We start from the raw sequence: 50,559 nt of genomic DNA on the forward strand, positions 1-50,559 counted from the left end.
CACAAATCAGGACATTTTCCCTCGGGTGTCAACTTCAGCCTTAAGCACGGGAGGGCAGCAGCAACCTTTAGCTCATTTTTAATCGCTTTCCCCTGGTGGACAAAAGGGTCTCAGGGGGTCGGTTTCCTGCCCCATCAGCTGCTGGCTGGGTGAGCATCCAGGCAAGGGCGCCAAGGCTCGTTAAGGCTTTTGCTGACACGGCAGAGAGCTCCTTTCATCCTGCGACCCCAGAGAGTGCCGCGCAGGGCAGAATGGGAGCCGCTGCCTTTAAACAGCATCTGTCGGGTCTTGAAACAATCAGCGAGGGCAGTCAGCTCACTACCCAAAAAAAACCCCCACACCTAAAACAAGTTCCAGATGGGCTCAAAAGGAGTTGGTTTGGTCTTCACTGAATTGGAATGGATTCATGTCTTGGAGTTCCTCTGGCATTTATGGGCAGGAAACACGAATTACACACCATCACTTACTGCAAACAAAAGAGATGAGCACTGCCACAGCCTGTTTACCTTTGCTCATGTGCCTCCTCGAGGTTTATGTGCTGGGTAGCTCAAGGGTTTTTTTTGGGGGTGGGTTTTTGTGTTGGTTTTTTCCCCCTTTGTTTTCTAACTCTTTGCTGTTTTGGTTTGCAGACACTGAGACAGGAAGCTGTTGCATTTCTGTTGCAGGCTTAAGCTTACCTGCAGCCCCAGGCAACTGCTTCTGTGCTCCTTGGAATCATCCCAGAAATGGGGAAAACAAAACTAGAGGCAACAGGAGAGTCCAGTAGGGGCTGTCACTGGCTGTGTGCAAAACCCCTTCCCCCTCAGGCACCAGAGGTAATATAAAGTCAAATGAATCTACAGACCTTTTTCAAAGTCCATCCAAAATGGACTTAAAAGTCTGAGCATCCAACACAGAATCAACCAGGTTGGAAAGGACCTCAGGGATCATCAAGTCCAACCTATCACCCAACACCTCCTGACAACCAAACCCTGGCTCCAAGTGCCACATCCAAGCTTTTCTTGAGCACCTCCAGGGATGGGGACTCCACCACCTCCCTGGGCAGCACATCCCAGTAGCCAATTACTCTTTCTGGGAATAACTTTCTCCTCACTGTGGATAGCTAGTGAACCTCCCCTGGCACAGCTTGAGACTGTGTCCTCTGGTGCTGGGTGCCTGGGAGAAGAGACCAACCCCCACCTGGCTACAACCTCCCTGCAGGGAGTTGTAGACAGCAATGAAGTCTCCCCTGAGCCTCCTCTCCTCCAGGCTAAGCAACCCCAGCTCCCTCAGCCTCTCCTCATAGGGCTGTGCTCCAGACCCCCACCCCCCAGCTTCATTGCCCTTCTCTGGACACCTTCCAGCATCTCAATGTCCTTCTTAAACTGAGGAGCCCAGAACTGGACACAGGACTCAAGGTGTGGCCTAACCAGTGCTGAGCACAGGGCAGAATGAGTTCCCTGCTCCTGCTGGCCACACTCTTCCTGATCCAGGCCAGGATGCCCTTGGCCTTCTTGGCCCCCTGGGCACACTGCTGGCTTAAACAAGGAGTTTCTGATGTCCTGGGTTTTTGAACTCGATGCTGTACATGGCATGAATGCAACTGCTTCCAAAAGGAAGGGGAACCCAAAGGATGGCAGGATTCTGCTGGGGCTGCCAGCTCTGCAGCACGCAGGGCACTTGGGCTGGAACAGCCACAGGGATTTAGGAAGCCCTTTGCAGAGCCCCTGGTCCAGACAAGGAGCTGTCTTTCCTTGTCTGCTCAGCTCAGCTCGTTTCACCTGCCCAGAGCTCACATCCCCCCAGCCTGCAACAAGGCAGCCAAGCTTATTGGCACTGCTGCAGTCCTAGTTCCTTCCTCGGCTGCAGCTCAGACCTGGAGTGGTTTCTCCTTCTCCCCCAGAGGCCAGGTCAGAGACAGCTCTCAGCACTGCAGTGTCTGAAGCGCTCACGAACCTCCCCCTGGTCCCACGGCCCCCACCTGGGTCTCATATTCTCCCCTTCCTCCATACAATATTTTGACTTCCCATCCCCTCACCTTCCAGCTGGGTTTTGTTCTTATCCAAAGGGCAGAGTGGAGGTGGTGGAAAACACAAAGGCTCCCTCCCTCCCCTCCCCCGCCGCTGACTTAATTTCCCATTAACCGCGGGTTTAAAAGGAAATCTCTGGGCTCATTAAGGCTCTGCTGACAGCGCAACCTTCTCCTGCAGAAACTCAACCCCAGACCCCTTCCCCCGCCTGAAAGCAGGGGCTGTAACCTTAGACCCGACCCCCGAACACGGCAAGCAGATCTGGGAAGCATGAACACCGGGGCAGAGGATGCCAACTTTAGGCAGCCCTCTATGAGGTCATCCTTCCACGGTGCTTTGGAAGATCTTAGGAGCTAACAGCCCTTGCCCTCCGGGCTAAATACAAATACACGTCAAGGGCGTCGTTCCTGCCCAGCGAATCCCTGGCTCCTGCCAGCGACTTCGTGCCGCCCACTGTGACCTCGCACAGCTCAGGGAAGCGCCTCCGGGCTCCGACCGAGAGCAAGCAGTGTTTTGAGCACGAAGCCAAAGCCCTTCGCGCAGTAGTGCAGACGAGACCCTTTCGGCCGGAGAACGCCTGGCCCAGCACCTGCGGGACTGCCAGGGTGCCCCTGCTCTGGGGCGCTCAGCAGCGTGCCCCTCTCTGTACAAGCACCTGGGTGCCCTCAACTCGCCGCAGCAGTCCCGGGTGGGGAGCCGCAGCTCCTTCACCCAGTGTCTCGCACAGGCAGGCAGCTTACGGACGCCGAGAGACAGTCGGACACACGGCCAGGGTCCGCAGCGGAGCACAGAGCCCCGCGGCCCCTGGCCCCTCCTTGGCTCCACCGCTTCGCCCTGATTGGCCCTGCCCTGGTAGACACGTGACCTACCCCTTCGCTTCTCCCCGCCGCCCATCATCGGCGCTGCCCGCTGCCATTGGCTAGGGAGCCTGTCCCCGCCTCCAGGGGGCGGCACCCCAGGGGCTCTCCCCTTGCCGGCCCGTCACCTGCTGCAGCGGGTCCATTCCGGGTTGGCGGCGGGGGGAGGGCCGACGGCACGAGGCGCGCTCCGATTGGCCAGCTCTCGCCGCCTTGTCGCGTCGGGATTGGGCGGGCACGGCCGGCGGGGGCGTGGCGCGGCGGCGGCGCGTGGGGGCGTTAAAGGGGCGGCGGCGGCGGCGGCGGCGCGCTGTCGCGGTGTGCGCCATGGCGTACCAGGGCTTCGCGCAGGAGTACCTGGGCATGCCGGCCGTGACGCGGGCCTACACCACCGCCTGCGTGCTCACCACCGCCGCCGTGGTGAGGGCTAGGCGGCTCCCGGCGGGAGGGCGCCGTGGCGGGAGGCCGGGGACCCCGGGGGCGGTGCTGGGGGTGGGGGGAGCCGGGGGGGCTGGCTGAGGGCGGCGGGTGGCCGGCAGCGGGTGGCAGCTCTGCCTGTCTCTCACAGCAGTTGGAGTTCATCACCCCCTTCCAGCTCTACTTCAACCCCGACCTCATCTTCAGGAAGTTCCAGGTGAGGCCTTGACCGGGCTTGGGGCCCCTTCTTGCCCCTTCCCAGCAAGGGGTGGGGGGCGACAGGCTGGGCCCCGCGTGTCCCCCTCCTCAGGATGGCCAGGGAGTGCTGTACGGTCCCAAGGGACTTCTCTCCCACTGCTTCAGCCTTTGCTGACTGCTGGGAGCTAGGTCACCAGTGTGGTGTTCCCTCGTGTCACAGACACCTGGGTGGAGATAACCTCTTCCAGCCTTTCCCTGCCATACACCATCCTGGCAGTCCCTGTTTACCTTTGCTCTGCACCTGTCCCCTCCTTCCCCATGACAGAAGGGTGTTTGGCAAGCTGACATCAGGCTGGGTGGGGAAGGCTTTACCATACAGACACATGAACAGAAAAGCAGAGAAATCTTCTGTCCCACACCTGGGAGGGCAAGATAGTGTGATGTGGGCAAGGGAGGGAGGTCCCACCTCAAGGTGGGGCAGCTGTCTGCTGTCCTGGGGTAGTTCTGAGTGGGTGGGGGCGTGACTGGACATCCCCAGTGGACAGGGTGATGGGGAGAAGCCTGTCTGTCCACCTCCTTTTCTCCTCTCTGTTCTCTTGCAGATATGGAGGCTGATCACCAACTTTCTCTTTTTTGGGCCCCTGGGATTCAGTTTCTTTTTCAACATGATATTTCTGTATCCTTTGGTCTCAGTGAAGCTCTCTGCTCCCTTTTTTGCTTAGATGCAATTCCCTCCATCTGTCTTCCTCCCTGGGCTGGCTTGCTTTGGTAGAAGTCCAGGGCTGTGGATTCTTCCTTTGGCCCTTTTGGTCAGAACCGAAGCCATTCCCCCAGCAACTGTGGCCACCTCCTGCACCTGCAACTCTGCTTTTGCTGCAGGGCAGCCCCTGCCAAAAGGCTGCAGCAGCTGGCAGCGCTGCTGTGGCTTGTGCTGGAGAGCAGTGCCTGCCCCTGGGGTGAGCTCTGGCTGGAGCACAGCAGAGGCCTCTTTCTTTCCTTGGGGTCGGTGGTAGGAGGTGAAGCTTGCGCTGTTCTCCTCTGGGGCTTGGCCACCTGGCTGACAGTTTCCTGTGATGGAACAGCTTGTAGCTGGCTTATTCCCCACTGCTGAGGGGGGTGGGGACAGGGGGTGGCCAGCTGTTAATTTCCTATACTGCAACCCCTGCCTTCTCTCTCAGGTACAGGTACTGCCGCATGCTCGAGGAAGGCTCCTTCCGTGGCAGGACAGCTGACTTTGTCTTCATGTTCCTCTTTGGAGGGTTCCTCATGACAGTATCCTTCTGAGTTGGCAAAGCTCTTTGGTGTCTCCTGAGATGCTGTGGCTCTCGTGGGGCTTGCCTGCTAGCTCTCTGTATCCCAGCTCTATCAGCTACCTGAGCAGGACAGCTGGCTCCTGAACCTTGGTGCCATGGAGCAGTCTTGTTGTGCCCCCACGCCTGCCAGGCTGATCCCTGAGGCTTAGGACAAGGAGCAATGGATGTAAGCTGAGCACAGGAGGTTCCACCTCAACACAAGGGAGAACTTCTTTACTAATAAGGGTCACAGAGCACTGGAACAGGCTGCCCAGAGAGGCTGTGGAGTCTCCTTCTGTAGAGGCTTTCAAGGTCCATCTGGATGTGTTCTGTGTGACCTGTGCTGGATTCTATGGCCCTGCTCTGGCAGGGGGGTTGGACTGGATGATCTCTTTGGGCCCCTGACACCCTGTCATCCTGTGAGCTCTGCTGAGCACATGGAGGGACACCTCCTGCCTCTGTGACACAGGTTTGCTCCTTGTCTTGCCCACCTTTGTCTCCTGGCCAGTGCCTCCCTCAGTATGCTCAGAGTGGGAGCAAACTATGGGAGAAGCTGCCAGTATGTGTGCTGCTGTCTGGCACAGGGATGGGCTGCCTGATCCTAGAAGAGGATGTGTAGCAGTGTGCTTGGGAAGCTCAGCCTGAAAGGAAGGCCTGTGAGAAACCATCCAGCTGCAGCAGGATGACTGTGTCTGAGCTCTGGTGGGTGGAGCAGACTGGAGCACTGCTACCATTGGCATGAGGCTGGCTCAGAAAAGCCAGCTGCAGCTGAAGGGCAGAACACAGAGACATAAGGACAAGGAGTGGGATGCCATCAGCACGTCAGGCAGTGTGAGCCCAGCACTGTCCTCACAGCCTGTCCGTGGCTGCAGCAGTTCTTTTGTTCTGAGACCAAATAGTCTGATGGGGAGAAGTGTCTCCAGTCAGGAGAACCTTTCCTGAGTGTCTTGCTGCTCTCTGGTGCAGAGAGCTCCAAGTGCTGCTGCTCCCCCCACAGTCTCTGCATGAAGCTGTGTGACTCTCGTGGCTGTTGGGTGTTCAGCTAAGGCAGCGTCCAGGTACCTGCAGCATCTCATCCACACTTGGCCCTGGGTGGATTTGGAGTCCAACAATAATGAGGGCAGGGGAATTTCTTTTGCCTCTAGCTGTCTCCTTGAGGTCTGAAAGAGAGGGCTGTGAATTAGCAGAGCCAGCTCACTGCTGCAGGCAGCTCTCCTGCAGAAGGCAGCTGCTGGATGTGAGATGGTTGCTCAGGTGAGTGCTGGAAGGACATGAAGGCCCTCTTCTGAAGAAGGTCACTTTGCAGAGGCCTCTATACAGCCTCCCTGGACTGTGGTGGTTGTAGCCAGCAGTCTGTATGTGCTGCTCCAGAATGTCTTGGGGAATGGGGGCAAAGGGGGCAGGGCATCTCAGCCAGCCCAGGAGGGGCTTGGTGAGGTGGGCAAGGTCTCGCAGGCGGCGGTCAGCTGCCTGCCGCTCTGGGCTTGCTCATCACAGGACACCCTGTGCTGCCTGGAGGGGTGGTGCTCAGGGTGGGCAGCTCTTTCCTTGACTCTGTAGCTGCCAGCTGTTTGGCCTCTTTGCCAGCCTGTTTTTCCTGGGCCAGGCCTTCACCATCATGCTGGTGTACGTCTGGAGCCGCAGGAACCCCTACATCCGCATGAACTTCTTTGGGCTGCTGAACTTCCAGGCTCCCTTCTTGCCCTGGGTCCTGATGGGATTCTCTCTGCTCCTGGGCAACTCCATCATCATTGACTTGCTGGGTAGGTCCAAGCTGGCAGTGCTGGGAACAAAGGAGGGCACCTTGCATGCTCTGTTCTCGTAGATGCTGCTGGGCCACCAGCACCACAGCTGTTGAAGGTGGTGGGTTCCCTAAAGGGAGCTGGCTGAGGCTGCTGGGTGGGCATCCTCATGGCTGCCCTCTTGCTTGTGACCTGCTGTGGCTTCCCCAGGGGAGCAGAAGTTGGCCACAGCTAACAGCCTGCCCTCTGGTGGGAGCTGGAGCGTGGGTACATGGCTGAGGGATTCTTGGAGCTTCATCTTGCTTAAGCTGCCAACAGCTCTGCTTCAGCTGGCACAGGAGTCCCAGCTGGGCCTGACCTTGCTGCCATCTCTCCCCAGGGATTGCAGTGGGTCACATCTATTATTTCTTGGAAGATGTTTTCCCAAACCAGCCTGGAGGAAAGAAGTTGCTGTTGACCCCTGGCTTCCTGTAAGTAAAGCTGGATTCTTTCTGGGCTTTGCTGGGTTGCTCCTCAGCCTTGGCTCAGAGCCAGCTGTGGTCTGTGAGAGCCTGACCATGGGACACAGTTGGATGCTGGCAGCACCTCAGCTGGGTGGTTTATGCCTCTGCTGCAGGAGGCAGTGGTGCTCTGCACATCGTGTACAGATGGAGACAGGGTCCATGAAGCAGCTGCTGGTCCCTTAGGCTTTGCTGGTGGCAGTGTTCTGACTGCTAGCTGCAGGGGGGTTGTTTTCTGGTGTACTTCTGTAGTTTAAGAAAGCAGAATGTTCTGCTTCATGCTGAGGATCAAAGCTGACCTAGAGATGCAGGAGGTGGGCACTGCCATCATCATTTCCAGAGCTGGGCAGAGGAACAGCGAGTGCTGGTGCAGCAGGCCCACAGCCAAGCCCTGGGAGAGGCTGGGATGCCCCTGGGAGGCCTGGGGGGGTTATCCTGGCCTTATTTTCCTAACCTGCCTGCTTGGTGGGATGGGCATGTGCCTTGCCAGGAAGATGGTATTTGACACACCTGAAGAGGATCCCAACTATAACCCTCTCCCTGAGGAGCACCCAGAAAACCGACCTAGAGACCAAGACCAGAACCAGCAGCAGCAGCCACAGTAACACAGGGGACTTCTCTTCTGGCTGGACTTGTGCCATGGCCCAGAGCTCCTGCTGGAACACCACCAGCTGCCATGCCAGTGTCATGTGTCCCTGTCTGTCTGGGTGATTCATCTTCCTCTTGTACCAAGTGGTTCCACAGAGCTGTGCACACCAGAACCCCTGAAGGCTTCTGCAGGGGTTCCAGGGGCTGGGAGCTGTGCTGGCTTCCTCAGTTACCCAGTGGGGCTCAAGTGTCAGATGAGATGTTGGAACAGCTCCTCCTCCTGCTGTGTGCCAGCTCACTCTTGCCCTCTGTACAAAGACCAATGCCCCTGGCTCTCGCTGTCCTGAGACCTCTCTGGGGGCTCTCCATGAAGTTGTCCTCCCTACTCTGCCATGGTAGAATGCAGCTCAGCCTCCTCCTCTCCTCTCCTCTCCGTCCCCCACTCCTTTGTTGTTGTTTCCAAAGAGTCTTTACATTAAAGTCTTTTATTTTTCAGCTGTGTGTCCATTTGTGCCCAGGGCAGAGGCAGCCATGCAGCAGGACTCAGCAGGACTTTGCTCACAGCTCTCAGGCTGCCTGCTTGGCCTTTGCTTTTTCCCCAGGGGCAGAGCACAGTTCAGGCTGCCTGGAAGATGTCCTTACCCTCAGGAGAAGGGTAGGGGAGTGTCTAGTTGGACAGAGAGATGCCTGGGTTAGGAGAGGGGTCAGAGCTGGACACTTGGCCCTGGCAGTGACACTAGTAATAAAGGCTGGCTGGGATTCCACTCCTGGTGAGTTCTTTAGTTCTGAAACAGCTGAATGGGAGGGAACTCAGGAAGCTCATCCCTGCCCTGCAGCTGCACTGAGATCACTCTTGCTAAGGCAGCACAGACCTCTGCCACAAGAAAGCTGGGGAGGGACTTCTGAGGGTGTCAGGCAGGGACAGGACTGGGGGGGATGGAGCAGAACTAGAAGTGGGGAGACTGAGATTGGCTGTGAGGAAGAAGTTGTTGCCCAAGAGGGTGGTGAGAGCCTGGCACAGGCTGCCCAGGGAGGTGGTGGAAGCCTCCTGCCTGGAGGTGTTTGCAGCCAGGCTGGAGGTGGCTGTGAGCAACCTGCTGTGGTGTGAGGGGTCCCTGCCCATGGCAGGGGGTTGGGACTGGCTGAGCCTTGAGCTCCCTTCCAAGCCTGACAGCTCTGTGCCTTCTCAGGCAGGAGTTCTTATGTCCAGGAGGGGAAGTTTTCTCTAGGGGAGGTTACAATGCAGGAGCCCCAGGCTCTTGCCCTGCCAAAACCACCTTTCAGCCTCTCTAACAAGGACTAATGGCCAGAGCACCACTCTGCCCCAGCAGCCTAGGCTAACACTGCAGCAACATTACTGCTGCAGGGCAAGTTTGTGGTTCCTCACATCTGGAAAAGGTTCCCTCCCACCTGGGAAATCAGAACTGGCTCTGCTATTACTCTAAAGATGATAAATTAAGGCCAGAAAGTGGTTTGGGTTTTCTTTTTGACTGTGCTAGCAGTGTGGGTGGATCAGCAAGGATCATAAAAACCTATTGGCTTTGTGATAAAGACCTGAACAGAGTTGTCAGGCTGCCAGCAGGATCTGCCCTGCTTGCAAGCCCTCCTCAGTTCTGGCCCAGTGGAGGGTAGGAGCTCTCTCAAAGGGCTGCTGTGCCTCACCAGCAAGGCAGAGACTAATTAGTGTGGGGGTTTTAAGGCAACCTTGATTTGGTTGAATCTCACTGCAATGGATTTTGGTTTTAAACTCCCCAGGGAAAGGACAGATTGCTCCTAGGGCTGCAGTGCTAAGGGCATTTGAGAGACACTGCTCTGGGCTGACACTGACCACAGCAAAGCACTCACTGAAGAGATGCTGCAGTCACAGTGGCTGCAGGCTGCAGCTGGTTGCAGGAGTTCAGAGACTTTGTTTGTTTGCAGCTGTGTTCTTCCCAGAAAAAGGGGTTCACCACCCACCAGCCTACCAGAAAAGTTTGCTTTATGGCTTCAGTTCACCTGCTCTACCCTTGCCAAGCAAGCTGGCAACACCCCCCTGGGCTCTCTGCAGCCTGCACCTGCTAACAGGCCAGCCCTTCAGCTCTGGAGGCAGCTGCTGCTTCTGGTTGGCAGTCTCCTTGCCACTTTCCCCTGCAGCAAGAGGGTTTGGGGTGCTTGAGCCACTGAAGGCAAGCACTCAGTTTCCAGCCTGCTCCTGGAACTCTGAGTGGACCTTGAGCATTCAGCACTCTGCCCCAAAGCCCCTGGGGCAGCTGAGATGCCAGGAGAGCACAAAGCAGGGGGAGGTGGAGTACTGACCCAAACTTCCTGAGCTCCACCTAAGTAGTATGCATTCCTTTTTATTTAAAAAGTTGTCCTAAGAGTGCAGGCTGCACCTATACAAAAGGATCTTTACACTGTCCACACACAGGTAAAGGAGGGCTCCAACAGCTGCCACAGGTCTCAGCTAGCTCAAGGTGCTAACAGCCTGCTTGCTACGTGGCAGTCGGCTGGAGGGGCTCGGGGAAGAAGTCAGCAGGACTGGGAACCCTTGGCAAGTGGAATGTGTGTCCCCCTTCAGGGACAGAAAGACCCCCTGCCAATCCTAGATCCATGAGGGGAGAGGAGTAGGGGTAAGTCTGTAGGAAGAGCACCAGTGTCACAAAGAGGAGGTTTACCAGGCTGGAGCAGTGTTGGCCAAGCGTCTCATGCGCCTAGGAGACAGAGAGAGACAGAGAGACAAAGCTGTTAGTCCTGTGAGGCCTGCCTGAGGGCAGCCCTCTCACTCCTGGAGGAGGGAAGGCTCCAAGGAGACCTTATGGTGGCCTCCCAGGATCTGCAAGGGGCTACAAGAAAGCTGGGGAGGGACTTCTTAGGATGTCAGGCAGTGACAGGACCAGGGGGAATGGAGCAAAACTAGAAGGGGGGAGACTGAGATTGGCTGTGAGGAAGAAGTTGTTGCCCAGGAGGGTGGTGAGAGCCTGGCACAGGCTGCCCAGGGAGGTGGTGGAAGCCTCCTGCCTGGAGGTGTTTGCAGCCAGGCTGGAGGTGGCTGTGAGCAACCTGCTGTGGTGTGAGGTGTCCCTGCCCATGGCAGGGGGTTGGAGCTGGCTGAGCCTTGAGCTCCCTTCCAGCCCTGCCAATTCTATGATGAATGCCTTCCTCTAGGAACAAACCCCCTGCCCAGGCAGACAGCCCACAGGCAACTCTGCTTCAAGCAGAGGATGGTTCAAGTGGAGATTTAAATGTGAAGCAAGCTGCTAACAGTTTAACACCCTGAAGCTAAAGAGCCATGAGGTTGTGGTGTGCAAGGCTGAACCCCTGCCAGTCAGCCTCTCAGCAGAGAAGGACAAACATCCAAGCTTTTAACTTCTGTCTCAGAGACAGGCCTGAAGGAGAAGTATCTGCACCGGTGGCAGTACCTTGTGTTCCTGTCCTGGTCTCTGATCTTCTTCTCCATCTCGGCATCTGTGAGGGTCTCCAGCAGGGGGCACCACTGGTCAGCATCCCCCGTGTTGCGGATGGCGATTTCCACCGTCGGCAAAGGGTTCTCGCTGCAGGGCAGGGGGCAACAAAGCAGCATCCATCAGCGCTCCTCAGCCTCACCAGCCGAGGTGGGAAGGGCAACAGAGCAGCAGCTACAGTGCTCCAGGCTTAAGCATTCTTAACCCCACTCAGTTTGGCTCCAGAAGCACACGAGGTTACCAACTAGTGGAGCCTGAAATCAGTGCAAGAGCAGCTGTGAGCAGCTGCCCTTCCCAGCCTGGGGAGGTGCTTGTGAAAAGCACTGCAGCTGATGCAGTCTCTCCCACAAAGGCCACTGGCTGACAGCTTCCAAACCCAGCACAGGCAAAGTTCACAGCAGCTTCCCAGTGCTGGGAGCACTTCCCCCAGAGCAGCAGCTGAGCAGGCACTGGGAGCAGGGCTCTCAGTCCAGCTTGGACTCCCTAGCTGTAGCTTGCCAGCACCCCTCTGGCAGCTCTACCCTGGCAAACACTGGGTTCCTGGGGGCCTGCTGGGATGGGAGCCCAACAGTGCAGCAAGCACTGTCCTCCCCACTGCCACAGGAAGGGCAGTCTCTTAGGAGCTGCTGTTGCAACCAGGCTGTGTCCCTGGTCACAAGATGTGCTCCTCAGAGCTCTCTCTCCCTGCCCTGCCCCAGGTGCATTGTCACACACACAGCAGAACTCTCTGCTGCCTCCCTAGCCCCTTTCCAGTAAAAGTCAACAGGAACTGACCAGGAGCAGCTTCCCAAATATTGACAGTGGCTGGGGAGGCCAGGCATAAACACAGAGGAGCCTCAGAATGTAAATGTTTGCCTCCAGCTCTAGAGAGGGGCTCAGGCTGAGCTGCAGGGAGCCCACGGCAGGTGCGGGGGCATCCGGCCCCCTCCCCGGGGACCTGGCCCTGCAGGGCTCTCCCCTGGCAGGGAACACAACCATGGGAACAGACATCATCTGCAGCACAGCCTTTTATCAGCTGCAAGAGCAGCTCTTCAAAGTGGTGCTGCAGTGAAGGATCAACCCAGAGCCTTTGGCATCTGATCCTGGGAGGGAGCTTCAGTCAAATCTCCTTCCAGTACTGCTGACATCCACTAAGCAACACTCAAACCCAGGAATAATTTCATCTCAGCCCCAGCCTGCTGCACATCCCAGGCTAACTGCTAGACCTTTAAGTGGCTTCTCTGACTTGACAGCATGAGGCCTCTACCTCATTTCCTATGCTTACCTCTGAGCACCCACTCGAATCGAATGGGAGTTGGAAGTCTGGCACACAGCTCACAGGCACAGCCAGCTCAGGCACCACCCCTCCAGCAAAGAATCAGAGAGACACTGAAAAACCTTCCCTCACCTCTTGTTCTCCAAGGCAAGACAGCTCCTCCTCCCCTCTTGCTTCCTGATGAAGGTGAAAGTGCTGCCGGCAGGATGACTGAAATGCTCTGCCAGCTGCAGGGCTCCCAGTACAGCAAGACACTTCCTCTGCTGGGCCCCAGGCCTCAGCAGTGCCACCAGCAAATGTGTCTTGTGGAAAAGGTGACTCCCTCAGGCACACAGGTTTGGTGTGGGAGAGAACCTGGGCCAGCATTCAGGCCTGGGTCTGGAGTGCTGTGTGCCAGCACCGGAGGCGCTCAGCACCGAGCTGGGAAGCGCTGTGCCACAGCAGCGCCTGGAAACGCATCAGCTACCTGTCCAGGGGCTTGCAGGCTGCCCTTGCTCTGCAGAGCAGGCCAGCTGGAAGAACTTCCCTGGCTTTCATCAGTTAAAAGACAGTTTTACCTCTCCCTCAGATGATTAAGAGGCACATGACTTCCTAACCCCCCCTCCAGTCTCTTGAGATATTAAGGTTCCTTTGATACATCTAAAGCAGACCCTCTCCTCACATCAGTGGAATGACTTTGGAGCAACCACCCCTCCTGTGGTTTGGGAATTCAGGAACTGAACCAACCACAGAACCCAAATACCATTAATCACTGTGAAGTTTCAAAAGTGCTCCATTGCTTGAAGAGGAAAAGGGAAGGGGAGGACATATTTGTGCCATGACACAAAGCAAGGTTTGAATTAGAGGTTTGCTCCTTCCTGAACAGCTCATGTCCCTGCTGCTTTGTTCTGCTGGGGTTCCCTTGCTAGCTGTTGTTTCTCCCCCTTGCCATATGGCCAGTCTAAGGGTGGCCTGAAAATGTACCTGCCTCCAGCTCCTCCTTGCTCAGCCCTGCATCAACTACTCCTTGTCCTCCCCCAAGGCAGGACAGGGCTGGTGCCTGTTTCCCTTTGCTGCCCAGGCAGCTCATTCTGCTTCCTTGCACTGATCTCTCCACAACTGGTGTCAACAACAGCATTGCCTCACCTCTGCAAACACATCACATGCTGAACTCTCCAGCTTCCCCAAGCTGTCACCACGACCCCAGGTCACAAAACCTCAGAGCACAGCTGAAGGGCTAGCACAGACTGCAGAGGGAGCAGCAGGCTGGGGATAACATCAGTGCAGCAACGCAGCACAACTGCAGACCATTATCTCCAGGAGACAGGCTACAAAGCTGTCTGCTCAGACTGACACTGCTGCATCCCAGCTGTGAGAAGGGCCTAGAATCAGGCCAGCTTTAACCTCAGCCAAGGCAGAGACCTACAGCTTCAATCAGTCTTAATTCAAAACACCAAATCTTGGGACAGTGGCTGGCACAAAGCAGGCAACCCCAACGAAACCAAAACCTACCCAAGGCTCTTGATCAGCCTGCACTGGAGGAGGGAACCCCAAGGTACTCTGTTAATTGCAAGTCCCCAGTGTCTTAATTACAAGAGCCTTTCATTCTGCACCATGTGCTCCTGAAATGCAACACACCCTGCAGGCAAGCACAAGGGGCCACGAGCACTGCAGGGAGGGCTGCAAGCCACAAGGACCCATTTCAAGTGAGACTCTGTGCATGAGTTCAGCTGTTCTAAGACTCACTGATGTGAATGCCCATGAAGCACAGAGACCCCTCCCCAGCCACACTGGAAGGACAGTTCTGTACCTGAAGGCATATGTCTTCTGGTGCCAACTCAGCTGTCCCCGGATGCTGTAGGCAATGGTAGTGACAAACTCCCCACCCAGGCCAAGCTCTGAGCACAGCTTCAAGGCAAACTTCTCTGGTGAATTCTCCTTCTCTGACATGTCCCACTCAAACTGGTCTACAAGGGAGATGTTCCCTACATGAATGTTTAGCTGGAGACAAGGGAAAGAAAAAGGTCATTCGTTTCCACCCTCACAAGTCTGTCAAGGTCAACTGAGCAGAGAAGAGCAGCAGAGCAGCAGCTCCTAGCTCACTGCTTCTGCAGAGCTCCTAACTGAACTCTTCATTCCAGTAGCATGAAGACAACTCAGCTCTGCTCACCAAGGCTCAGAGCAGCAGCTCCTAGCTCACTGCTTCTGCAGAGCTCCTAACTGAACTCTTCATTCCAGTAGCATGAAGACAACTCAGCTCTGCTCACCAAGGCTCAGAGCAGCAGCTCCTAGCTCACTGCTTCTGCAGAGCTCCTAACTGAACTCTCCATTCCAGTAGCATGAAGACAACTCAGCTCTGCTCACCAAGGCTCAGTTCCTCCAAAGGAAGATGGCAATGCTTTAACTGAGCTACTGAATCACCTCAGGAGCTGCCACATGAATGGTTAATAATCTGCTACCTTGGTTCTGTTCTCAACACAAAGGAGAAAAATACAGTCTGGAAGGAGGACTGGAATTAAGAGCTCCTTTGCTCCATGGGAAGCCTTTGTACCCTTTACCCCTCCCATGAGGAGAGAAACCCAAGTGGTTCCCCCCTGGTTCTGCTGCCTCCCTGCATTACCTTAATAATAACTCGCTGGTCTGACTGATCCTCCAGGATGCTGTCGGTTGGGTAGGACTCGATCTGCTGTCGGATGGCAGAGGCAATAGCAGGGACAAAGGTCAGGGGATTCAAATCCAGGTCATCACAAAGAATCTCAGAGAACATTTCTGGGGTCATTAGCTTTTCTGACACAGAACAAGAAGGAAAAGACAAGAATCAATGCCTGCCACTTGAAGAACACACAACATTCATCCCACAGCACTGACAAAGGCAATCCCAAACCCATCACCTTTTGCCTTGCAGAGGGTGTTCCCTGCCAGGTCTGTAAGGGTGTGCACAAGGACACAGGGAATGGCAGCTGCCTTTACTCACTGTACCCAAACCCATCACCTTTTGCCTTGCCAAGGGTGTTCCCTGCCAGGTCTGTAAGGGTGTGCACAAGGACATGGGGAATTGCAGCTGCCTTTACTCACTGTACCCAAACCCATCACCTTTTGCCTTGCCAAGGGTGTTCCCTGCCAGGTCTGTAAGGGTGTGCACAAGGACACAGGGAATGGCAGCTGCCTTTACTCACTCCAAGCAGACAACACAGCTCTGGTCTGATCAGATACATAAAGGAGCCACAGACATCAGCTGTGCTGTAACTAAGGTCTCTCAGCTAACAGAGGAACTGGGTCAGGGGACCAGGCCAGTTAAATCCTTCCTCTCAAGGTGTGGCCAGGGATGCCTGCGAGCCGTGGAAGTGGCAGAGCTAAGAGACACAACAGCTGAACAGAGTCCAAAGTGGGAGAGCTTCAAAGCTCTGTCTGTAGGGGGTGAGGACACAGTCATGCTTGCTCTCTCCTTCATGTTTGGTGATGGATACAGTTTTGCTTCTCCAGCCCCAGGACAGTCTCCTTCCTACATACCATTCATGTTCCACGTAAATGCATCTCGGAGTTTCTGCCCATCGATTTCCATATCGAGCCTGATTGGAACCAGAACCTCTGGCTGGGATGCATTCTCATGGATCACTGCTGGGTCATGGTCATCAAAGCTAAAACAAAGAGCAACATCACAGTATATGCAGCTAGCACATGACACTTCTGGCATCCACAGAGGGAAAGCAAAGCCTGTTGGAAGCAATCCCTACGCTCCAACTCCCCAGCCAGTCTTTAGACAGCCTCCTCAGTGCAAGCTTATGGGGGATATGGCAACCAACACAGGGGTTTATCACCTTTCATCACATCTGTAACACATTCCTGCAATTAAAACAAGGAATTTTTTCCAGGCTTACATTTCTCTTGGTTTCCTCAACTTCTCTAATGGACAACAAAAGCTACTCGTGAGCCACAGCAGCGCTTCCCATTGGAGGAACCACATCAAAGGTACTGGAGTCTGTCAGTGAGAGGCAGCCTGTCCTTCACAGAGAGCTTTCAGGCTCCTCAAATGATAACAGCTCAGCAAATCAGCAGAAGGAAGGAACTCCTCAGGAAAAGACTGAGCCATTGTCCTCACAAGAGGAAAGCTCCTCTCCAAGCCATGGGCTGGCTGCTGGAAGGATGAGCCTCAAGCCCCACAGTTTAACTGACAGCCTCCAGGTCCTTCATCACTTAGAGATGAATCACAACACTGTATTAACTCCTCAGCTTTACCCTGGCAGGGTGGCACTTTGGTGAGTGTTCCCACTCTGGAAGCAGGAAGCTCTCTTACCACAGTGGGAATGTTCTCTTCTTATCCCTGCCCATGCGGTTCCTGTTGATGGTGGTGGAGCACGGCACTGCGTCCAGGTGGTGAGAGCTGTTGGGCAGGGTTGGCACCCACTGGTTGTTCCTCTTCGCCTTCTGTTCTCTGGAGGAGGAGACTGAATGTTAAACTGCAGACCCTGAGCACCACTGCTACCAAAGGAATGGTCTAACTCTGAACTTCAAGTCCTGTCATGAGCTCCTGCTATTTGGATTCTGGAGCCCTCAATACTGTTCCATTGAGAACTGCTGCTCCACACCAGCCTCTGGCAAGCCCATTCTGCAGCTCACAGTTGCTCCTCAGGTACAAATCCAGCAGTGCCATCACAAATACCAGGCTCCCAGTAGGATTTTCTGCCTGTGCTTTACAAAGAGCTAGCTGAGCACCATGAGGTCTCCAGAGGCAGTACGTGCAGAGAGAGTCTGTTCTGAAAACATCTGCTACAGCTGGAATGCAGCAACTGCAAAAGGAGCTGCATCATCAAACACTTCTGCTTTTCTTCCTGTTGCATGTGGGCAGTAACCCAACCCTTATGCTCTGGAAATCCTCACTTGCCCTACACTGCCAAGAACTACAGCAGAGATGGGAGCGATGCACCCCCCGGCACTGTGGCCTGGGTTTGTGCTTCCTGCCCAAGCTGCCATCTTCCAAGCAGCTCTGTTCTGAGCCTGGCCCTCACAGATGCCCTTTACCTGAGGTAGGTGGGAGGTTCTGTGCTGATAGACACTGCCTTGTACTTCTCATCATTTCCATCCAAGATCTCTTCCACTTCAGAGGCCTTCAGCAGCGTCACACTAGTGGCTAACGTGGTATAGCCATGATCTAGTACCAGGAGAGATGCCAGCAGTTAACATGGAGCAGCACCACACAGCAATGCAGCAACAGGCTGCATGCTGAAGAGCCCTGCCTGATGCTGCCTGCAGGAGGGACTACAATAGGTTACCACATGATACAAGTGTGTGCCCCAAAAGCCCTCTGGGCTTCCTCTCTCTTCCTACACACATTGGAACTGTAGAGGAAGGCTCTGACCCTGGCAGTTTGTACCCATGAGGAAAATGGATGTGACAAAACCTTCCACTGTCATCTCTGAGCTGCCAAGAAGGCTCCACTCTCCCTCCCACACCAGGATGCTCTGCTGCTGGCTTGGATTCCTTGGAGGGAGCAGAAGCCCAGGCACAGTGCACAGCTCTAAAGGAGCACAATCAGGTTTTGACATCCATCTGAGCACCAGCACAAACCTGACTCTCCTGGGGGCAGAGGGGGAATGTCTTAGCCCACACAAGGCAATCCCCACCACAAAGCCCAGGGAACACCAATCAAAAGACAAAAGCAGATGGCACCTTGGAGAGGCTGCACAGTGAGAGACCAAAGATTTGCAGAAGGCTTCAGCATCTTTACTTTCTACAGCTGCCCTGGCCACACTCCACTCAGAACACCTTCCATTTGGACTGGCACAGGGAGGGTTAGCACTGCATGGGTTTCCCTCGGGTGCTACCACTGGCTGAACCTCCTTGCAGGCTGCAACTTATTTATAGACTTCAGTCATTTCCTAACAGATGAAATGAGTCAAGATGGAAGTGAGCCCTACAAAAACAAAACTTCAGGGGGGCAAAAAGAGCCCTTAAATCCAGCTGCTGTGCTTTGACTTTGGAAGTAAAAGAGGATAACAATTCCTTCCTACCCTGACCTGCACTTTGCAATTACAGGGTCTGGCCCTGCACACCTACACCTGCCAAAGTGATGCAAAAAACCCCTCCACAGCCCAGAGCACATCAAGTCCTCAGTGGACATCAAAGGCTGGAAACAGAGAGTCAGTGATCAATAGAGAGGCTGATGAGACTTGGGACAGGAGGAGAAACCTCCAGACTGCTCTTGCTGAATTCCACAGCCCATCTGCACTTGAAAGTCCCACTAAGGTTCTGAGAGAGAGAGGAGCTCAGCATGTGATCGGGATGCACAATTAGGGCAACCACACAGAGAGATCAGAGGAAGGGGATTAGCCATTAGTATATATTGTAATAGCACCAAAGGTCACAGTGGACATTCCTCCTCCAGCACAGCTAAGAATAACATGCAGATAAGACTTACATCTTCTGGGGCTGTGAGATCGCTGATTTTCTGTTGGGAGAACGACAAAAAAACAACAAAAAGAAAGAAAAAGAGAAGAAAGCAACAGGTCAGCAGGATACTGGCAGGAAGGAGACATCAAGTCCAGAATGAACTATTTGTTTTCATTATGCTTTTCATCCAAAGAGTGTACAACAAGTCACGCTGCCAGGACTGCTGGTTGTTTGCCTCCCACCAAAAATCATGCTGAGGCAGCCCTGCACTCTCCCTCCCTGTGGCAGTCACAGCAGGAGCAGCACACCACAACAAAGCCTGGCAGGCAGAAGCACTCAGCCCCTGGGAGAAGCCAAGTGAAGCAGAGGCACACAGGGAAGGTCCTTCAACACTGCTGCCTACCTGACAGAGAGACAAAGGTGACCCTCCTCTGGCTGTCACAGTCCCTTCTGGGCTGAGACTGACTCAGATATGAGGCCCATGCTTTGTGATGAACACAGCCTACCCCAGGAGAGCCAGGATGGATGTTTTGGTCTCAGCTGATGTTTGTTGCCAGGCTGAACCAGGAGTTACCTGGTGCAGAGGGCTCCATCCCTGAGGAAATGTTGTGGCCAAGAAGGCCAATGGGATCCTGGGGTGCATTCAGAGAAGTGTGTCCAGCAGAGCCAGGGAGGTTCTCCTCCTCCTCTGCTCTGCCCTGCTGAGACCTCACCTGGAATATTGCATCCAGCTCTGGGCTCCCCAGTTCAAGGGGGACTCAAGAGAGTCCAACAGAGGCTACCAGGATGATTGAGAGACTGCAGCACTGCCCTATAAGGAGAGGCTGAGAGCCCTGGGGGTGGTTAATCTGGAGAAGAGAAGACTGAGAGGGGATTTAAGAAATGCTTCTAAGTCTCTGAGGGCTGGGGGGCAGGAGGCAGGGCACAGGCTCTGCTCAGCTGCCAGGGCAAGGGATGGAAACTGCAGCCCAGGAGGTTCCACCTCAACATGGGGAGGAACTTCTTCGCTGTGAGGTCACAGAGCACTGCAGCAGGCTGCCCAGAGAGGCTGTGGAGTCTCCTTCTCTGGAGCCTTTCAAGACCCCATCTGGATGTGTTCCTATGTGACCTGTGCTGGTTTCTACGGTCCTGCTCTGGCAGGGGGCTTGGACTCTATGATCTCTGAAGGTCTCTTCCAGCCCCTGACATCCTGTGGTCCGCACAGCCCTCGAGGTGCATGAGCTTCTCAATCACCAGAGCTTGTTTCTGCAGGCCAAGTGTCAGACAAACACTCCTCATCTCCTCACCATGTGAAGAGGCCACTATCTTCTTCCTTTCCTCCACGGTGGCCAGCCGTCTCCAGAGCGAGGGGTATCTCTTGTACAGGGAGCCCCGAAACATACGCAGGTAGTTCCCCACCTACAGGAAGGAAAGCAGAGGCATGGCCCAGCGCTCCAGCACGGCCTCCTGCTGTGCTCCAGGGAGCTGCAGCAGAAGCTGAAACAGATTCAGCTCCTTCTAAGTCAAGAAGCACACAAAGCACAGGGAACAGCAGAGGGTTATGAAGATGATTAGGGGTCTGGAACACCTTTCGTGAAGCTGAGGGACTTGGGGCTTTTTAGGCTGGAAAAGCCTCTGGGAGTTCTTATCGATGCTGGTCAATACTTACAGGGTGGGAGCCAGGAGGATGGGGCCAGGCTTTTTTCAGTGGTGCCTAGTGACAGGCACAAACTGGAAGCCAGGAAGCTTCATCTAAACTTGACAAGGAAATTCTTCCCTTTTGAGGGGGGTGAAGAAAGGGAAGGGACTGCCCAAGCTGGTGGTGGAGTCTCCATCCCTGGAGCTATTCAAAGGCTGCTCTGGCAGAGGGGTTGGATGAGGTGATCTCCAGAGCTCCCTTCTAGCCCCTATCATTCTGTGAAGAGGAATCTCCCAAGAGGATTACTTGGCTGTCTTTCATGACAGACTGACTGCACTGTGTTTGGCATCATACAGCATCACAGCTTTCACAGCAAGCACAGCTTTTGCAGCAGCACAGAAGCCATCACTTTTATCAGCACTGACTTCAGTAGCCCAATTAGGGGGGGGAAAAAATCCCCCATTGATTGACAATAATCCCCTTAATAGGGGGGGAAATTCCATTCATTTTCCTGTATTCTGGAGCAGTCTGACCTTTGCTTCCTCAACTTGTGTTCCAGTGCACAGGGCTCAGGAGGACACCCAGCTGTCTCAGTTAGCACTTTACTTTGAGCCTCTGTGCCATCCAGACACTGGATACAAAGACAGCAAAAGCTGACAGCCTTGCAGTTTGGTTCAAATCCTCTGAACAGGTCAGAAGTGATCACTGCCAATAATCATCTTTCAAATTCGCTCAGCATCTCTAAACCACTTCTGCTCTGCCTGGCACAAGGTCCTCAGCTGTGCTGACAGCCACAGCAGGACTTGCTGAACCACAGAACTATTTCTAGACTCCAAAATACTCCTTTGGGTTTTTCCAGACTGGCAGTGCACTGTCAGACTGCCACACAATGAGGCTTTCATTCCTTGCTTGACAAGGTTCATTTTGATCCTAACACCTCCTTTTAGGTGTTTGCCAGGGAGGTGCTGGAAGCCTCATCCCTGGAGGTGTTTGCAGCCAGGCTGGATGTGGCTGTGAGCAACCTGCTGTAGTGTGAGGTGTCCCTGCCCATGGCAGGGGGGTTGCAACTGGATGATCCTTGGGGTCCCTTCCAACCCTAACAATTCTATGATTATTTTTTAATCCCATCTTTTGCTCTAGAGCACTCAACAGACAGAAATCAACAGATGAGGAAAGCAATCCTTTCCCCCTTGCCCTGTGCCTAGTCTGGTAATCTCACCAACGAGCTGACCACACTTAACAGATCTTCTTCCAGACTTTGCCTTTCACATGAGAGGGAGCCTTTAGCCCCTGCTCAACCTGGACAACTGGCAGCTGAACGTGTTGAGCCTTTCCTTGTTGCCATCAAGGCTTTTCTTCCAGTTTGCAACTGCGATCATCGCGCTGGCACCGAAGCACCAAGGCTTCTCGCTTCAACAGGCTGCTGCCCAGGGGGGCAGAGCAGGCTCCCCGCACACCCCCCGGGCGCTGGAACGCTGCACCCCCGGCGCTCGCTGGCGGCCGAAGAAGCTGCACCGGCTGCTCTCCGTGCGGTGGCTGCACACAAAAGGCCTAGGTGCGGGCTTCAGCACCTGCCGGCACGCGAAATAACCAAACCTCTCGGGGCGAAGGGGCTACAGGAACTGCTCACAGGGTTCGCGGTCGGGGAGCCGCGGGGCCTGGAACCGGGGGGGGCTCAGGCTGCCGATCCGGTCTCGTGTGCTGTCTGCAAGAGCCGCCCGCACCTGGGAGCGCTGCCGCCGGCAGGGCTGAGGCTGCCGGGCAGCGCTGAGCGCCCAGCCCCCGAGCCGAGCCCCGCCGCCCCCCGGCAGCGCCCGCAGGAGCGGGGCAGAGCAGAGCCGCGGGGGGTGGAAGGCCGCAACCCCTCACACCCCCCCCCCACACACACAGCTCCCCTGCTCCCCTTTCCCACCCTAAGCCCGGCTCCCCCGCAGCTCTCCCGTGCCCGCCCGGCGCCCCTCCGCTTGCCCCGGACCCGCTTCCCGCGCCCGGGGCCGCCGCTTGCCGGGCCGCACCTCGGAGCCGATCATATAGAACTCGCCGTCCTCCTCCAGCTGGAACTTGACGGGCTTTTGCCCGAAGGTCTTGCTCAGCGCCATCATCATCATGGTGGCGGCGGGCGAGGGGCGGCGGCAGGGCTCAGCAGCGTCCCGAGCGGGGCCTGAGGCACCGGCGGCGGCAGCAGGCAGCGGAGCGAGCACGGGCGGCGCCGCGGCCTACTCCAGGCCCTGCTCCGCGCATGCGCCGCAGCGCCCCCGCCCGGCGCCGGCTGGAGGAGGAGCGGCCTCGGGAGCAGCCCTTTAGCGGGGGGGATCGATTAGGAAAGAGCTTTCTTGGTGCCCCAGGAGCAGCCCTTTAGCGGGGGGGATCGATTAGGAAAGAGCTTTCTTGGTGCCCCAGGAGCAGCCCTTTAGCGGGGGGGTCGCGTCGGAAAGAGCTTTCTTGGTGCCCCAGGAGCAGCCCTTTAGCGGGGGGGATCGATTAGGAAAGAGCTTTCTTGGTGCCCCAGGAGCAGCCCTTTAGCGGGGGGGAGTCGCTTAGGAAAGAGCTTTATTGGTGCCCCACAAGCAGCCCTGTATCGGGGGGAGAGTCGCTTAGGAAAGAGCTTTATTGGTGCCCCACAAGCAGCCCTTTAGCGGGGGGGAGTCGCTTAGGAAAGAGCTTTCTTAGTGCCCCAGGAGCAGCCCTTTAGCGGGGGGGAGTCGCTTAGGAAAGAGCTTTATTGGTGCCCCACAAGCAGCCCTGTATCGGGGGGGAGTCGCTTAGGAAAGAGCTTTATTGGTGCCCCACAAGCAGCCCTGTAACGGGGGGAGAGTCGCTTAGGAGAGAGCTTTATTGGCGGACATAAATACAGAGGCAGCGCTCGCACGCTGGCACGGACACGCGTGGGAACGGCGGCAGAGCCGCGCCCGCTCTGCGCGCACCGACCGCGGCGCTCACCGGCGGCCGGCACCGCACACACCCCCACCCCTCCCCTCCCTTCTCTCCTGCCCTCTCCCATGCCCGGCCGGGGCACTGGGGACCCGGGCAGCTGCGCTGTCCCCCAGCCGCTCACCCGAGGCGGGGAACGGCGAGGGACACACGGGGCCGGTTGAAAAAGTGAAAAGGGAAGAATCTGGCCGCAGCCCTGTTGAGTTCTTTGGCACTGGGTGATGTAGCCTGGAGGGGTGTGCAAGGAGCCAGAGTGGGGCTGCACCCGGTGAGCGGCGGGGCGAGACCGGCCGGTGCAGCGGTGAGCAAGCCAGGGTGGGGACCCGAACTCGGACCGAGCACGGGAAGCGACGGGGCAGTGTCCAGCACTGGCACCCAGCACCGTGGGAGGAAGGGGGCCCCTTGTCTATGTACAGATGGGTATAAAACCCTAAGGCATACCAGTGATACAACATCAAAGCGGGACTAAGGCTGCGGTAGGGTCCTGGCCGTCACCGGTGCAGCCCCGGTGCGGCGACCCTGGCAGCAGCCGCACGTCTGCGTTCCTCCGCGGGTACAGTCAGTGTCCTTCAAAGGCCCTGGCTAAGGCTGAGGGAGGTGGTCTCACTGGAAGCCCTCCTCCCAGGCCGAGGTCTGGAGCAGCAAAGGGCTGCTGGTGTCGGCTATGTAAACATAGGAAATGCTGTCAGATCAGTTCTGCAGGGTGGGGTCCAGGTTAGGCAGGAGAGTGATCCCATTCCAGGCTGGCTTGATGGCTTTTGGGATGCTATTGCTGGAAGAGCATGGCCACACAAACGTTTAAGTGGCTGCTCTTGCCTGCAAAGAACATGGCAGATGCTTTTAGCAACTGAAGCTGGGGCTGCTGGAACTTGAAAGGAGCAAAATCTTTGTCACTTGTTACGACAGACACACGTTGTGTCAGATGGTGAGCCTGGAAGGAAGCCAGGAATGGCAGAGAGAAGCCCCTGTATGGCTGCTGGAGGTAAGGGTGATGCAAGAGGAGCGTGGAGGACACAGGCATCCCCCTCATCTGAAGGCATTGGAGACAGGTGTACAGCTGAAGAAGTCCTGGCTGATCTGGCGTGGGAAGCCCTCCAGCACTTTCACCTGGACTGGATCAAACTTCCAGTAATCTCGGCCCCTCAGGAAATAGGCAAAACCTGTAGGTGAGAGAGGAAAGATGAGGAGAGGCAGAGCTGGCACAGCTCAGAGCTCTTTGCTAGCATTCTCGGTCAGAGGTTTGAATTCCCTCTATCAGACAACTGTTGATTGTTGTATTTAATAACAACCAAACTTCTTGCTTTCAGGGGAGAAGCCTCAGTTCCCTACCCACTGGGACGGAGCTGCCTCTCTCTCTCTGCCATGTGCTATGGCTGGGCAATGTCTGCTACTACCAAATACCTAAATCTGCCCAGTTCTTCCATCAGGGCAGTGGTGCCAGTCTGAGTGCCCACCCCAGGGCAGGCTGTGTCCCTGCTGCACTGACCAAACTCATCCTGAAAAGCTGCATCAATCTCCTGCGGGACGCCGCGCCAGTCAGCCATGGTCCGGGGGTAGATGTTGTCCACCTGGCGGGTGTGAGGGTTGAAGCGCCAGTAGTTGCCTCCACTGAAGATGTAGATCTTGTTCTTCTCAGCCCCCCACACTAGAGCTGCCTGCACAGGGGATGCAGGGAGGCCCAGCTCCGTGATTGGGGTGGGACCAGATACCCGTCTCTCACCGTCGTAAATCCAGTACTGGGAATCTGGCAAAGAGATGAAAAAAGGCAGACGAGGAGTGAGAAGCATTTTGGTGCCTGGTAATCTGGCAGTATCTGTGCAACTGGAGCTGGTGCCTTGGCACAGCTCCCTCAGGAAGCTGTGCCTGAGAGTCAGAAACCCCACCAGTGTCAGTGACCCAACGTGCCACCAGCGTGAGGAGCTGACTTCCCACTTCGGTCGACCCCAGGGGTGTCTCTGGTGGGATGAGGAGGACCAGGTCTGCTCGTGGGAGTTCTAATAAAAGGCTTGGCTGGAGGCCCCAGCCTCTGCCCTGCAAACTCAGTGCCTGGAAGAGAACATAAGTGGGCATGCAGAGGCATAGAGGGGGCATGTGGCTGTAAAGGAGCAAGCTACAGAAACCAGCAAGGGGTTGCCAAGCTGAAGTCGAGACTGGAAGCACATTTCCAGATTAGATTGAAATGGGAATCTCAGTAATTAGCCTAAGGCTTGTGATACTTTCCCTTTATCTCATTTCAGCTCGTGCTAGGAGCCTGCCCATCTTAGCCCTGTAAGTCCCTGCATGGGGGTCAGGTGCTCAGCAACCTGTGCAGGGGCACTGCTGGCAGAGCCACGCAGTGTGCTGCTGGTACCTTGGTGTCACAGGGCACAGGGAGGGCATGCACACCCACAGCATGTGGGTGCCTCTCCCATTCTGCACCCCTACACTTGGAGCAGTAAAGAAAACAGTGGAGCTGAAATTGAGTTTATTGCTAGCCTTGAACTCCAGCAGTGGCCAGAGTGACGGGCTTTAATCTCTGTGGTGGCTGGAGGTTGCCTGGCTCTCTACCACAGGCTCCCTGCAGGCTCATTCAGTCTCAAGGTTTTGGAGAAGCTCCACATCCAGGTCCCTGAGGAGCAGAGAAGACCACATCCATTGCCTGAGCAGGGCCTTGGGGCACAGGCAAGGGAGTTTCACAACTGGTGAAGCTGCCTGGGGCTTCTGGCTCAGCGCTTCCCAGAACAGCTGGGAGATGGAGCAAGTGTTTCCTTCCTCCTCTGCCAGCAGCAGTGCCAGGGCAAAGGCTCAAAACAAACCTTTGTGTTCCTGAGGAGGAGAATGGGATTGTTGTGGCTGTGTCTAAAATAAAAGTGACCCTCCTTCTCTCTTTCCCTCTCAAAACCTGCTAAAAAGCTTCCACAGAGATGAAAACCGCTAGTAAGAATCACAGAATCAGTAAGGTTGGAAGAGACCTCAAAGATCATCAAGTCCAACCTGCCACCCAAGACCTCAAGACCCTCCAATCCCCTCTTGAACACCTCCAGGGACAGTGAGTGACTCCACCACCTCCCTGGGCAGCACATCCCAATGGCCAATTTCTCTTTCTGGGAAGAACTTTCTCCTCACCTTGAGCCTAAACTTCCCCTGGTGCAGCTTGAGACTGTGTCCTCTTGTTCTGGTGCTGCTTGCCTGGGAGAAGAGACCAACCCCCACCTGGCTACAACCTCCCTTCAGGTAGCTGCAGACAGCAAGAAGGTCTCCCCTGAGCCTCCTCTTCTCCAGGCTAAGCAACCCCAGCTCCCTCAGCAAATGAGGGTCACGGGATTGCCGAGGAAGGCACAGAAAAGCTCATCCTCCCAGGAACTTGTTGGGTCCTGAATATCCTGAAGTGAGGGAGCTGCATTTCCAGGCTGTCTGATCGTGGTCCAACTCTTTCTTACCTTGGAAGAACCAGATATTGCCCAGAGGGTCCTCGAAGGTGGCATCGACAGAGCTGGGGATCCCCTGCCAGTGGCGCGAGGCCAGAGCTGGGTAGCCGTCCTGCAGCTTCCCGGCCCGCAGCCGCCACACGTAGCGAGACTTGAAGAAGAAGAGCTCCCCTCGGATGGTGGCCGCCGCGTCGAAGGCTGCGCCGCAGGCCTGGGGCTGCGCCGGCTGCCAAGGCACGGCCGGTCAGCCCCCCGCGCCGCTGGCAGCCGCCCCTCCTCGCCCAGGCTGCGGCCAGGCAACCCTCCTGCCTTCAGCCGCTCCGGGTTTGGGCGCCTGCTGCCCACACATCCCCTCCCCACGCGGCCCAGGCTGGGTGGCGGTGCCAGCCGTGGGGCGCGGACCCAGGCTTAGCAGCGCAGCGGGTGGAAGGCGCCAGGTGTAAGCCTGCTGCTGGCCTCCCAGCTGCGGCGTTCGAGGGCAAGCTGTGCACTCACCTCCACGTTGGTGATCTCGTTTGTTTCAAGGTCTGGCTGGGGGAGCTCTGCCGGCTGAGTTGGGGTTGGGTCGGGCTCCGGTTTGGGTTTCCCGTAGAGGTACTGGATGCCCTGCTTGTCGTCCTCGCTCAGGCTGAGCGGGTAGCGGAAGATGTAGAAAGGAGACATCAGGGACTTGGAGACAGCCGTGTGCTGCAGGCCCAGGACGTGGCCAAACTCATGAGCAGCCACTTGCAGGAGGTCAGTGCCTGCAAAGGGAAGAGGTGGGAGAGGTTTGGGCTGCTTGTGTGCCGTGGGCAAGGCACACCTGCCGAGCAGACACCTGCCTCGGGCTCACTTCTACCCACTACCAGCCCCTGACGACGCACTGGGGTGTGGGAGCCTAACACAAGAGAAACCTCCCTCCACCACGGTGCTCCCAGCTTGTTATTCCCAGGCTTTATATGTGTTATTTCACTCCTTTCTGTCTGCTTTTTTAGGCAGCCAAAGAGCACAGCTAAGGGATCCACTGGTGCAGGAGCACTGTGAGGGAATTCATGCACTCGGGGGTTAGCCTGGGCATGTTGATAATCTGTGAATCCATCACTCCTGCATTTCATCAGCTACCAGGAAGAGAACTTTCCTTTGTGCTTTTGGGAGGGAGAAGTTTGCACAGCCTGGCCCATAGATGGAGGTGATGGGTGGTGAGGTCGGGGGTTTGTCCACCCAGCAGTTTCTGGCTGCAGCCACCGGGTATCAGGTCCCGTTTAGATCACCTCCAGGGTGGAAGACAGACTCAGCAAGGGAGCAAACCTTGCTGACGGCTGTTGCCTCGCAGACAGCAGAGGGAGCTCATTTCTTGTGTGTGGCTCACGTCTAGAAGCTGACATTCAGGAATAAATCTATCCAAAATGATCCAGTGTCAGGGCCTGGCCCTTCACCAGGTTCAAGAAGATTTATGGGAGAGCATGAAATACATGACCTGGAGCACCTAGGAGAGAGGGGGGAGGGAGTGCAGGGGGAAGTGGCTCTCAGTGTACAAAAACGTGTCATCTGGCAGGTGGTCTTCAGCTTTCTGTGGCTCCTTTTTTGAAGCTGGTAAATTCCAGGGCAAGCTGGAAGTGAAGGCATACTAAGCAGCGGAGCCTGTGAGCAGAGGCTGTTTGTTGACAAGTCCAAACATATTCATTCCCTTGCCTTCAGCCAGAAATCCTCCAAGACAGAGCCCAAGTGATGAGAAAGGCAGGGCTGGGAGTCAGCCAGCCGTGCTGCTCCAGGCAGGATTTCCCTGCAGGGTCACTCTTCAGCACCAGGATGGGACAGGACAAGGGAGGAAGACCTGGGAAGGGTGGAGGGGAAGGTGAGCCTCTGCCTTCCTCTGCTGCTGGTCAGCTGGATGTCGAAGCGCTGAATTTGCACGGCACTGACCCGATTAAATCAACACATGTAGGTCAGCTGAGAAAGAGATTTCTGTGTCAGTGATTTATTACAAACTTTCAGACACTTGTGTTTAGCTTGGCAGGCTCCTCACTTGATGCTTTCCAGTGTTGGCAGATCAGCTGTGCTATTGTCAGATTATCCAGGGGAGGTGAACTACGGCGTGCCTGCAGGAGCTGCGCCGGAGACCATCCCTGTGTCCTTCACAGAAGGTCCTCCACGTGGAATCCCACTGCCTGCACGGCTCTGGGGTCACCCCAGGGCACCCCTTAGCCCTCCTTGTACTTCTGCTCCCCCCTCTGTGAAACGAGGCTAAAGATTTCCCCATCGCCCTGCGAGCTGAGTCAAGGGTTTATCCATGTTTACATCGTAAAGCTCTTTTCAGCACATTAAAGGGCAATTAGCCTCAAAGAGCTTTTACAGCATTTATTTATGGAAGACGTGGTGGGGAGGCCATGGGGCAGGGCTGGACTCTGAGGGGAGCTGCCAGCCATTTGCAGTTCCTGGTTTGCCTCGCACACTCTTGGTGGGAGAATGGAGGAAACTCTTCCAACCACGCAGGCAGCCCTGACAGAGCATGAGAAGGCAGAGCCCACCCTTCTCTCAGGAGCAAAACCACTTCTGCAGGGAGCTCTGCTGCTCTGTGTTTCTCGGTTTGGACATCAACACAAGCAGAGACACAGTGGTCCTGTGTCCCATGCAGAGTCAGGTTGGTGTACAGCTGGTGGAAGCCTCATCCCTGGAGGTTTTGAAGGCCAGGCTGGATGTGGCTGTGAGCAACCTGCTGTGGTGTGAGGTGTCCCTGCCCATGGCAGGGGGTTGGAACTGGATGAGCCTTGAGGTCCTTTCCAACCCTGACAATTCTGTGATTCTGTGTTGTGGGCTTTGGTGGAGTCCCTCTGAGCCCTGAACACTGAGGTGGGCAAAATGGTTGGGAGACCCTGGAGAGGCAAGGATTTAACTTTGGGCATTGTGATTGTTTCTTTGTCCCTGCAGATAAGAACTGGGAAGGAGGAGGAGGGGCTGATGTGGGTCTTCCAGAAACTCATGTTTGGGGCACTGATCCAGATGGTCTCAGGCAGTACTGCAGTATCTCATGAGATATTGTGACACCAGACCCTGAGTGCCCAAGCAGAGAGCTACCAGATTGGATCTATTATTAGCAAAAAGGCAAAAAACAGCGGGGGGAGGGGGGGAAAGAGCCTTGATGTGACATTGTTTATGGTCAGAGCATTCCCAGGCCACAGGGACAGAGCTGGAGCCTGGGTGGTTTCCCTTTATGGACTTGTCTGGGGGCAGATGGTGAACAGTGTGTGCAAGGATTGGGGCTGAGGCTGCACTCGGGAAGACAACTGCCTCAGCCAGTGCTTGAACCTCAGCTTCCCTTCATCTTTCCCCTGATTCATTCTAATGGCTCCTGCCAATGCTAGGTGCAATTCCCAAGTGGCAGGGCACGTGGCTGGACAGAGGAGCCCAGGGGGAGCCCACCAGAGCCCTGATGCCAGGCACAGGCTTTGGCTTTGCTGTGGCTGAAGGACATCAAGAAAAGACCAGAACACTAACAGTAGGCTTGTAGGTGATGGGAGGTGCCTGCTGCCTCTCGCTTTGGCAGGGCCCTGGTGCACACCACCATGGAATCATTTGCAAGCACACTGAGGAGCATCCTGGAGCATGCACAGCTGCCCCCCCAAGCAGTACCATACCCAGGTTGTTCCCAATCGTCCAGGTCTCATCGTAGTCAAAGTGGACATCTCCTTCCCGGTGTGTCTTGGGGAAGAAGGCATGGGCCAGGATCCCTCCAGGCCCGTCAAAGGGCAAGTTGTCTCCGTGCCAGTACCTGCAGGGAAGACACGTGGCACCTCAGGCAAAGGGCTGTGTGCCTCCACTCAACTAAGGTGGGGAGCCACGGGCAGGGGGCAGCAGCTCTCACTCCCACTAGCTCAGATCAAGTGCTCAGAGCCCTTCTGATTGCCACAACCCCCTTCTGGATCAGGTCACTGAGGAAGCAGAGCTCAGTCACACCAAGCCCTCAGGAATTCATGTTTTCTCAGGGGTGTTTCCCTCCTCCCTCTGTTCAGCTTCCAGTCCAAAGCTGACCCTGGAGCCTAAAGAATTAAGGAACTGACTGCTGAGGCCAAGATGAAGTCGAAGTAGCTGAGTGGTGGGGGGACATGGAAGGGCAGCCAGCAGCAAATCCAGGCAAACCCTCAGCTCCTCACTCAAGCCAAGCCCACTGTTGACTAATGAAGGAAAGCCATGAGAGATGTGACCACTTCAGAGAGCTGAGGGAAGCACAGGCAAATACACAGCATGCAAATCACATCACTGCTTGGATGGGCTCCACTGCCTCTATTAGTTCTGTGTGAGCACGCAGCAGAGGGAAGTCTTTGCCCCCTCAGTATTTTGCCAAAGTTAGTTTCAGGCCAGGAGCCAAGATTAATTTAGCCAAGAAACTATATTTGTCTTTCAGCAGACAGTTTTGTTGTTCAGTCAGGGGACAGGATGGAGGACCTGAAGATGGAAAGTCAAAACAAACACTTAGGAAAACAGCCTGTGGGCAGAGAAATGTAAATGTACCAGGAAAATTAATGAATGATCAGACAGGGCACTGTGCACAGCCAGCACGGAACAGCTGCTCTTACACCAAGCAGCCCACAGCTGGCAGGAGAAAAAATGAAAAAAGAAAAAGAAAAAGAAAAAGAAAAAGAAAGGAGAAAAGAAAAGAGAAAAGAAAAGAAAAGAGAAAAGAAAAGAGAAAAGAAAAGAAAAGAAAAGAAAAGAGAAAAGAAAAGAAAAGAAAAGAAAAGAAAAGAAAAGAAAAGAAAAGAAAAGAGAAAAGAAAATAAAAGATAAAAGAAAAGAAAAGAGAAAAGAAAAGAAAAGAGAAAAGAAAAGAAAGAAAAGAAAGAAAAGAAAAGAAAAAAAGAGAAAAGAGAGAAAAAGGGGAAAGAAAATAGGGAAAGAAAAAAGGAAAATAAATAAAGAAAATAAAGGAAAAAGAAGAAAAAATGAAAACTAAAAAAAAAGGGAAAGAAAAAAAAAAGAAAAAGGAAAAGAATGGAAAAAAAGAAAAGACAATAAAAAAGGAGAGAAGAAAGAGAAACCAACATCCCATGCAGGCTATGAGCCTCCATGAAATGCCTGGGTTGTGTGCTGGCTGCTCTCTGCTCTGCTTGGAGGCTTGGGGGTCTTGTGTGTGAGGCTGCCCCAGGGGGAGGCTGCTGCTTGTCCTTCCCCCCCCCCCCCAATGCTCACCTTGTGAAATCGATGACGATGTCAGCCCGTCCCTCCTGCACCTCGGTGAAGGTCAGCGGGGTCACATCGCTCCAGACTTTCAAAGCCTCCTCGATGGTCCTCCTCACTTTAGCTTTTACAAGTTGCCATGGGAACCTGATAATTCTGAAAGGCAACAAGGCAGTGGAAGAGGAGAGCTCAGCCGCTGTCCCGTGGGCGCTGCTGCCCTTCAGACGCCAGCTGTAGGATCGGGGTCGCCAGGGCTGCCCCTCCCTCCGCACCAGGACATCTCCAATCCGTACGAGCGCTGCTCTGCCACCCTCTGCCCAGCAAGATAAATCCCAGCAGTGCTGAAACTCTCTCGCTGCTGGACCCGGAGGGAGCTTTCCGGGAGGGCTTTGTGTTTTCCTGGTGTGAAGTGCTGTGACATTTCCTGAGCCTGCCCCCCGCAGAGGGTGCCTGGGAGGGGTGGGATGTGATTTCTCCAGGTGTCTCTGGAAACCTGGGCTGGCTCAGAGCAGCTGCTGCCTCTTCTGCCCTCCTCTAACAAGCAGGCTGTAAGGTCTGCCTCAGAGGGAGCTCCCTTCCCCTTCCACTGACACTGGTGGGGTGTGTTCCTCTCTGCTGTGTTCTTAACACTGCTGAACAGAAGGAAAAAGAAAAGGAAGATGCCTTTTCATTACCCACAGCCCCCTACCGCTGCGAGGAACTGTCTCCTGCCTTTGCTTAGCTACAAAGATGATTTCCATGCTGTCAAGGTCCATATGAGTGTGCTCAGTTCTCCACTCATGCCCCTGTGGGGAGGCAGCACAACGCTCCTCAAGCCTGTCAAGCAGATGCTCAACGGAGAAGGTGTGAGGTGATTCCTGCAAACCTTGCCCCTGCAGCCGTGTTTATGGCAAGATCAACAGCAGCTGAGCAAAGAGCTCTTCTTAACATAAACTGTGAGGTGAGCCCACGGCGGGGTGGCTCTGGGGGCAAAGGCACAGCAGGAGAGGGGCTGCTGCCGGAGGCTGTCAGGGGGTTGATGCAGGGGAAAACAGGGGGGGTGCCGCTGCGGGACAGACGGACAGAGCGGGGCTGCAGTGGCTGTCTGGAATGTGTGTGGGCAGCGGGGACAGGCAGCTGCGTGCGTGAGGGGATGTGGAGGTGCTGGGTGCGACCCTGCTGGCGGCTCAGCCTGTGGCCCCTTTGGCTGCCCTCCAGCTTTTGTGGTCACGTCAGAGTGCGCTGTGCTCCAGGCAACATCAGGCTGAGAGGTCTGGGGAGGGAGAAGCGAATCAGCCTGACTCCCGTTCGGGCCTCCCTTACTTGTAGGTGAGGTCGGTTTTGTCCCAGCGCCCGCCGGAGAGGACGAACCGCTTCTGCCGGTTCCGCCCGTTCTGGCCATCCGGCAGCACCGGCAGGTCCGGCACACCGCAGCGGGGCGGGTTCCAGCGCGCCGCCTGCTCCTCCACAGCCCTCGGGAAGCCCTTGGCAGGCCCACCGGTCCCCACCGCATTCATCAAGGACGACAGCCAATGACTCTGCTCCTTCCAGGTGTGATGCTTTCGGGACACGTCCTAAAAGGGAAGAGCAAAGCTGTGACCTCAGTGTCCGCGAAGAGACGTCCTGATCCCGGCGGCTAATGCCTGCCCACTGCGGTCCTGCAGGGACGAGTTCCACCTCTGCCCGGGGCTGTTCCCTGCTGCTAGGCTACAAACTGCTCCCCACAAGCATCCTCCGTTCCTTGGGCTCCGCTGCTCCAAGGCCAGGTCACACCTGGTGAGGCACTGTCATGCCATGGCACCCCCCGAGCACTGGGCTATTTTTGTCCCACTTTGCCTTGGCAGCCGGCCGGCAGGAAATGCTTTTGCAAGCTGTGGATGAGAACCAGACCCTTCAAGAATGAAGCAGATCACTAGGGACTAAATTCTCCCCCTTTGCCACACAACCTTTATTCCCTCCTGGCCCTGGGTAGAGGTGACACTAGTGGGAAGAAGTCTTGACTCCCCAGCACACTTGTGTTCCTCATTGATGCTTCCATGGTGTCTCCTTACTGTCCTGGCATGGTGAGCAGGCTCTCAGTGCAGTTAGGGGACATTGCAAGCTGGAGAGCAGGACACAGGGGTCTGGGGAGTGACTGAAGCCAGCCCATGATGCAGAGAGCAATAGGCACTGTCCCTCCAGCCCCTATCACTGCCTGAGGAAGGGACAGGACCATACCCCCTTGCCTCACTGACTTTGCTTGGGGATAAGATCACCTGAGCACTGCCACACTCAGCTGGAAAAACACAATTCCTCTTGGCAACATGAATCAATGCTCATTAGCTGAGTTCCTCTGGTTGCCCCCAGGTGACAGCAGGACTATGGGATCAGTATGAAACATGAGCCAAGTGAGGTACGTGGAGCAAGAGACACTTGGTCCCCACATCACCATGCTGCCCAAGCCAGAGGTCCAAACACAGACAATGAAACCTGATCGTGTGCAGGACAAAGGTCAAGGTGCTGGGGATGCAGCAGTGCCACATCTCGTCTTGGACAGGCAGGCTCCATCCCACAGGGCTCCAGAGGAAGGACCCAGGGTGTAGGGGTCCCCTTCCTTCCCATGCAGAGAGCTGCCTTCTTCCAGGCCAGCTGTCCTGGCTGCCCTGCTGGGGACACGAAGCTCAGGATGGCAGGATGCCAGAGGTGCCATGATGCTGTGTAATCTGCGTGCTGCCACCGCTCTGCTGCCCACAATGAAGCCATTCATGCAGGCTGGGAGGAAGTGTGAAGCCCTTGGCACTAATTCCACAACCAAGCTCCTGGCAGTGCCTCTGAGCTGCACACAGATGGACAAAGGAGCCAGGGAGCTCCCACAAGGTGCAGTTGAGGTGTCCAACATTTCATGTGTCTGCTACCACTGCTGGCTTGTCCTCCCCAGCCAGCTAGACACTCCTGGTGGCTTGGCACTTGCCAGCCTTTGCCTCAGAAACCATCAGCCCAGTCCTGGTGTCCCAGTGCACTTTCACACACCATGGGAACTGCACCATCAACACCTGCAAACAGAGGAAGCTGCTTCACACCCTGAACAGCAAAGCCTACCCAAGCCACCAGCCATCCAGTGGTTTAGTGGCAGGAGGGGGCACAGGCTGGGCTGTCCCAGGGGAGCCTGCACCAGGCTGCTCCTGCTGCCTGCTGGAGCCCTGCCAGGCCGGAGGTACCTGCCTGTCTAAGAGGAGATGTCTAAGAGCCACCTGGCACCCTGCCTGGGCTGGCAGATATTGCCTGTGAAGGACAGCTGGCAGGAGGAGCTGATAAAGTTCATGTCCTGGCCAGCACCTTGATCCCAGCCCCACTGAGACTCTGCCAAGTGGTGTCACCGAAGCCCAGCCTGGCTGTACTCAAGAGCCTGCCACCCAAGGACTTGGGCTGACGAATGTGTCTGGTTTCCCAGGACCAGGAGGTGCAGGCACATGGGGAGAGTGGAGATGGACCCTGTGGAAAGGCCTCACTGTGAAACTGGGAGCACTGGGAAACCCTCAGGAGCTGCCCATGCAGGTGAGAGGGCTGAGGCTGACCCAGATAGGTTTACTCCTGTTGCTTTGGTTTGGGCTGTGTTAGGCACAGCCCCCAGTCCCCCAGCAAAGCCAGCTGTTGCCTTACCAGCTGGGGGCACTGGCATAGACTGGACATGAGCACTCTCCCCTGAGCAGGAGCAGAGAGAGGAGGAACTGCTTGTTTCCTTCTCACTCTGAGGGACCCCACATTCAGAGGCAGACCAGGGGCAGATTTTTCTCTCCCCTCTTCAGTTAGCTCAAGGCTAGTGGCATGAATCCCAGCTGCCAGCCAAGCCCCACCTTGCCCTAGGCAGCACCCTCCCTGCTCCTGCCTGTCCTCTGCCAAAGAGCTGACCTTAGGAGGGGACACAGCATGGCCCTGCAAACTCCTTCTGTGTGGAGGCAGGAGGCAAGACCTGCCCGGCGTGCCCGCTGTGCCCCGCACAAGCAGAGGCTCTCTCCCTGTCGTCACTGCGCTGCCATGAACACCATGGCAGGAAAGGGCTGGAAAATGCCACTGCAGGCACAGCCTGCAAGGGGAAATGTGACAGAAACCACTTTGCCAAACAATGCTCAGGAGATACGTCAGGCTGGAGATTCTGATCTCCTTGGCTGGACACACCTCGCTGGAGGCACTTCCCAAGGCTTAGATAATGTCCTCTCGCTTAAGGTTGCATCCTGCCCACCTGGCACTGAAGCCACCCTCTCCCTGCTTTGTTCTCCCAGCTGTGGTGTAATGCCCCAGCTGTATGCTCAGGGGTTTGCTTAAGGCTGTGCTGCTGCTGAATCTGGTACAGACCTGTAAAGAGAGGATGAGGTGGGCACTGGCTGCTGGTAGCTGCCAAGGCATCCCCACTCCTCTCATCCCACCACCAGAGGCAGAAGGATTACTGAAGACAAAAGCCAAGGGACATCCCTGCAGCCCAGGGCAGGCATTCAGACTGGCTAAGTGCAGAGCTGGATCTGAGCCTCTGTCTGAGTGTGTGCAGCCAGATGCACTGCCATCAGGGGTGGCTGCTGGGCATGGGGACAGTTTAGCCAAGGGAGGAGGCCAGGGCTTTGTGATGGAGACGGAGCAGCAAAGTGTTCGCACAGCAGGAGCACAGAGTGGCTGCCAGGCCTGAAGCTAGGGACTGAGGGCAGTGAGGACAGCAGAGGAGCAAAGCTGTACATGAGGAAGGCCATGCTGCAGGCTGGCCACAGCTCCTTGGAAAGAAAGTGCCTTTTCCTGCAGCTTAGTGATTGAAAGGCTGAGAGGGAACAGAAGGGAAACAACAGATCCCATGGGAGAGCAGAAACCACAGCAGAGGTTTCTGACTGCCAACTCAGTTCTTCACAGCTTTATCAGCCCTCAAGTGTTGTGATACAACAGCCATCACTTATGGGTCTGCCTGGACCAGATGAACACCAGCCAAGCTTCCCAGGAAGTATCCCAGCCACCCCAAGGAGCCAGAAGCATCTTTAACCTTATTGTGTCGAGCAGCACTTGCCCTCCAGAGCTTCCCAGGAGGAGAAGCAGCTGGGGCAGTGGTGCAGATGACCTCTGGAGTGAGGCCAGAACCTGGTACTTGACAAACCCAGTGCCCTCCTCTGCCTGAGTCCACCCTGTGCTGCCTGCCCTGAACTTAAACTTGTCTCCTCTGTAGTGCACCTAATTACCTGGGCTCCTGTCTGCTTCTTCAGCACAGACATGAAAGGAGATCCCCCCTCCCTGTCAGACAGGAGTGACTGGACAAGTTGCTACATGAACCTCATCAGTCTTGGATACTTCCCTTGGCACTGGGGGCTGTTTCCTTTTCTGCTAGGGCATGGGCTCATGGGCATTCTTGCCACCTCCCTATCCCTTCTGCTGCTGCTTTTCCATTTCTCCCTGCTTTTTCCTTCTGTTACTCAGTGTTTGTCGAGGCTCCAGGGCTTGCTGCCTCTGTGGCCAGTAGCATTATCCAACTCCTACCTGTAAGCCTCCACCTCGAAGCACTCCTGCCTTCAGTTCAGCAGGTGGGGAAGGAAAGCAGTGATGCTTTCTCCTGCAGGTTCTCATGTAAGACAGTTCTCTCACCCCATTCCAGTCTGCTGTGGGGTGGCTGTGCCCCCCAGGGGCTCTGCACCCCCTTAACAGCCTGTAGCAATGTTCCTGCCTGTGATCAGCACAGAGTACCATGGCTGGCTTCCTGGCCAGCCTGCCTCTCAGCCCAGCATGGAGTTGCAGGGATTGGACTTGGATGTGCAGCTACAGCTGATGGTCAGTGGTAAAACCGAAGCCAGCCCCATTCTAGTCAGGTTCTGTCCCAGAAGCAGGCTGCTCTCAGGAGGTCCTAATGCTGCAGCTGAAATTTCAGGGCAGAAATAAGTTATGTCTGTGATCTGGCCAGACCTGGGTCAAGGCTTTGTTAGTGCAAACAATGCCTAGGCAAAGCCTCCAGGTTTATCTTGCCTCCCCCAGAACAAGCCAGAGCCTCACAAGCCCTCTAACTATGAATCCTTTGCTTACACTAAATACTTCTGCTACAGGACTGGCCCTGCATACTCAGTTGGAGGTTGCTCTCTGCTTGCTTCCCATACTCCATGGCACCATCAGGCACTACCTCCTGGGGCCTGACAGTTTGTTTCCAGATTGTTTGGTGGTAGTTGTTGTTGGCAACCAGAGAAGAAAAATGTTTATTTTTCCTAAGCAATGTGGAACATGAAACATGATGGACTGCAAATGGTTTTGCCCACAGAGAGAAAGAGAAGGCCCAGGCTCTGATGTAAAAAGAGAAGGCAAATGAATAAACACTGCAGGACTATTTTGATTATCAGACACTTTAATTACATGACAGTTTGTGAGTCTAGTCCATCAACAACACCACCACCAAGCTGCTGGTGTCACCCAAGCAACAGTTTGCCAGAAGCAGGAGTACAAAGCAAACAAGCCCCAGGATGCTGGGATAGCAAAAGGTTTCAAAAGCCTTTGTGACCTAGAAATCCCCTTGGAACCAGGCAGCTGCTCTAGGATGCAGCACACTCCAGGCAGAGGAGGAAGGAGGTTGAGACATTTCATTCTTGTGCAATCCCATCCAAGCTCGGGTGAGCAATGAGCTACCAGTGCCCAGCCCCAATACAACAGCCAGGACTTCTCCCACCTGGCACAGTGCAGCCCCCTCCAGAGCTACAGAGGGATGACCTACCATTAAGAAGCACATTCTGCTCAGATGGGATCTCCCAACCCAGGAGACAAGCACTGTCTCCCTGCCCACCCTCCTGGAGCTGTCTGGGAGGGGCTGCCCCCCACTACTTTTCACACAGCCACCTTTGTGAGATGGTAATGGCTCTCTCCTGCACAAATCCCACTACAAGGAGGGAGGTCTGATCACCTCTCCATCCTTGTGGGTCTCCTCTGCAGCAGGATCTCAGCAGGCCTCTAAAAACACATCTGTGGCCTCCAGTGAAACCCTGCAGTGCTCTGCTTTTCCTTTGGCTGTGCAGCCATGGCAGACTCAGCAGTTCATGTTACAGGCTCAGCCATCCCCAGGGTGAGAGTATCCAGGAGCCCTTCATTTACCTGTCTGTGTGCTGGGGATTGGTGGAAGAGAGCTGACAGCATCTCTGGTGTGAAAATTCTCCTCAGGACTATGTTTTTCCCATGGAAGCTTCTTTTTAAACCAGACCTACACAGTGCACATCCTCCTCTGCTGAGGAATCAGTGGTGCCAGGGCAGGATATGCATGGGGGGGAAGCATGAGCTGGGGTGGGGGGGATCCTCCCCACGGCCCTCTGCTCCTCCCTGCTCCCTCTTGCCTCTCCAGCCCGCTTTGCCAGCTGCACACCTTGAGTCTTGCCACACTGCAGGCTGGGCTTGAGCGTTGCATGTGAAAGCACAAACCCACAACGCCGCTGGAGAATAACTGCTTACATGTGTCTTTAGTCCCTCCCGGAGCAGAGGATAAACACGCCTAAAATTACCCCAGCGCTCGCTGCTGTGCTGGAGCAGCCAAAGCAAGGAGTGCAAATCCAAGCCTTCCTGCGGCGGCAGCTGCCGGAGCCCCGGGCGAGGCGGGCAGGCAGGCAGCCTCCCCGGCTCCCGGGCACCGCGCTTCCAGCGGGGAGCCTGCCGGCTGCGGGGTGAGAGCCGAGGATACAGCTCCCGAGGGACTACGCTGGGAAGGTGCCTGCCGCTTCTCCGCAGAGAGAGAGAGTTTCCCAGCAAAGGGACTGGCTCTGATTTCCCAGAGGAGCCGAGAGCAACGCAGGAATTCGGTGTCTGCGCCTGCACTGCCCCGAGGACTGCGGAGCTTTTGTTCTCGAGGTTTTGCAGCGGACACCGGGCACAGCCTCTGCTCTGCTCTCAGGGTTCTGTTCCTTTCTTTCGGAGCTAATGTAAAGGGGAAGGAGAGCCGCAGGGTTTGCTACGAAGAACACAGGTCCTCCTGCAGCTTGCCTTGTGGAACCTGGCCTCAAAAAGAATCTCAGCCCTTGATTCCCTCACCTGTCAGTTACTGAGGCTGTGACTTGTTCCTAGAGCACCAAATCACCACAGGGCAGCGTCCTGCAGTGCCTGGGATGGTCCTTCCCCACCCCATCTACCAGCACAGCTGGAGGAAGTCAGCATTGTCTGTCTTGTAGGAGTGCAAGGCTCTTTTCCCTCTGCTCCTTTCTCATTCATCACCCAAGAGCAGAAGGTGCCCAGACAGGAAATTAGCTGCTGTTAGATACGGGGAAACATCTCTTTGTTCAGAAAGCCTCAAAGCAGCCAGAGAAGTGAATGTGCAGTAGCATGGCAGAGCTCTCCTGCACGGGCCACTGTCAGCCCAGCTGTCCCACTTCAGCCAGTCCACACTGAGGTACCCCAGCCAGGAGAGAAATGGGGTACACTACTCTCAACTTATGTCCTGCGTGAAAACAACCACTGGGATACTGGCTTTACCTCAGAGGCAGTAGAATAACCTTCAGACACCAGATAAGGAACCCAGAAGGGCAGCCACTGGGGATGAGAGATCTGCTCTTTGAAAGGCTGTGAAACCTGTTCAGTTCCACCCCCAAACCAAGGCAGCCACCCCCTCTGCAAAGACAGTCAACCTGAAACCTGAGCTCCACAGGGCTGCTCAAACACACAAACATGAGGTGTTCCCTGAGCAAAACATACCTGCAGGATCATCACCTGGAGTTACTCCAGCCCAGAGTAAAGCACTAGCATTCACATTACAGAGCATGAGCCTGGGATGAGGAAGAAACCATCTCTGAGCAGCAGACTGCCAGCTCGGGGAACCTTCCTCGGGAGTGTGATGGTGGTGGATTAGATGGACTGGGAGCCTGAGCAGCCCCGGACCCCTGCATTAACTCTGTGCTCTTCAGCAGTTTGGTGTGCTCTCCCCATTCAAGGTTAAGTGGCCAAGACAGAGGAGCCCCACCAACTTCTGCTGTCAGTCAGCAAAAGGAGATGAACAGTGCCCATCACAGCTGGAGCAGACCCGAGTTCAGGCAGTGTGAAACCCAGGCTGGCTCTCTCTTCCCTGGGGATCCTGCACAACTCCTTGCTGGCAGCGAGACTGCAACCAGAGCCTGCACAGGTGCCTCCAGAAGCAGCAGCTTCACAGCCTGCACACAGCACCAGCGTGAGGCACCCACCAGCCCAGCCAGCATCCCCGCAGACCCCAGCAGGCTCCGGCTCCGTGCAGGTGGAACTCTGTCCTCCCAGCCCCTCCGCTTGCTGCGTGCAGAGGGGGAGGACATCTGCAGAGCCGTGTCGTAAGCGGGGCGCAGAATGTCACCGCCCAAGCCTTTGCCCTCACCTTCCTCAGAGGCAGAGCAGAGCCGAGGGCAGTGACATTTCGTCTGGAACAACACAGGCACCTGGGGGGCCAAGGCTCCGCTGTGCCAAGTCCCAGCCCACAGCGCGTTTAGCAGCCAAGTTAGAAAGTGCTCAGATGACAGAGCTGATAATAAAACCATCGGCAGAACCTGAACTAATCCCCTCGGGCTGCTACCGGGCATTTGCTCTGTCATTATTTTATGGCACGCCGGCACAGCGCAGGGCCACAATAAGGCGATTACAGCGGAGCGGCGTCCCCAGCACAAGGAGCTCTCTGTCTCCTCCCGGGCCCCGCATTCCCCGCACGCCGCTGCTCTCCTCCAGCAGCCACCGGCCCCGCCGCTCGCAGCTCCAGCCCAGGTGCTGGGATCTGGCAGGCGTGAGCAGGAAGAATGAGCTCTGCTGCTGCTACCCTCCTGCCTGAAGCATTTGATTCATCCCTCAAGTCTCGTCTCCCTGTAACACTTCTCGGAAGTGCCGGCACAGCCGGCGCGGGGTGTTTTTAGCAGGGCTCTGCTGCTGCCTTTAAAGGAAGGGGGATCCCGTGTCCTCTCCTAAACCCTCCCTGTCCGGTTCCTTGTTTTTCCCTGGCTTGCTCTGCAGAATCGTGGAATCGTTTCGGCTGGAAAAGAGGATCATCGAGTCCAACCATTCTCTGACTACCAAGTCTGGTGCTAAACCATGTCCCTCAGCACCACATCTCTGCCTCGTTGAGACGCCTCCAGGGCTTCTAACGTCCAACCTGAACCTCCCCTGGTGCAACTTGAAGCCATTTCCTCTTGTCCTATCACTTGCTACTAGGGAGGAGAGACCAACCCCCACCTCACTCCAGCCTCCGTGCAGGTAGTCGTAGAGAGCGAGAAGGTCTCCCCTCAGCCTCCTCTTCCCCAGCCTGAACGACCTCAGTTCCCCCTCACCAGACCTGTTCTCCAGACCCTTCACCAGCTTGGTTGCCCTTTTCTGGACCTGCTCCAACACCTCGGTGTCCTCTTTGCAGTGAGGGGTCCAAACCTGAACCCAGGACTTGAGGTGCTGCCCGTGCCAGCATCCCGAGGGCGGCTTTCGGGGGGTGGGACGGATGGATGGGGAGGTGGGCATCTCATCCTGCTCGGCAGCGGGGTTGCCGGGGAGATGCTCCCCTCGGGGCTGTTACCGGAGAGCCGCGGGACGGCCGGGACTCGTCGGGGAGGGGACACACACGACACGCAGAGCACCGTGGAGGAGCGGGGGGAGGCACCGGGTGGTCCCGACTCACCGGCTTGTGACGGCGGGCGGGGGCGGCGGGCACGCAGTGCAGCAGAGCGGCGGCCAACAAGGCGGCGGCGGCGGGCAGCGGCGGACGGGCCATTACCGGGGCGGCGAAGAGGGCTCGGACATGAGGCGGAGTGGGGGGGGTGGGGGTCCCCGCTGAGCCTTTTATTCCACCCCCCCCGCGGCTGCCTGCCCTCCTCCCCGCACCTCCTCCCCGCTCCTGCCTTTTGTTCTCCCTGAGCAGCGTCTGTTCGGGGCCGGGGGGACACGGCCCGGCGGCATCGCGGGAGGGGGCATCCCGCCCGTTCCGCCCCGCTCCGCCCCGCCGCTGGGGGTGGGGGGGCGGAGCGGGGCGGGACGGACGGGATCCCCCCCCGCCCCCCCTCTCCCGCGCCTGCCCTGCACCGGCCCCTGGCCTCTGTCACCCCCAGGGAGCAGACTGTGGGGGTCCCCGGCGCCATGCATGGTTCCCCTACGGGGGATACTCTGCCTCGCCGCCGGATGCTTCCAGTCCTGTAACTGGTTTCTGTCTGGATTGAGATGGCTTTAAATGGGGCAGTGTAAAAGTGGCTTTAACCTCTCCTGCCCAGGAGTATCACAATCCTCTTAGACCCTCAGTGCCCGCCGAGACCTCTCAGTCCCCACTAATCTCTGCTTTTATGTACAAAACGTGTCTGCAGCCCTGCTTTGCCTGGGGAGGGCTCTGCTGAAGCCCTCTGGGGGCATCCAGAACATCACTTGCAGCTTGCAAGAAGACTTTCCCTGTGTGGGACGCTGAGGGAGGGGAAGGCAGGGAGCAGCCCTGCCCCCCCAGTTTGGAGATGCCAAAGCCTCCCTCTGCTCAGCCACCTGGAGATGGAGGCAGCAGTGCACAGATCTGGTTTCTTAGTTCTTGTTTCTACGGGACGAGCCCTGGACTGTGTCAGCATCCCCTCAGCAGATCTGAGTTTAACTGCAAATTGTTTCAAGAAATGTATGCAAATAGGAAAACTTTGATCTCCAGCTGCCTGGGCTGGTGTGCAGGGAGTGGGTAAAGCTTCCTGACATCCCGGGCTGTGTTGCTGTTTTATTTGTCTGTGATCAAGTTGTTCATGTTTTGTTTTATGGGAACCATACCGAGGATGTAAGTACTGGGGAGGGTAAGCAGACGCCAGAAGAAAGAGCCCGGTGGTGGCTGTGCTTGGAAGGTGCTTAGGGCGGTGCTTAGCTTCGTGGGCTGTTGGTGAGATGTCCCTGAACCAGAGCACTGTTTGGAGCGTCCCCGAGGCCTCACTCGTAAGAGGGGAAAGGGAAGGAGGGGAAAAAAGCAAAAGGGAAGAAGCCAGGAGCTGGTGTTCACAGGGCTCGGAGTTTAGACTGTGGAACTGACCCTTCTCCTACTCTTCTGGTGTGCTCTGGGACTGCAGAGCAGATCCTACTTTCTTGCCTTGCTCTGAGCCAGACAGCTGGGTCCCAGCAAGAAAAGCTTTCCTGCCTTTGTCTCTTTTCTTCAGTGCCTTTTCTTTGACTGCTGGTGTCTCTGGGAGCTCGGTGCCTTCCAGTCCGTGGTGGCAGAGCTTGTTGGTGCCTTGAGGAAGGAGGGAGAGGCGTGGGAGCAGCCTGTGAGGCAGCAACAGGCAACTTGGCTCTTCTTAATAAAGGGAGACTTTTGAAGGGGATGTTCTGGGATTCATGGCTGCTGCAGAGATGGGAGAGTGTCAGGGAACCGCCGGCTCCTGCCGAGGCACTTAACACAAAGGAAAGTGCATGGTATGTTTGGGATCACAAATATTTCCCGACCAAGCAAGTAGATGTTTAGCAGCAGGGAAGTGGGTGGGTGCCCACCTTCTGCAGAGGGTCCTATGTGCAGCCTGCAGAAGCCTTTTTTTGCTAGCACTCTGTGCTGGGAGCTCTCTCAGCCACTGTCTGTCCACGCAGCCCTCATCCCTACCTCAGTCTGCAGCTTGCTGAACGTACAGACTGCTGGCAGATGAGCACAGGGCTCCCACCCCAGCCCCAGAGCACTGACAGTCTGACATCTCTCAGTGCAGGCCCTGTCTGCTTGCTTTCCTGCAGCTCCTGCCAGGCTGGAGCCAAATTTGGGGTTCAGGAATCTTATGATTGTCTGCAGGATCTCAGTGGAAGCCTTTGTGTTCAGGAGGTCCTGCTGGTTGCTGATGTGGCTGGCACAGCATCCCCACATGTGGCACTCCTTGCTCCAGGTCTGCCTCAATGCCTTCCAGTCCTAGCAAGCAGCAGAGATGTCATGGGTTTTCCAGGCCCTTCTGGCCACAAACATAAGCTCCCTTCCCACTCCTCCAAGGCTTTCCACCGAGGAGGGACCTTGTGAGCTGGGCAGGCAAAGCAGCGTTATGATGTGGGTCTCAACAGGAATCACCAGTGGGGACTTGCATCTCTCAGCAGGCCCATCCCCAGCAGGTGTTTGGTGGAAAGACACAGCACAAGAGGGAAGAAGGGAAGACCAGGGCTGACTCTGCTCTGTTGTGAGCAGCAAAGATGTGGATTAACTCTTTCAATCCATGGGCCATGGGTGTGAACCTGCTGTAGGGCACCTGGGACTGAGAGGAGGTGGGGGAAGAGGTCTCTGATGAGAGCTAAAGGGAAAGGAGGGGGAGTGTGAGAGAAACTGAATACAAATGGATTAAGCCTGTCTGTCCAAAGCCCTTTGTTTCCTGCCACCTCCCTGTGTGACTTTCACAGATGTACTCTGTGTGGCTGAGGACCTGATTTTAGGTTCCCTGCAAAGTCAGCATGGAGCTTTACACCTCCTGGGCATTTCCCTGAGCAGCTGGAAGAGGGTCCAGGAGCCAAATCCCCGGGACAGAGATTCCTCCTTTGATTTCTCTCCTCTAATGTCTGTCCTCTTCTCTGGGCAGGTGATGGCCTGGTGAATTGATGTCTGCAGCCTCATTGCTCAGTGGGGGACAAACAGGAACACATCCCCATCAGGCAAGGCTCTGGTCTCACCCTCTTGCTTTAGGGATTCCCATTTTCTTTGGCCCTGGCATCTTGTTTTCTCCTGGGCAGCCCAAGTGGGTGTTTGTACAGGTGGTGGTAGGTGCAGACAAGGCTGGGGGTCAGGCACAGTGAACTGCCCTTGTAAATAGCAGGGATCAGGAGCAGCTCTTGAACGGGCCTTGAATTGCCTGGTACTTGCCCTCAGCACCATGGGCATGGGGAGAGGGCAAAGAAGAGGATGTGGAGTCAGGACCTTTGGCCTGCACTCACAAGTGGAAAGGTAAAGTCCTATCTAAAAATGTCTGTTGGTCAGCAGAATACTTTGCTTCAAGCCCCTTTTATCTTTTTTAAACCTTTCAAATGAAAATGGATGGAATTATGCAGGCTCTCCTGCATCCAAGCAGTCCACCCTGAAACTGCCAAAATGAGAAGTTTTGGGGGTTTTGTAGACTTCAGCTTCCCTAGGCCAATGCAGCAGTCTCACTATGAACTTCCAGAGAGTTTTGGCTTGAGCCACTACCATTTATTTAGCATTTGTTTGGCTTTGCCTTTAAAACCAAAACCAAAACCTTCACTGACCTTAAATCTGTGTTGGGCAGGGTCTATAAGGTGGGGATCTGCCTGGTGTCCTGTCCTTGTGAAACCAAGGGGTTCCACTCAGCCACTGGGCTGAGTTCACAGCTCCCTGCAGGGCTGCTGGGCTGGCACTGCTGCCTCCTCCAGCCTCGGAGCAAGCAAGGTGGTGGCAGGATTGTCCTGCACCTCACCTTGCAGAGGTGCACTGCATCTCCACAGGGCCCAGGACAAGAGTGGGGTCGGGCAGCTAAGGCAGCCACAGCCCCGTACCCCGTGCAGCTCACGCTGCAGCTCATGGGGTGCCTGAGCAGCTGCGGGGTCGTGCAGCTCTTCCTTCCCCCTCGTTCCCCTGCAGCCCCGGTGCAGCAGCAGCCAGCCTCGGGACTCTGCTCCTGGGAAGCCGATCCCTGCTGCTCCGTGGTCTGGGCAGGGCAGGCGCAGGCTGCAGCCCCGGCAGAGGTACCCACAGTGTTTGTGTTTTAACCACCTCCTGCCCCCATGCCAGCAGCCGAGCGCACACAGACGGTGCCGGGCTCCGCCGAGAAGCGCTGCCGGAGAGATAAGCCAGGCAAGGAAAACACATCCATCTTCGTGTCTCTTGGCCTGAGATGGAGTTTCATCTGCTGGCATTTTCCTGGCATAGGCTCAGGGCACACCACAATTCACCCGAGGAGCCAGACGCTGGGGAGCCAGCTCCCATTCCTGGCGAGAGGTGTCAGCCCCGACTGGTGCAGAGGCTGCGAGGAGCTGCCGGTTGAGGCCCTGTGGGTGCTGAGGGAAGGGTGCTGACCGCGGGCCGAGCCCCGACCCGGCTGCACGTCGCCAAGTTGTGTTCATCACCTGAACAAAAGGGTGAGACTCCCTGCCCGGGCTCCCTGTGCCCAGCCGTGCACCCAGCGCTCAGCAGAGCTCAGGTGAAGAGCTTCCAGCCAGCAGCCGAGGCAGAAATGACCGAGACACGGAGCCGGCAATGCAGAAAGCAGAGCTTCAGAGCTGAGCAGAGGCTCTGCTGCCTGATAAGGAGGCTGCTAGTGCTGCCTTGCAGCGCTCTCAACCTGCCAGCTCCCCGCCAACGAAACCTCCCGGTGAAACGCCCCCCACCCTTGGCTGCCTCTGATCCCCTCCTGAGCGGGGCTGAGGCTGGAATGTCTCCTGGGATGTGATTCCCTCTAGCCTAAGGGGGACTGAGTTAATAAAACCCAGCGTGAGCCGTGGGGGCGATGGGGAGGAGGCTGCAGGGCTGGGGAGATGAGGCTTTTACAAACAAGTCAGGGGGCTGCTGAAGTGTCCCATCCTGTCCTCCCTCCCGCCCCCTGTCCCCGGAGCCGAGCTGTGGAATTCAGGGCGTGGGTCGAGGCTTTTCTTCACGCACGTTTCAGCTCAGAGCAGCCAACCCCCTCGTCTCCCCTCCCTCTCCCCAGCGAACGCACTGAACTCGCCTCTCTGCAACAGGTACCACTCCCCCGGCCCCTCTGGGCTCAGCCTCACTGCTGCGACCCTCCTGCCCCTCCGCAGTGCCCTGGCGGCGCCCCTCGGTGCTGTTCTCGTGGTGAGTGGAAGAGAGGTGTCCATCCCCAGGATGTGCAGGCCAGCTTGGCAAGCCAGGCCAGCTTGGCAAGCCAGACCAGCAGCAAGGAGAGCGCTCCCTGCATCTCGGCAGGACTGGCAGCGGCTCTGCTCACGGCAGGGAAGCAGCTGGGCCGGTTGGTGCAGGGTGAGCACAAACAGGCACCTGCAGGGTGTCTGCCCAGCATCAGGGCAGTGCTGTGGGCTCTGACTGAGTGAAAGAAACAAGGATGTGAGGGGAAAATGACAGGAGAGAACAAGCAAACAGTGCAGAGGAGATAACCAGGCAGAGAGATGATGGAGGTGTGGGCTTTGGTTGGTGTGAGTGTGCTCTTGGCTCCCACTGGGATGCAAAGGTGGTTCTCATGGCTTGGAGTTCATGCAGCAGTAATGGCAGTGCCCTGCAATCCCAGGTTCATGCTACCCTAGGCGTTGGGGGGAAGGACATACCTGTGACCTGTGCTGTCTTGCCACTAACAAATGGTACTTCAATAAAGTGGCTGTCAGGCTCTGGGTTATTAACCACTGGCTGCTTCTCCAGAGGAAAGAGAAGATGGGCTCCAGTATTTAGTTTCCAGCTGAGAAGAGATGTTGGAAGTTCATGTCTGGTCAGCCTCAACAGGGCAGGGAGAGCTGTGTGGTGACTGAAAGTCATAAGATGTTTTGGAGAGCTAAGACAAAGGACCTCGAATCCCAGGTGGCTGTGAACTGCTTGTGCAGAGGCTGCAGAACCACACAAGGTGTCTCTGGCTGCTGTATGGACCATGCCTTTGCTTGGGAAGGGGGAGATGGGGGCAGGTAGTTGCTGTAGTTTTCTAGTTCAAAGAAGTAGCTGTTCATGTGTTGGTGCTAACAACCTCCTAGAAAGCCAGAGATGCCTCTGCCTTACACACAGCCCCTGTGCTGCCTTCCCTATTTGCTTATGAGGTGTTTTACTACAGGCATCTTGAAGCTGTTGCCATCTCCCCTGGAGCTGTGCTTGGGGAACCACAGAGTGCAGCCTTCCAGAGATGTTTGCTAGGTGTCTGCAACAGAGGGGGGGAACCAGACCAGCCAGGGAGCAGACGTGCAAGAGTGGAAGGAAATGGCCTCTAGGCAGACATCGGTGTGAGGAGGAAATGCTAAGCCCTAAGTCTAAGACAGCAGGTAAACAGGGAGCCTGTAAAGGTGTGAGATCCCTCCAGGGCCCACTCAGTGCTCTTACCTCCTGCAAGGGGTGTGAGCTCACTGCTTAGGATTCCCTGCAAGTACCTGGCAGATCCCAGCCACAGGAGAGGCAGCAAAGGGCACTGTCCGTTGCTCAGATCCTCCAGTCACCAAACTGGGCAGGTTTAAGTGGCACAGGTAAACGCAGAGATGTACCTGCACCTCCCAGGACCCATGGACATGGCTGAAGGAAACCTCTTCTGATGGGGAAAGAAACCTCTGGAAACCCAGAGCAGAGCAGTCTAGCTCAGGTGTGCTCCAGCAGTCAGGCCCTGGGGTTCAAACAGGAAACATTGGTGGTGTGAATGGATTGGGGGGGGGTCTCAAAAAAGCCCTCAGACCGAAAGGGGCCCAGCATGAACGAGTTAAAAATCCTTCCCTTTGCTTTGTGAAACGTATTGAAAACTACATTGTTCATCTGCTGAAACTTCACAGCTGTTGAGGTTGCCCTGGGGGCAAACCACATCCAAGACATGGCACGTCGATCCCGGGAGCAGGAGACTTGAAAGCTGAACTGGGGCTGCGGCGCTGCCTCCCTCCCCTTGCAGCCAGGCCTCGCCATCTGCAGCTCCTCCAGCCGGGCGCCGCCGTCCTCCCTCCCTCCCTTGCCTCATCTCTGACTCTCGCAGCACAGTGACTTCATTTCTGCCTTTTGGCTAAAAGAAAAGGCTGGGGAAGGTATGCTGGAAGCCTGTGGCATCCAGTGGGAGACAGGGCTGTGTGCCAGCTGCGGGGCAGTGCCATTGATTGTCACCTACCTGTGAGCACCGCTGCTTTGCTCTCCCTTGGCAGGGAGGGCAGGGTGGAAGGGCTGTGGGAAATGTGCCCCTTTGCTTAGGAAGAAAAACCTGTGAGGGCCTTTTAGTGGTGGCAGTTTCTTGGGTTTTGCTGTTTGGGGGTTGGTTGGTTTGTTTGATCAATTGATTGATTGTTTTTTAAGTTGCAGCTTCTTCTTGGGGTGGGGGGGGGGGGAGGAAACCAACAACAAACAAAACTCCAAACAAACAAAAACCCAAACAAAGAGAAACCCCAAAGAGAAACCCCAAACAAAACCCCAAGAAAAACCCAAACACAACCCCAAACAAACCAAAAACCCAACCAAAACCCCAAATAAAACAACCAAACAAAACCACACAACCAACCAAACACCACCACCCCCCCCCAAACCCACAAAAACCTCCTAAACCCAACCCTTTCTAGCTGACCTGAAAGCTCCACGGGGCCTTGGGAGACTGGAATCAGCCACCAGGCACAAGCAGAATTAGGACTAGCCAGAGGCTCAGAGGTGAACACAAGAGCAGGACAGGAGGAACCCACTGGCTGCAGCAGAGTCAGGCATGGATGATTCATGGAGCAGCAAACACGTTGGTAAGAACCAGAGGTTTGAGCTGCTTGGGTGTTTTGGTTTGGTTTGGGTGTTGTTGTGAGGTTGGGGGGGGAGGGGGAGGCAGGGCTTGGGGGGGGGGCACTGTCCACAAACAAAAATGTTGGCTAATTCATCAGAAGCTTTCTTCTGCTTTGAATAGTCTGCCCAGATCCCCGAGCAACCGTCCCGTTTGCTGTTAACCTAAATAACTTACATTCAGGTGAACACTCGAGAGCACTGCCCAGATCTGCCCCTGCACGCAATAATTAGGGCTCTCCGAGTGCAAACCTGCAGCTCAGGAGGGTTCCAGCAGCATCTCCACAACGGCTACCTGCTGGCGGCGGGCCCGTGGCAGGGACAGGGCAGGGATGCGCGGCGGCGCGGCGCGGCGGCGCGGAGCGGGCTTCCGTGGCAGCGTTCTCCTAGGGAAATGCCCTGTGAGGCCGCAGCTGGTAAGGACAGACCCACTCTGTCACCTGATGGAGGGGCAGAGACAGGAAGGAGACCCAGGGAGGCCGGGTCCTGCATTCCTTACCTGTGAAATAAACCCTTTGTGATCCAA

The 50,559-nt window shown here is 56.0% G+C and overlaps 3 protein-coding genes across 4 annotated transcripts; 1 reads left to right on the forward strand and 2 right to left on the reverse strand.

The window, feature by feature from the left end:
- The first annotated feature begins 3,171 nt into the window (after positions 1 to 3,171).
- Positions 3,172 to 7,743, forward strand: LOC104309033 (derlin-2). 2 transcript variants are annotated; one of them, XM_054173187.1, is made up of 7 exons: positions 3,172 to 3,286; positions 3,435 to 3,500; positions 4,084 to 4,157; positions 4,660 to 4,753; positions 6,341 to 6,536; positions 6,895 to 6,985; positions 7,506 to 7,743. In XM_054173187.1, exons 1-7 carry the CDS (start codon positions 3,194 to 3,196, stop codon positions 7,618 to 7,620), a joined length of 729 nt encoding a protein of 242 aa, XP_054029162.1. In that variant the 5' UTR covers positions 3,172 to 3,193; the 3' UTR covers positions 7,621 to 7,743. The 2 variants fall into 2 exon arrangements, with proteins under 2 accessions (XP_054029162.1, XP_054029163.1); XM_054173188.1 differs by having other exon boundaries at positions 3,438 to 3,500.
- Positions 7,744 to 9,458: 1,715 nt separating this feature from the next.
- SMARCB1 (SWI/SNF related, matrix associated, actin dependent regulator of chromatin, subfamily b, member 1) lies at positions 9,459 to 22,508 on the reverse strand. Its single transcript, XM_054173166.1, has 10 exons — positions 22,298 to 22,508; positions 19,951 to 20,062; positions 18,693 to 18,722; positions 17,297 to 17,426; positions 16,572 to 16,709; positions 15,788 to 15,915; positions 14,898 to 15,064; positions 14,088 to 14,278; positions 11,002 to 11,133; positions 9,459 to 10,293 (listed from the first exon to the last, which is right to left on the reverse strand). Exons 1-10 carry the CDS (start codon positions 22,388 to 22,390, stop codon positions 10,254 to 10,256), a joined length of 1,161 nt encoding a protein of 386 aa, XP_054029141.1. The 5' UTR covers positions 22,391 to 22,508; the 3' UTR covers positions 9,459 to 10,253.
- A 1,607-nt stretch (positions 22,509 to 24,115) lies between these two features.
- On the reverse strand, positions 24,116 to 42,422 carry MMP11 (matrix metallopeptidase 11). Its single transcript, XM_054173046.1, has 8 exons — positions 42,330 to 42,422; positions 33,077 to 33,327; positions 31,787 to 31,930; positions 30,235 to 30,368; positions 27,116 to 27,363; positions 26,633 to 26,846; positions 24,700 to 24,957; positions 24,116 to 24,373 (listed from the first exon to the last, which is right to left on the reverse strand). Exons 1-8 carry the CDS (start codon positions 42,420 to 42,422, stop codon positions 24,240 to 24,242), a joined length of 1,476 nt encoding a protein of 491 aa, XP_054029021.1. The 3' UTR covers positions 24,116 to 24,239.
- Positions 42,423 to 50,559: the final 8,137 nt, after the last annotated feature.

This window comes from Dryobates pubescens, chromosome 25 (genome assembly GCF_014839835.1).
Source record: "Dryobates pubescens isolate bDryPub1 chromosome 25, bDryPub1.pri, whole genome shotgun sequence".
In the NCBI taxonomy this organism is placed as follows: Eukaryota; Metazoa; Chordata; class Aves; order Piciformes; family Picidae; genus Dryobates; species Dryobates pubescens.

Bases quoted from the DNA above. Each gene is read 5' to 3' on its own strand.
- LOC104309033 (XM_054173187.1), top strand. From the start codon at position 3,194: ATGGCGTACCAGGGCTTCGCGCAGGAGTACCTGGGCATGCCGGCCGTG. The intron at 4,158-4,659 runs GTATCCTTTGGT...CTTCTCTCTCAG, and splicing joins TTTTTCAACATGATATTTCT to GTACAGGTACTGCCGCATGC. The intron at 6,537-6,894 runs GTAGGTCCAAGC...ATCTCTCCCCAG, and splicing joins CATCATCATTGACTTGCTGG to GGATTGCAGTGGGTCACATC.
- SMARCB1 (XM_054173166.1), bottom strand. From the start codon at position 22,390: ATGATGATGATGGCGCTGAGCAAGACCTTCGGGCAAAAGCCCGTCAAG. The intron at 16,710-17,296 runs GTAAAGGGCATC...CTCCTCCTCCAG, and splicing joins GAACCTCCCACCTACCTCAG to AGAACAGAAGGCGAAGAGGA. The intron at 10,294-11,001 runs GTACTGCCACCG...TCTGTCTCCTAG, and splicing joins GACCAGGACAGGAACACAAG to GCGCATGAGACGCTTGGCCA.
- MMP11 (XM_054173046.1), bottom strand. From the start codon at position 42,422: ATGGCCCGTCCGCCGCTGCCCGCCGCCGCCGCCTTGTTGGCCGCCGCT. The intron at 33,328-42,329 runs GTGAGTCGGGAC...CTTCCCTTTTAG, and splicing joins CCGCCCGCCGTCACAAGCCG to GACGTGTCCCGAAAGCATCA. The intron at 27,364-30,234 runs GTATGGTACTGC...TTCCCTTTGCAG, and splicing joins GACGATTGGGAACAACCTGG to GCACTGACCTCCTGCAAGTG.